We start from the raw sequence: 58432 nt of genomic DNA, 5'->3' as shown, positions 1-58432 counted from the left end.
GATGCCACAGTGATGTAAGATGTCACAATACTGGCTTATACCTATGTGGACCCTCTCATTCATTGATTATATTGATGCTGGATATATTTTTCTTTTGAAGGAGAGTGCTAAAAAGAAATTTGGAAGGGGCCAAGGAGTTTGTCCTCAGCAGCTCTTAACTATTCTACCTGAGTATTAACAATAGACTAGGGTAGCATTTTTGAACTTCTTTCAAATGGCTCACTACAAGCATTTTCGTGGGAAAAGAAAGAATCATGTAGACTTGCTTGGTATCGCTTCCTTTGTTCCTGAAATAACAACTTCTGATAAAACAGCATGTCAGTAAGTAGAAGCTGATACATCCAAACTTAAGTTTGGAATAGGCAAGTGGGTGGCAAAGGGAATTACTTCTTGGTACAGGTAGTCCTCAACTTACCACCACAACTGAGCTCAAAATTTAGGTTGCTAAATGAGAAATATGTTAAGTGAGTTTTGTCCCATCTTTCTTGCCACATTTGTTAAGTGAATCACTGCAGTTATTAAATTAGTAACATGGTTGTTAAGTGAATCTGGTTTCCCCATTGCCTTTACGTGTCAGAACGTCACAAAAGGTGATCACATCACCTTGGGACACTGCAACAATCATAAATATGAGTCAGTTGTCAAGCATCTGAATGTAAACCACATAATCATGGGGATGCTGCAATGGTCATCAGTGTGAAAAATAGTCATAAGTCACTTTTTTCAGTGCTGTTGTAACTTCAAACAGTCACTAAGTGAACTGTTGTAAGTTGAGGATTATGGATTATGTATTTGCTTCTAGCATGTCTGTTAGCAGACCCACCTTCTCCAACTTAATACCAACTTAATACCATTCCAGAGTGTTCGGCTGTAAACCCTGTTACTTTTAAATAGTGTGAATAAGGATGATGGGGAATGGAGTCCAACACACTGACGAGAACCAAGTTGGGACAAGCTGTGATACAAGATTCCAGGCATTTCATAGGATGTGGATTATGTTTTAGAGAAGGGGTGGGGAACTATGGCCCTGTTGTGGCTCCAGCCCCTGAGCCTGCCCTCATGGAGGAGAATGACTTGGAGAGTGAGGGAGAGGAGCCAGCAGGGCATCCCTCCTCGCTGGCACTGCCCCAAGTTCCAGCTGCAGGCCAGGAGGAGGAACTGACAAGGCCTCCCTCTCCCGGACCCTCCTCCTCCTCCCAGGCAATGCCCCAAGTCCCAGCTGCTGACAATCAATCCTGGATCGACCTGAGGCAGCGATGTAAAGATAAGCGTGGCAACAGAGGAAAAGGTGTGGCAGGCTCAGAGAGTGCTGAGTCACGGAGCCACACCCCATAGGGGATAAAAGCAGGTGGAGCTGCCATTGGGCTTCGTGACGGACAAAAAACTACCCAGCGTGTGTTGCAGCTTGGTTGATCAACAGTTAAAGGCCTTTCTTTCCTGTAAGCTTGTAAGCTTTCCTGTAAGGACTGGGACACGAGTGCTTTTATCTCTGTCCGAGATTAAGACTTCAGAACTTGGCAGGCCTCTGCACGGTCGCTGCCAAGCCTTGTGCTTCCTACAGAAGAATCAGGTCTGTGAAACTGTGAAACTCGTGTTTCTCCGTGACATAGAAGGGGGGACAAAACAGGCCCTTTTATGACTTGTGGACTTCAATTCCCAGAATTCCTGAGCCAGCCATGCTGGGAATTGAAGTCCACAAGTCATAAAGGAGCCATAGTGTCCCATCTCTGTAGAGCCTCAGCAACTTTAAGATATGTGGACTTCAACTCCCAGAATTCCTCAGCCAGTCTTGGGAACACTATCCCAGAGCTTTTCCTTTTTAAGGCTGAGGCCACACTTCCTGTTTGAGATCTGTGCTCCCCAAAGGAGGGCAGGACTTAAACTGTATTTATTGTCATTCAAATGCAAAAGCTATTTAATGAACTAAATTAGTGTTTAACGATTCAGTACAGTTAATATGATTATTGAGTATGTAAGAAAGTTAGCACCCACCCATCTCCTAGAAGAATGAAATATTCTAGGAAATATTAAAAAAGGCAGAATATTATATTTCCCTGGATGAGAAAAGGAGAAACATGTTTTTAAAGACAAAGCAGCTCCTTGCAGCTCTCTGTCTCCCACTTCAGGTCCACGGTGATGGAATTAAGACCTTTCTTCACCCTCAGGACATGATAGGATTGGCTTCATTATCTCATCATCCAGCAAGATTCAACCAAGCTTGGGACTCAAGACAAAGTTACCCCTGCATGGCCCCATGGGAATCTGACAGCTAATCAGGATACCTGCCCTTACACAGGAACAGGAAGCTCCAAGGCGGTGCCCAAGAGAGGGTATAAATCTCTCTCATTCTCTCTCTCATCCATGTGTTCGTTTGCTCAGGTCTCAAACCATAGGGTCCTGTCCATCATTAAACCATCTTTCCAAGCAGCTTCCATGTTTCTAGTGTCTTTCTCCCCACTTGGAACTGAACCCAGATGGACATTTCTTCCAACAATTACATGTTAAAATTATAATTCGGTAGCAAGCTTTGGAGAGATTTTGGGGCGGCTTTTGTATGCCGTAAGAGGGCAAAGCACTTTAAGAGAATGAATAAGGCAAAAAAGTCTCATGATATGTGTCAATTCCTCACAAGATACTGTTTTCATCTTCTTAGCAAAGTCCCACTATCAGGTAAGATAAAGTATATGATAGTAAAGAGCAGAGGACAAATTTTTCACTTGTTTAGCATGAGATATTGTACTTTATATAAAGAAAAGAGTTGTATCCTTTTGAGAGGAAAGCAGAGTTTCACCTGTGAGCTTTCCTTGGTATGACATTGATTATATCTTTTTAACTTTTAGTTATCTGCTATCAGCTCCCTTTGTATCTCTGGGACGACTTTCACCATCTGAGAAAGAAATAGCAAAGGTAAGTGTATTTTCTGGTAGCAATGCTACTGAAAGAAAATGAGACACTGATTCTTACAGAATACCTGCTCCAAATTAAGTTAATGACATTGTAACCTCCTAAAATTCAATTACTTATTTCTTAGGACTGCCTTACCTGACCCCTTACTTACCTATCATTCTTCTATTAGAACTATAAACTGAGGTGTACAGATCACAGTGCAATTGTGTATACGATACCATCCAGAGCAGGGGTGAAATCTTCTTACCTTCCCTACCGGTTCGGAAGTACACGCATGCGCATCACATGTGCATGCCAACCCTCTGCACATGTGCAAATCATCTTCGCATGCGCAGAGGGTAAAAAACAGGTTAAAACCAGGAAGTAGTGACGACTGGGTGGGTGGGTGGAGCCTCGAGCCACCATCGCTACTGGTTCTCTGAACCACTGGCCATCATTGCTTCCAGCTGAGCTGAACTGGTCCAAACTGGGAGCATTTCACCCCTGATCAGAGGTTATCTGGGTTTCTTGTTTCAGATATTAAAAGCCTTATCATATTTATAATTGCACAATCATTTTACATGAACTAAAGGTTCTACTATATTATTCCTATGTATGTACAAGATTTACTAGCAGTTAACTACTCTACTGGAAGTAGAGTTCTGCCATACTACTTCATTACACCATCTTTTTGCTCCCAGTTCTCAATTCCTTGATTGATAGATCCCCTGCATTTCAAGCTTCAGTCCCTCAACATTAAAGAACCTTTTGCTTTAGATTCAGGAGATTTTTGTGAAACCCTGTTTCTTTCACTTGTACCTTTAGTTTTTGTGTGTGTTTATCCATTGTATTTTTGACCTGCTTCTTGTCACTGAGATTAGTGACCACATTAATAATGTAATATTAAGCCATGGTACTTTTTTTTTTATTTTGTCACAACAGTATATATAAACATCGACATAAAACAATAACACATCATAAAAGAAAAACATATATATAAGTAAAAGTATGCAATAACTATATTAATTTGATATAATGAAAGGGAACAATAGGACAGGAACGGTAGGCACTTTTGTGCTCTTATGCACGCCCCTTATAGTCCTCTTAGGAATGGGGTGAGGTCAATAGTAGACAGTTTTTGGTTGAAGTTTTTGGGATTATGAGTAGAGACTATAGAGTCAGGTAGTGAGTTCCAAGCGTTAACAACTCTGTTACAGAAGTCATATTTTCTGCAATCAAGTTTGAAGCGGTTGACATTAAGTTTGAATCTATTGTTTGCTCTTGTATTATTGCGATTGAAGCTGAAGTAGTCTTTTACAGGAAGGATATTGCAATAGATGATTCTGTGTGTTAAACACAGGTCATGTCGGAGTCAGTGGAGTTCTAAGTTTTCTAATCCCAGGATTTCAAGTCTGGTGGTATAAGGTATTTTGTTGTTTTCAGAGGAACTCTTCTTGTAAAATATTTCTGGACGCGTTCGATTGTATTAATGTCAGAGGTGTGATATGGGTTCCAGACAGGTGAGCTGTATTCAAGAATAGGTCTGGCAAATGTTTTGTATGCTCTGGTTAGTAGTGTAGAGTTTTTTGGAAAAGAAGCTGCGTAAAATTACGTTTACAACTCTTAGAGCCTTTTTTGCTATGTAGTTGCAGTGGGCTTTGGCACTTAGGTCATTTGATATGAAAATTCCAAGGTCTTTAACAGGGTGGGGGTCATCTGTAAGGTAATGTCCATCGAGCTTGTACTTATTGTTGGGGTTCTTTTTTCCAATATGTAAGACTGAGCATTTGCTGGTTGAGATTTGGAGTTGCCAAGTTTTAGACCAATCGGATACAAAGTCAAGTTCTTTTTGAAGGGTAGAAGTATTGTTAGTGGTGTTAAATAGTTTGACATCGTCAGCAAAGAGAACACAATGACTTGAGATAAGGTCACAGAGATCATTTATGTATAGTATGAAGAGCGTTGGTCCAAGAACGCTGCCTTCGGGAACGCCACTTTTGACAGGAACTATGTTTAACTATGTTTAACTATGTTTAACTATGTTTTAACTATGTTTAACTATGTTTACTTTAATAAATCACAGTTGCTGGGTTCAGACAGTATGTTTAGCCAAAAATAAATCATATTATGGCTATCATGATATATGAACCAGTTTTTCTCATCTCGCCTTCCATCAAGCTGTACTTTGTTCCTCCCTATTTATTTCTCCTTCTAGATGAACTTTTTGTTAACTTCCCACACACAGCTGCATAGGTTAGTAATATTTTAGAGATGACTTTTCCCTGTTAAGAACTGGAATGCATATTGCCATTACAGCAGACAAAGTTCAAACAACATAAGGGAGATACCAGCATGTGTTTGAAATGAACATCCTAAATAATCCTGCAAGTATTATATTTCACACTGACAAAAGAAATAACAATGAACAGATGGAAACTGCCATGATTTTACAAGAGAGGCAAGCCTCTTGCCTTCTGGATAAAGAAGCTCAAGAAAATGGTTAAGGGTGTTACTGCCATAAATTGTCTATATATAGATTTCTCATTCAAAATTAGAATATTCATTGGAATGCTTGTGTTGCATTGCCAACCTACCTTCTAACAACTGTTAATTAGAACTCTTATAGCCTCATTCCTCAGATGATCTATTTCCAGTCTGATGGATTAGAGGGAAAACCTAACCACACCAAAAAGTATCACTAAACTGGGTACCTTCAGAAAATGCTGCATCACCTTTACAGCTAAATCACCTTGTCAAGATGTGTCTTTGTTGCTTCACAAAGGCCTACGTCTAGCCTCCCAGTGCCTTTCACCCACCCATTTTCACAAAAATTATCACTGAGAATTTTTGGCAGAGATTTCATTTTCCTTTTGCTTTAGAGTGAGAGGAAGGATGTGTTCTTATGTAAGCCATCTTACATAAAAACACACCAGAGATTCCCTTTGAAAAATTTTGGTAGTCTCATAGAGAATTATTTAACAATATTATAAAGAATTCACTTTCAATTTTTCTTCAGTGAAAAAACCATTGCAAGACAACTGTCATTATCTCCATCTGTCATGGCTGAAACAGGAGCAGCTGGGGAAGTAGGCTGAAGTATCTGAATGGCCCTTAATCCAGCAATTTGATCCAAGACTGACAACTAGTTTATCTAAAGAAAATAATAAAATAAAGGCAAGAAGCAACTTTTACTTCTAGGACCTAACCATATTGCCTCTGAAATTTGGATTGCCTAATTATTTCCTTGATAGAGCAGACAATCAATCTCTTTAGATAAAATGCTGAGTGGGTAATGGGCTAAAAATGCTTTTGTATAAGATTTCAGAACCCATGAAACCACGTTTCTTCCGCAATCAAGCAGGACCCACCAATCGCTGGCAATTTCCATTCAGTTCACCCTCTGACTTACTAGGAATTTCACAGAATGCTAAAGCGAAACAAAATGGCCTCCATAAGAACTTGATTAGAATAATGACAGGTAAGGTGAAAAGTAGAAATACTGGCTGGGTTCAGATTCCACAATAAGAAATGCATTTGTTTTACCCTTCATTTAATAACAAGTTATGATGCACGGGTTCATATACTATGTGAAGCAGAGAAGTAAAACATATACAGGCAGTCCTTGAGTTATGACTACAATTGTGCCCAAAATTTCTGTTGCTAAGCAAGGCAGTTGGTAAGTGAGTCATGCCCTGTTTTACCATCTTTTTGCCACGGTTGTTAAATAAATAAATACAGGGTTTATTATTTATTTTATTTATTAATTTAATTTATATACCGCCCTTCTCCCGGAGGACTCAGGACGGTTTACAGCCAAATAAAAAACAGATTCCACAAAAATTAAAAAGCATTTTAAAAAACTAATTCAATTAGGCCGAGAATAGACTAAAACTATAATAAAACCCATATTAAAACTACATTAAGCCAGCCCTGTGCGATAAAACAAAAAGGTCTTTAGCTCGTGTCGAAAGGTCCGGAGGTCAGGGAGTTGACGTATCCCCGGAGGCAGCTCATTCCAGACGGCAGGAGCCCCCACAGAGAAGGCCCTCCCCCTGGGGGTCGCCAGTCGACATTGTTTGACTGACGGCACCCTGAGGAGACCCTCCCTATGGGAGAGCACGGGTCGATGGGAGGCTATTGGTAGCAGCAGGCAGTCCCGTAAATAACCCGGTCCTATGCCATGGAGCGCTTTAAAGGTGGTAACCAACACCTTGAATTGCACCCGGAAGACCACCGGAAGCCAGTGCAGCTTGCGCAGGAGAGGTGTCACATGGGAGCCTCGAGATACTCCCTCTATTACCCACGCAGCCGCATTCTAGACCAGTTGGAGGCTCCGGGTGCTCTTCAAGGGGAGCCCCATGTAGAGAGCGTTACAGTAGTCCAGGCGGGAAGTGACAAGGGCGTGAGTGACCGTGCATAGGGAAACCCGGTCTAGGAAGGGACGCAATTGTTAAACGAAACATGTGGTTTTGTTAGCAAATCCAGCTTCCTCCCTTTGACTTTGCTTGTTGAAAGCTAGCTGGAAAGGTCACAAATGATAATCACACGACCTGGGATACTGCAATTGTTGTAAATACATCCCAGTTGCCAATTTCCCAAAGTTTGATCACATGACTTTGGGGATGCTGCAACAGTCATCTGTGTGAAAACTAGTCATAAGTCATTTTTTTCCAATGCTGTTGTAACTCTGAGCCATCTGGTTGTAAATTGAGGACTACCTGTAAAGATTTAGTGGAAAGTGTCATTCTAATTATATACATTTTGAAAAATGCCAGTGAACTGTCACAAAACTATAAAAGATCAACTTAAGAACAGATGTTCAGAAAGGAAGATCGGGAATCCACAGACCATTTAACTTCTGTGCTGGGCAAATCATCAGAACAGACTGCCAAGACCTGCGTCTATGAGCACAGGGAAAAGAATGCCCACATTATCAGGCATCCTTCTATGACAGACTTACTAATTAGAAAAACCAAAGGAATGCTGTGCACATAGCATAACCTGATCTCAGTAAAAGGCCAGAGAGACTCGCATGATAGTCTTGTGAAAACATGGATAAAATGGGCTTGAGTGATTCAGTACATTCACAGCTGGTTGAACAAGTTCACTCCATGGCTTCTTATAAAATGATTGCATATTGAGTGATGTTCCCTTGGGCTCATCTTCTGCGTTGTGCTAATCAAGAAAATTGGAACTCATTTGGGGAATTGAATTAAATGTACAGATAATTGTCAAGCTAGGGGAGCTGGTTTAATACCTTAAAGCAGGGGTCTCCAATCTTGGCAACTTTAAACAAATAATTCCCTCAACACTGTCAAACTATTTACTAAATCTGCACTACTATTAATCTTCTCATTGTTCCTATCACCAATCTCTTTCCACTTATGACTGTATGACTGTAACTTTGTTGCTGGCAATCCTTATGATTTATATTGATATATTGACCATAAATTGTGTTGTAAATGTTGTACCTTGATGAACGTATCTTTTCTTTTATGTACACTGAGAGCATATGCACCAAGACAAATTCCTTGTGTGTCCAATCACACTTGGCCAATTAAAAAAAAAATTCTATTCTAGATTAGGATTCAGCTCCCAGAATCCCTCAGTCAGCTTTGCTGGCTGAGGGATTCTGGGAGCTGAAGTCCACAAGTCTTAAAGTTGCCAAGGTTGGAGACTCCTGTCTTAAAGGAGACCTTTGTTTATCTAAATTTACAAGGCCACCCAATTCATAACAACTCACAATGATATTAACAGAGTTAAACGTTTAAAGTGGCAAGAATAGGTGCATCAGAAAAGGAAAACAAAGACAAGAAATAACAGTACAGCATTAAGGAGATCTTATGTAATGCATGAGTGAAGAATTTAAAGGTCTTACTGGATAACTAAACATATGAGTGCACCAGGCCAATGGAACCACAGAATGCAGAAATAGAAGCATTAATTCAAGATAATGGGAGCTAATTGCTCAATTGAACTTTGTAGCAATCAAATCACACTTGGACTATTATATCCAATTCTGGGTATTGCAGTGAGGTGGTCCAAGAAGTCAAGATAGTTACCACAACCATGTGTTTGAACCCCAATCCCTTTTTATGTTATAGATATCCCTGAGCTGGAGCAAACAAATTACTAGGAACAATAAGTGTTTCAGAAATAAAGTATTATGAGGAACTAGGGATGTTTGCTTGACTACACAGCTGAAATGGGGTAGAAAACAGGAATCACATCTACACAGACCAGTCCTGATGGCTGTGTTTAGATAACTGATCATTGTGTAGTCAGTTAAAAATATCAGATTCCTGCCCTATAAAACAGAATTCCTCCTGGAGATTGAGATGGCCCTGATCCTGCTTGCCTGAATTATGTAAGGTGCTAAAGACCTGGTTTTCTGCCCCAGGTGTTGGGTCAGAAGGTCTTGTGAACCTGTCAAGATTTGTTGTTTTGTTGAACTGCTTGCTTTATGATTTTCTATATTTTATTTTTGTAGGAATATTTGACATTTAAATTGTACACTTCCTTGAGTTGCATGTCAAGTGGGGAGCCACAAAATATATCAGATTTATTTGCTGCCCATCCAGGCTTGAAGGAACTCTGGGCGGCTTACAACATTAAAAACTATAAAACTGTAAAACAGAAATATTTCTAGAAAACAATAAAATAGAATTACAATCAAAAGTTCATGGTTCATTGTGTTGTAAAAATCCATCCATTCCCACCAATTTTCAGGCATTCAGCCTAGCTATCTGCAGGCAAACTTAAGCAGTCCATTAGCAAAGAGAATGGTATAATGTTGAAGAAACGTAAGTGCCTCTCCCTTTTAGATCATACAGTTGAATTAATGGCATATGCAGTAAATATTGGTGCTACGTTATAGTTACTGGCATGCTTCCTTGCATTTTTTTCCAACTATCCAGTTGATAGCCCTGTGCCTCAGGAAAAAGAATTTGGGGCCTGGAAAACAAGTGCAGAACTTCTTGATGAATCCAGTAGCCAATCTTTTTCAAATATGTGGCCCCAAATCAAACCCAAACCCAGGTAAGAGCCAGAAATAGTTCTTAGTATAACACTTTAAATGCTTCAATATGGAAAATATTAATAGCTTATTTCTGGCTTATAGATGCTAAAGAAGGTAATATACCATATGGAAGCAACCAAAAATTATGGTTCCATTATGCTTAGTAATAAGAATATGCTTCCTATTTATAGAGGTAATATATTGCTAAACATTTCCAAACTTCTGCTGTTCTAAATAGACATTTTGGAATTTGAAACACGGGCAGAAGAAAGTTGCGAAAATTTCGTATGTCAGTGTTTTTCAAACTTGGTCACTTTAAGATATGTGGATTTCAACTCCTGCTGGCTGGAGAAATCTTGGAATTGAACTCCACACATGTTAAAGTTGCCAACTTTGAAAAACACTGATGCATGTCCATCATTCATGTAAAAGATGTCCTCCAAACGCATAATGGCATGTACATACATCATTATGTATTTGACATAATACATGCATTTGGCTGAACAATATGCAAATGTATGTGGAAAATTATCATTAGTTACTGGGTTAGTTTCAAAGTAAGCTACCATTGGTTCTCATTGAGAACCATTGGTGGAAACAAAGTTGGAAAATCAGTTTATTATGTATATAGTACATGTTAGATCACAACAAGTTACAGACATTGATAAATATTTAGCCAACTGCTACTGCACTCTCCTATAATCTTACTACTCATAGGGCTGACTTTCTCATATCCAGAGAGATTTATATAGGTCACTTTACACTTGGTAATTATTACTGCATTATACGGGTAATTTAAGTTCAGATCAAAAATATTACTATTTTTCACTTAAGTCCAATCTTCCAGATGTATTGAGGCTGTATCTTCTATATTCCCTGCCAGGATGACCCCCACAATTGCAATCCTGATTCCTCTGGTTTAGGAAATTTAATTTACAGCGCATTATATAAATTATGGCTTTTAATTAAATTAAGTGCATTAAAATCATGGTTTCATCACCCATTGTTTTTCCACTTAGGATATTCTCCCACCAAAGATTGCCCAATCAGATGCTTTTTTCTTATACACAGAAGATCACAGAAGGCATGGAACCAGGTAAGCTGTCTGAACTGAGATACATAAGCTGCATGACTGATTTTTCATCTCTAGAGAACTAGCTATGACTTTTAACTATCTTCCATCTCTCTCTTCAGATGTAACTTTGGACTGTTTGGGCTATGAATGGGAACTTCATCGAATGTATTTATTTAAATCCCATGTCCTTTCACAACTTCTTGCTGAAGCAGCACAGAATAGCCACTTCCCAAACACAAGAAGCATATTGAAATCTAGAAAAGGTATTGGTAGACGTTCCAAATTTATTTTTATATGTCTATAGACGTGTTTAAGACACTGAGGTTTTAATATATGGCATCTTCTATTTTATTGAATTCACAATGGTTTACAGCCAGAAAATTTCATGAAGACTTACTGACTCTTAGTCATAAATCTATAGTCATATTTTCCAGTTGGAATCAAAGAGTAAAATTAGGGTTGGTATTTGCTTATAGTATTTTTATATTTCTCCCTCTTCTATATGAGCAATCAAGATGTTCTAAGATAGAAAATCTTAGAAAAATGTTTAGTTCTTTGAAAATAACAATTAATAAAGTATAAATTAATAAATTAATGAGTAATTAATATTAATTAATAACTTAATAACAAACTATCATGAACTATTAAGATGTTAGTATATTAGTGGGCAAAATATATTAATGAAAAACAAATGATTTAGACATTTTTCTCTGTTTACTGTTGCCTTGAATAGGCCAAGTATGCTGCCTTTTTATAGTGTCATACTTCCTGTGTTTCCAATGTTTTTGGCAGGAACCCGTTGTTATAAACGCTGTCTACTAACTGGTCATAAGCCAGATGAATTCTACCAACAAGAGGAAAAATTGCCAAAAGTCACTATTGCTCTGAAGATTAGTGATCAAGATGTCACTCGGTTTGGTAATGCAAACTATCTTATTCTATAAATTGACTGTTTGCCATAGATATTAAGATGTTTCACAGACCAGTATCAGGGGAAAGGTTATATCTCTCATTGTAGTATACTGGTTAGTAATTTTTAAATCTTTTCCCACTTCATCTTCTAGGGCCTTTTAAAGCTAATTTTAAAAAAAAAACTTTAAAAAAATAATGTAGGTTGGCGGCCCCCCAGGGGGAGGGCCTTCTCTGTGGTGGCACCAACCCTATGGAACGAGCTACCTCCGGGGTTACGCCAACTCCCCGACCTCCGGGCCTTCAAATGTGAACTGAAGACTTTATTATTTCACCGAGCAGGACTATCCTAAGACATATTTTAGCAAAATTTTAATGGGTTTTAATCGGTCTTTGACTGTTTTAGTGATTCGGCCACTAAATATTTGTTTTTAATTGTTTTTAAATAGTGTTATTTATTATATTTATATTATATTGGTGTGTGTATTTTAATATTGGCTGTACATCGCCCTGAGTCCTTCGGGAGATGGTGCGGTATAGAAATGTAATTATAAATAAATAAAAATAAATAATCAATACAGGTAGTCCTCAACTTATGACCACAATTGAGCCTAAATTTTCTGTTGTTAAACAAGAGAATTGCTAAGTGAGTTTCACCTCATTTTACAACCTTTCTTGCCCCAGTTGTTAAGTGAATCACTGCAACTATTAAGCTAGTAGCGGAATTTTTAAGAGAATCTGGCTTCTCCATTGACTTTGCTTGTCAGAAGGTTGCAAAAGGGGATCATGTGACCTTGGGACACTGCAGCTGTCATAAATACTTGTTAGTTGCCAAGCAGCTGAATTTTGATCACATGACCATGGGGATGCTGTAATGGTTATAAGTGTGAAAAATGGTCATAAGTCACTAAGTCCATATAACCAGCAAAGTTAATGATCACAGATGGGAATTGTTTTTTTGGTTCCAGATACAGGTAGTCCTCAACTTACAACAGTTCATTTAGTGACCGTTTGAAGTTGCATGTAACTTCAAATGGTCACTAAATGAACTGTTGTAAGTTGAGAACTACCTATATTTGGAACCAAAAAAAATTCCCATCTGTGATTATTAACTTTGCCGGTTACATGGAAACGGGTTTAACATGAGTGCCCCATCTCTATCCTGATGACAAGCATATGAAACTAAAAATAACTGGAAAGAAATGGACTCAATGTGTTCCTCAGACTCCTTGCATGGAAACAGTTATACTGAGCTTAGGGCCTACTTGTATTTTATGTCTCGCAACAGTCTGTACTGTTTTGTATTCCCTAGATATCAAAAATGTTGAGCAATCTTTTTCAGAATCTGCTTTGATCTAGAATGCATGGGTGACTGAGAAAAGTGTTCTTGGTATCCATCTATTGTTCAAAATCATTGATGATGGGAGCAACTACTGTATATGTAGTGATAGTTCAGAAGGGAGTCGGTGGCTTAGTGGCTAAGATGCTGAGCTTGTTGTCAGCAGTTCAGCGGTTCCAATCCCTAGTGCCGCATAATGGGGTGAGCTCCCGTTACTTGTCCCAGCTTCTGCCAATCTAGCAGTTCGAAAGCACATAAAAAATGCAAGTAGAAAAATAAGGAAGTAACAGCATTCTGTGTGCCTTTGGTGTTGAGTCATGCTGGCCACATGACTACGGAGACGTCTTCGGACAGTGCTGGCACTTCGGCTTTGAAACCGAGATGAGCACCGCCCCCTGGAGTCGGGAACGACTAGCACATATGTGCGAGGGGAACCTTTACTTTTTTAGTCATAGTTCATTAGTAATTTCAAAGGTGCTTTTTCTTCCAAAAAGCAACTGGACTGTCTTGGTTTTTTTCTTTGAAAACATTTCACTTTTCATCCAAAAGCTTCTTCAGTTCTTTTTTCAAAGAAAAAAAACACCCAAGAAAGTCCTGTTGCCTTTTGAAGGGAAAAAACACACACACCAGTTTTAAGACAACCATGATCTGGATGATTGAGAATCTCCATAGACATTCTATAGTAATCTGAGTAAATATTCTGTTCAGGAGCAGGGGCAATGATGACCTCTTATTATATTTATAACCATGTGTTTATTGGCATATTCTGTTGAAACAATGAAGGCTTTGCTGTTGCACTCAAGAACATGTACAATTCTGAATCAGAAGTGAATGAAGAAGATGTTATAGGAATTCTTGCTGCAGCAGAAGTGTTACAGTTCCCCAGCCTTTTCCAAAAGTAAGTAGATTATGACACACCGTAATATAATTTGCCTTAGATTTGGGGAGTGAGTTATGCCATGGCACTCCTCTTATTACAAAAAATGTTCTGAGTGGGATGTCAGCTTTCATCAGCTAAAGTCTACCCCAAACTGTGTTTTAAACTATATTTATATTTAAATGTCAAGGGTAATTAGGTCAGTAATTGGAAACTTGTGGCTTCCTAAACTTTGATGAACTTTATCTACCAGCACAGAAGATAAAAGAGAAATTTAGGACTTCCGCTTGGTGCCACCTTTCTCGCTGGGTGCTAATTTATGGCACTCCGCACTGGATATGGTAAAAGCCGGTGAAAACAGCAACAAACAGCTGTTCCCGGCTTCAATTTCCCTCTCTGGTTGAAAGAGAGAGAAAGAGCAGGGGGGGAGAGTGGTAGATTCCCCTAGGGGCTTTGTTTTTGTTATGCAAAGTCCCGAAAGGTCGAATCCCATTGAATCCTCCTTTAATCTCCAGTATTCAGTGCGCTTCTGCAAAAGCAGGAAAAGAGGAAGGTGTCCACTTCTGCTAACAATTGATTTCTTTTTGTGGATTTCTATAAGCAGACGGAAGAAGCATGAGTGAACAATTATTGGTTGGCAAGTATTTTTGACTTTCTGACTTCCACCTTCTTTAAAAAGAGAAATTTTTCCCCCCTTCCTTTAATTGTTTAAAATGGCGTTTGAGAGCAACTGAAAGTAGAGTGATAAAGGGAAGGGAAAGGAAAGGAGCCTTGCTGCGAAATCGAAACTGAATGGAGATTTTATCTTATTGTGTTGGACTGTGGATTGTTGGATTATATTACGTTGTTTAAGTATTTCATAAGGGGATTCTCAGCAAGAACTTTGCCATGAAGGTTCTTTCAGAAGAATGGATTCGTGACTTTATACAGGATTACACAGAAAGAATGTATTTAATTATTCAAAAATACGAATTGATAAAAAATGGGGACGTTTTGGATGAGAGCTTGGAGGAAATTAACCAGTGTAATCAGGACTTGGAAAATGGAATGAAGGAGATACAAACAAAAGTGGATAAATATGCAGATATGATCATGAATAAACAAGTTGATGTAAAGAAGTTTTCTTTAAATAGTTTGGATGAAATGCCTGAATTTGTGCTACAGGAGGCTGTCTCCCGAACCGAAAAAACTCACAGGGTTAATGCTTTCCAAGAGTTCTCTTTTTGGACTGATGAAATATATGGCAGTAATTTGTGGATTCTTGGACATAAGGAACTACTAGGAAATATTGTGACTGACTTTTCAAAAGGAGTAATGAAGGAAAGACAGAGATTAATGCATCAAAAAAAATGGCAAGAGACAAAAGTATTATCCTTGAAACAAGGTTGTTTTGAAATATTAACAGACAAAAATATTAGTGTCCCTGAAAGACAATATGTGAGGAAGATCTGGAAGAAATGGGTTGATTATATGTTTTATATCTATCATAAAAGACTAGATATTTGGATTTATACTGGATTTTGATGAGGAAGGACTAAAGTTGAATAGATATTGTAATTTTCTGTATTGAAATTTTATAATGTGTTGTATTGAATTTTAAATAGAATATTCTCGAAAGATCTTATGTAAGAAAGACCTGGGGGGAAAATTATATGGTTATAGAAGCTATAAGGGAGATATTCTGAATTGGATTGGATTTTTATGCTTTAGCTGGTTTTAAATACTTTAGGATTAATTTGTTCTATTGATTTATATATTTTATTACTGTTAATTGTTAATTTTTTCTTTTTTGAAGGATTTTGGTTATGTTAGGAGGAAGTCAGAGCTAGAGAGGGAAAATTGGTATAATAGTTTTGGGGAAAAATTTTCTTAGCATATGTTTTCTTAGCATATATTTTATTTTTAACTATACTTTGTGCTTGTTCCGGGAAGTCAGGGGGGAGGGGGGAGGGGATTAGTGAAGGGAGGGGGGTTGGGGGGAAAGGGGGAAAAAAAATTTGTAAAACTTTTTGAATAAAAAAAAAGAGAGAGACATTCAGCCATATTTTATTTATTTATTTGATTTTTATCCTACCTTTATTACTTTATAAATATTTGAAGGGAACAAACATAAACAGTACTTTTTTCTCTTCCTGTTTTCCCTACAACAAAAATCCTGTGAGGAATGTTGGGCCCAGATAGAATGACAGGCCCAAAATCATCCAGCTGGCTTTTGTGATGAAAGCAGGACTGGCCTCTTGGTTTCTAGGCCAGCACCTTCACCAAGCTGAGTCTCTACAAGCAAACAGCCATCAGATGCATTTTAGCCTCAGAATTTCTTTAGCCACCCAGTGGGAAATTCTGGAAGTGTCTCTCAGTGATTCTTCAGAGAATCAACTTGAAGACAGTTTCAGAATTCTGTATAGGAGAAGTGCAGATTTCCCATGCCTGATCTAAACTATTGTTTCTCTAGTAATATTGTAAATCAGATTTCACAGACTTCACTAAACCTGTAGGCTTTCAAATATGTTCAAAGTTATCTCTCATAACTTCTAACCACAATAGAGTATTACCAATGTTCATGCTGCTATAATTCTTTCGGGATTAAGAGATGTCCGATACATTTGAAGGTTTCCAGGTTGGAGAAAGCTGCTGTATTTGCTTATGTTAATCACCCAATAAGATCCAGTGAAGTTTTGCATCTTCTTGTGTCTTAACTTCTAAACCAGGTTTAAAATATTATTGGCAAAATTTTCTGTATTCCTATACATCTTTTGAAGCCAAACAATATTAGAGTGAGAAAATGATAGAAATGTATCTCTCTCACCCAATAAGAACACAAGATCATGTCTGGAAACATTGAATGAATAATTTAAGTTGTATAGTTTTAAATGTGCTTTATAAAATTTGACAATAGAATAGAATAGAATAGAATAGAATAATTTTTTTTATTGGCCAAGTGTGATTGGACACACAAGGAATTTGTCTTCGTGCATATGCTCTCAGTGTACATAAAAGAAAAGATACGTTCATCAAGAATTCTAAGGTACAACACTTATTGATAGTCATAGCGTACAAATAGGCAATCAGGAAACAATAACAAAATAAATCATAAGGATACAAGCAACAAAGTTACAGTCATTCAGTCATAAGTGGAAGGAGATGGGTGATGGGAACGATGGGAAGATTAATAGTAGTGCAGACTTAGTGAATAGTTTGACAATGTTGAGGGAATTATTTGTTTAGCAGAGTGATGGCGTTCAGGAAAAAACTGTTCTTGTGTCTAGTTGTTTTGGTGTGCAGTGCTCTGTAGCAAATCATTTTGAGGGTAGGAGTTGTTGACTTCCTTATCTTGAAAAAAAATCAGTAGTTAAACAAATTTTTAAAACATTGGTGGACTTCTGCTTTAAATTGCTAGAGAAGTGGTAAGATGAATGAACATTCACTGACAGGTTATCTTAAGCTTGCAAGTTTCCCCATTAATGCAAAAATGTTTTGTGATGAAGCAACAGTGGTGCCTGGTGCACAATTCTTCTGTCTTCTCACTTTCATAAGATAAATTTGAAAGTATGTGCATGGTGTAGAATGATAGTTGAAAGACTGGGTAACTCAGTCTTGAAAAAATGTTAACAATTATTTCAGATAGATAAAAACATCATATCAGGTTTCTACCATAGTATTGGGGCAGAATTTTTAAAACACCTTTATGTCCATGGATGTCTCACCATCAAAAATCTGCTGTTTACTTTGATATAAATAATTGTTTTCCGTTGTTTGGGGATTTTAATAAAAGGAACAGGAAGGAATTACTGTTTAATTTCTGTCTTGATGTGATATCTTGGGTTAATTTCTCCTTCCCCTTAAATTTTGTTTTAAAAACACAGAATATTTTGATTTCCCTTCATTTCTGTCTTGTCCCTAAATGGCCTTTATACAAAATTCAGACAAGTTGGCCAGCAATTCTAAATAACTACTTTTTGCCAAGAGACTTTAAAGATCTCCAGAAGAGCCATTTTTATTTGTCTGACTGAACCGGGGGGCGGGGGGCGGGGGAGGAGAGCAGCTTTACTTTTCCCACAGAGAAATAAAGTATTTGACCATAAAGCAAACTGTGTTGTCCCTGAGAGAATTGTATAATTAAACATGAGGTAAACAAATATTGTTTCCCCGCAACAGTAGTCTGCTATGCCCCTTGAGAGGATAAATGCTGCAGAGTGAGCTAGGCTAAGCTGGGTATGAAGAGAAAGGATTCAAGATGATTCTCTGAGGAATCACTGAAATACACAGCAGACTTTCCCACCCAGGGGCTGAAGAAATGCTGTGACTTGCAAAAATGCATCTGGTTTGCTTATAGAGAGCCAAAGGCTAGAAAGATTACTTGACTTTCTCACTTCTTTCTTTTCGTTCTCTTCTTAACCCTCTCCTCACTTATAGCCGAATCTTTTCTGCCCAGGTGCATCCAGGTCATGAGAAGAAGTATTTGTCCTACCAATGTCTGTAGATATTATACTGCAGGCTGCAAGGTGAGCTGCTTTCTTTTAAGTACTAAGCCAATATATACTAGTCTTAACAGGCACACTTTGCTTTCCTTATGTTTGTGCAAGTTTTTGTGTAGTTGTGATGATGATCTGGAACAATTAGGTAATTAGAACTAAATAAATAAATAGGTAATTAGAACTAACTTAGGGAAACATCATGTTTACCTAAGCTAGATAATCAAAATGTCCCGTCTACATCCATTGACTCCACTTAGTAACACATTTAGAAACAATTTTACAAGCAAGTTTACAAGCAAGTCTAACATTTCTTGAAAAAAAATATATAGAAATACTCAATAAATAAATACGTAAATGCTCAAAATGCTACCTCAATTCAACAACTACTTCAACCACAACCACAAGTAACCATCAACCCACCAAATAATTTATCCTTACTTATCAAAAGACGCCATTGAACGTGAACAGAAACGTCCAAATGCTATTTTATTTGGCCTGGATGACAAACAATGAATCCGATGATATCACTAAGGTTCACAACATTATAAGAAACTCCCATAAATCAAACATCTCCCCTGATGAACATCATCAAAATTTCAAGAGACGACCCTGAATACAATGATGGCTCGGTGGCTCCACAATTTTGCACAGTTATTTGCAAAATTGATTCCATCAAAGGCATATTCATCCATGTGATAAATTCCATTGCCAAAACCAACACCAGCCAAACTTCGCTCATGTCCTGACTTATCCATATTGCAAAGAATCTGCTCCTGTGAATTCCGATCAGAACTTAAAAGATGTCAAGACCAAGGAGATACTGACTTGTACATCGACTATCATGCCAACTATATCAAAAGAAAGTCCCATAACCCACATTCTAACACCCAATCCTCTTCCATCCAACCCCCCATCATCCAAATGGGCACACACACACACCTAACTTCCTCTATAACAACTACTACTGACCTTAAATGCAACCTACTTAATGCAAGAAGTCTTGTAAATAAAATACCTGAATTCCTCCTCTTACTAAATACAGCTATATTCAAATTTTGAGCTTAGAAAACTTAGAACTACGCCAACTTCAGTCTGACCTAAGTGTAGTATATAAAATTATCTGCCACAATGTCCTACCTGTCAATGACTACTTCAGCTTCAACCAAAACAATCCACGAGCACACAATAGATACAAACTTAAAGTGAACGGCTCCAAACTTGATTGCAGAAAATATGACTTCAGTAACAGAGTGGTCAGTGCCTGGAATGCACTACCTGACTCTGTGGTTTCTTCCCCAAACCCCCAAAACTTTAACCTTAAACTGTCTACTGTTGACCTCATCCCATTCCTAAGAGGGTCTGTAAGAGGCGTGCATAAGTGCACCAGTGTGCCTGCCCTAATATTCCTTTTTATTTTTACTCTTTTCATGTATTCAAATTATGTTTATACTTTTACCTGTTATCTTATATATGCTTGACAAATAAATAAATAAACTGATTTCTTTACTTCGTTTTTCCCCCTCCTTCTTCATCAGTTGGTTGCCTCTTACTGGGTTTTAATGAAACTTGCACCCATCTGTTCAATGAGAAAATTCTTTACTTGTAACAGACCCTTTACTTGTTTAAGAAGGAGGTTTCTGGAAACAGTTTTTAAATAAATTGGTTTTATCTCCAGGATTGAAACCAACAGTCCTGCAGATCTCTGACTGTAGAGGTGCTCTTCGAATTCTTTAGAAATTGAAAACGAGATTTTTTTACATACAGTACAGAAACTTAGTGCAAACTCAACAGAGATCTGCAAATCTTCCTGGGTCCAAATCTAAATGTATTAGTTGCACTTTCATTTTATAACATTAGATTTGCAACTGTTAAAATGTCATCCAAAAAGAAATGAATGTTCTTTTTTTGTCTCCACTCAAATGTAGATACAGTAGTTTAATTTCCAGTTTCTGCCACAAGATGGTTCTAGAGTTCAGAATTTCATTAACTTCTCTTTTTCTCCCCATTTTGGAAACAGTATAAGCAACCTTCCTTGATCACTATCTGTGAAAGATGGACGGAGGTAAACCTTGTCCCACAGCTTGGCTCGCAAATATGTCTGCGGAACCTGCCACTGGAGCTCCTACAGAAAGTGCTTAAATCTCCAAGGTCAGAAAGTACTTGGTTAAAAAGAGGGGTTCCTGAATGCACTTCTTAGATTGAGTAAAGGTCCATCAAGATAACGTAAGAAAGGTTGCAAGTTGCTTCAGTAAGTCTCCTCTGCCTGGCAGCAACTACCCCCAGGCCTGAAATCACTTGTGCATGCAAGCACCTATAGACACATCCCCACCTGACAGCAAGCCCGCCCACCGCCAGCCCCAAAATCAAGCATAGCTTCCCATTCTCAGTCTGCCATCCAGCAGTAGCCACCCTGGACCTGAAATTGCTAAACTGGGCACGACTTACCTGCATGCTGACCTGGTGCAAGCCACCTGGGACTTGCAACTTCCTATCGACTTCCCTTCTGACTTTGATTGTTAAAACCTGGCAGCTCACTTAGTGACCCATTATCCTCAAGGAACAGCACTAGGGACTGCTGGGATTGCCATCACTAAGCAATGCAGACATGTGACATTAAACCTTTTAACCGCATTGGTTACCAGTGGAAATTCTGGTCCCAATTATCATCATCATTAATCAAGGACTACATTGTAATGGGTAAAATGCAAGTACTATTTTAGCAAATATAAAATAGCAGGCGTTGCAGCATAAAATGCAAAGAACATGTGTGTGTTAATCTTCACTTAGCAGTGATATCATAATTATATAGGTAGCTGTTAACTACCTTACTTGTAAGGATGTAGAGATTAAGGAGAAAGGAAGTACAGCAGAGTCAAACTGGTCCCACTGGCTAGACCAGACTTAAGAAATCAACTAAACAGGAAGGCTATTTTTATCCATATTACCATGTTTCCCCAAAAATAAGACCTCCCTAGATAATAAGCCGTCCCCTGAAAATAAACCCTCCCCCCAAAAAAAGTCCTACCCCCAAAATAAGCCCCCCCGAAAGCCGGTCCCCACCATTTCCTTTGGTTAGGGTTAGAGAGACAGAGCTGAAATCAGGTAAGATGGCAAGAGGAGCCCCATCTTGCTCCACATGTCCCAAAATAATAAGATCTCCCCGAAAATAAGGCCAAGTGCTTATTTCGGGGTTCAAAAAAATATAAGACAGGGTCTTATTTTCGGGAAAACATGATAGCTATATTAAATGGAACCTTTCAAATCTGAATGTTATTGTTCCATCCTCCTTCGCCTCCGTCTGAGTGATGGCTTAATTAGCTGGCACTATCAGCTCTGGCAGCAGTATAGCGAACGTCTGCCAAGTTCTCTGATATCTCCTTCGACGGTGGTGAATCACTTCAGCTCTCAGTTAATCAGTTGATTTGCCAGCTACGAAGAGACACAGCAGTGCTCACTGCCCTTATATCCTGTGGGGTGTGGCTCCATGACTCAGCACTTCCTAGGCCTGCCCCACCCCTGCTTCTGTTGTTCCCTCCTCTCCTGCCTAAGAAACCTAGGATCCAACCAAGCCTGATTGCTATCAGCTGGGTCTGAAGGCATGGCCTGGGGGGGAAGAGTCAGGGGATGGAGGCCTCATTATCTCTTCCACCTGGCCTGCTTCTGGCTCCTGGAGCTGAGCCAGGGGAGCCGGTGCTCCCGAGGTAAGTCCTGGCGGCCCTTCTCCCTCACTTTCCAAGTCACCTTCTGGCAGGAGGCCCGGCTCGGGGGGTGCAGACACAACACTTATGATCTGATTCACCAGATAATGGTTGAATCTGATCATTGTGAATAGTGAAGCTAGGCCATTTTAGACTAAATGGTCTTGTAGTCCCACTTCCCATGCATATTGTTATGTATCTTTAATTGGTTCAAATAGTTTTGGCGGGAAACAAGCACGTTGTTGATTGGTTGAAGCCGCCTGGTAAAATGTATAAAAGGAGAGGTTTTTCCCCAGCCCTTTCGCTGGGTTCACCCTATATTAAAGAGCTGTTGTCACTACCCTGGTCTCCAGCCTCGTTACTTCCCGAACTTAACACTGGCGACGAGGATGGGATCTCGAGGTTAAGGAGCACCAGAACTGAGCTGAAGCACGGAAGAACCGAACCCAGCAAACACAGGGCAGAAACGCGGAGATGGCCAGTTACACTCCGCCCGCACCGTTTGACCCAGCTAGAGAGAAATGGGGAACGTATATGACCCGTTTCGAAAGCTTTCTAGAAGCCAATGAACTGCAAGGAGTTCCAGACAACCGCAAAAGGGCATACTTCTTGAGCCACTGCGGTCCTGAGGTCATCGACATCGCGGAAGCCCTGGCAGAGCCAACGCCGGTACAATCGGTATCGTGGCAAACTCTGCAAACCCTGCTAAAACCATTTCGCCAACGCCGTCCAAATCGTGCGGCGTTTTGAATTTGGAGAGCGCCGACAGCAGATGGGCGAATCCATCGGTGACTACATGGCCGCCCTGAAAGCCTCCAAAGACTGTGGATACCGAGACCTGGACGAGGTGCTGCTGGAGCAACTCATCAGGGGTCAGAGACATGCGTTTGCGGGCGGCTGCTATCGAAAAGCAATCTGACGCTGGCAAACGCCTGGACGAAGCCAGAGCGCATGAAATGTCCACCCAAGCGGCGGAGACACTGCAAAAGCCTCTCACAAAGGCGAGCACAAAGTCAACCCCGTGCACCAAGAAGAGATCCAGACCGAATCCGACGGTGAGGATGAGGAAGGGTCTGCCGAACCGAGAAACGGGCCAAGAGGACCGATGAATGCGGAAGCTGCGGTGGTCAACACCAGCGCCAACGCTGCAAGTTCAAGGACGCAACATGTCGGCGGTGCGAGAAGAAGGGCACCTAGCTCAAGTCTGTCGAGCTCCCCAACCTTCCCGCCGAAAATTCAAATCGGCCAATCAGAGCGGATCGGCAAGGCGACCCGCGATTGGCTCAAACAAAAAGGCGGATTCAACCAAACGACTGTGGTCATAGGCGCGCCTCAACCCGGTGGAGAAAAGATCTTCACCAAACCCAAAATAGAGGAGTACGGTGCCGCTCAAGTGGACACGGGTCAGCGATCACCATCATGTCCTGGGACACTTTGGCAAAGTCGCTGCCATCAGTCGCGGCGCCACCTGCAAACACAACGGCTACGAGTCCACGACTACCAAGGGAATCGCATCCCTGTTCGAGGGACCACCTCTGTCCGAGTCGAGCACGGACCACACAAGAAGACCCTGCCCATCACGATCGTCGAAGGACCCTGCCTGGTTGTTGGGACTAGACTGGTTTCGTGCACTGGGCATGGGAGTGACTGGCATCTACAGAAGTGACTGTAACCTGAAAGACATACTCATGACTGAGTTCAAGATGTCTTCAAGGACTGCCTGGGCAAGTACAAGGGACCCCTATTTCCTTCAACTTAGACCCCAGGTAGCTCCATTAGGTTAAAGGCAAGGAGAGTCCCTTTGCCCTTAAACCAAAATTGACAAGGAGCTAGATAAGCTCATAAATCAGGGATTTTGGTGCCAGTCGATCACGCAAAGTGGGAGGCGTAATCGTCACCCCAATAAAACCAGACGGGTCAATTAGAATCTGCGCTGACTACAAGGCGACGCTAAACAAAGCCTTACAGAAAAGCGCTTACCGGTTCCGTGGTGCAACACTTGCTGCACTCTTTGGGGCAAGGGCAAGTCTTTGCAAAGTTAGACTTGGCTCAAGCCTACCAACAACTGCCCGTGAGACGCCAACACAGCGAAGCCCAAACGATTGTAACTCACAGGGTGCATTCAAGTGTACCCGATTACAATTTGGGGTGAGTGTGGCACCAGGGCTGTTCAAAACTTAATGGAACGACTTCTGCAAGGGCTCCCAGGGTAGTTCCTACTTGATGATGTATTGATATCAGCGAAAACATGGAGGAATTGGGGAGCGTTTGAGAAAGGTTCTGGGCATTTTCGGTCAGCGGACTAAAGGTTAAAGTGAACAAATGCCAGATAGGGTAGAATCCGTCGAATTCTTGGGCTACCGAATAGACAAGAAAGGAATTCACCCCACTGAGAGCAAGGTCAAGGCAATCAGAAAGGCTCCAGCGCCCAAAAACAAAACAGAGCTACAGGCATTCCTGGGGCTAGTGAATTTTACGGTCTTTTAAAAACAAAGCGACCGTTGCTGAACCGCTGCATAAACTTCTAGGAAAAATACTGTTTGGTCTTGGGGAAAGTCGGAAAATAGGGCTTTGAAGCAGTAAAAACCTGCTCTCGGCGATAGCCTGCTCATCCAGTATCATAGCTCATTGCCCTAGTGCTGGTTTGCGATGCCTCCCTTACGGGTGGGGCTGTGCTCAGCCACAGACTCCCAAACGGCACAGAAGCCCCTATAGCCTTCTACTCCAGAGCGATGTCCTCCCAGAGAGGAACTATAGCCAGTTAGATAAGGAAGCGCTAGCAATTGTGTCAGGGTAAAAAGTTTCACGAATATGTTTTGGGCGAGACTTTGAAATTGTGACTGACCACAGACCGCTGTTAGGATACTGGCTGGCGACCGCCCAACGCCTGTGGCACTTTCGCCACGATTGACCCGATGGACTATATTCTTAGCCGCTTATTCTACAAGCTGCAGCATCGACCAGGAAAAGAAGTGGGGCATGCAGACGCGTTAAGCAGATGCCCACTACCAGGGGCGATCGAAGACCCCACTCCGGGGACGCCCATCCTTCTAATTGACTCTTTGGACTCTGTCCCAGTCACATCTAAGGAAGTGGCTCGGGCATCATACCGGGACATTGTGTTGAGGACTGTACTCAGTTGGGTGCAAAGAGGGTGGCCCTGCGCCCGAACGGTTAAGGATTTTGTAAAAAAACGTGAGGAGCTCTCGGCTCAAGGGGGGTGCCTGCTATGGGGCGATCGAGTGGTAATCCCGGAGAAATTGAGGGGAAGGGTATTGGATCTCCTCCACGAGGGTCACCCAGGGATCGTAAGGATGAAGGGGCTAGCAAGAAGCTATGTGTGGTGGCCACTCATGGACTCAGAGATTGCTGAGAGGGTAGGGAAATGCCAGGCTTGCCAAGAGTCCAGACCTCTACCCCCAACGGCCCCAGCCAGGGAATGGGAAAAACCCCAAGGGCCCTGGTCGAGAATCCACATTGATTTTGCCGGCCCCTTCCACGGCCAAACTTTCCTAGTGGTTGTCGACGCTTTCTCTAAATGGTTGGAGATCATACTCATGAAATCCATGACAGCCGAGGCAGTAATCGCAGCCCTGCGCCACCTATTCGCAACCCACGGGTTACCTGACACGCTGGTATCCGACAACGGCCCGCAATTCACGGCAGCCCAGTTTGAGGAATACTTGGCAGATGAGGGCATCCGACATGCCCTCTCTGCGCCTTTCCACCCTGCGTCGAATGGCCTTGCAGAGCGTTCCGTTCGGAGCGCTAAGGAGGCATTGTCCAGGCTCAAGCCAGGTGACTGGCAAACCAAGATAGATTTCTTTCTGGCCGTTCAGCATAGAACCCCAAGCACTGCTACAGGCAGAAGCCCAGCCGAATTGTTGATGGGACGGAAGCTCCGGTGCCCACTAGACCGTTTGAATCCCCATTACACACCAGAGGGTTACAAGGGGGAACTAGAAAAAACGAGAGGAATGGGCATAGGCGACCGGTGTGGGCCCGCAACTATGGGGACGGCCCAGGTTATTTGCGTGACTACGTCGAAAAATAACATGTAAATAATATGTAAATAGAGGCAAAGTGTTTTCTGGGAGGGAAGGAGTGTTATGTATCTTTAATTGGTTCAAATAGTTTTGGCGGGAAACAAGCACGTTGTTGATTGGTTGAAGCCGCCTGGTAAAATGTATAAAAGGAGAGGTTTTTCCCCAGCCCTTTCGCCGGGTTCACCCTATATTAAAGAGCTATTGTCACTACCCTGGTCTCCAGCCTCGTTACTTCCCGAACTTAACACATATTTCTTGGAAATATTTATTGTTGTTGTAGAAACAGTAACACTAAAAAAGTGAACATCTGCCAGTCCTCCCCCCTCTTCAATATATTCTATTTTTCTTGAGCTTATAAGATTGGAGCTTCATAATAAGAAGTGAAAATTGACCCAGGGCAGAAAAATAGCAATGAATGATCAGTGTACAATTATCCATTTTAGCTTTCTTGCCCCCCACCTTCACTCCCCCTTTGTGCATTTTATCCCCAAGTGATTAGGTAGCATGGATCTTGAATATACCTTTCCAGACAAAGATGCTGGTCAGCTGGGGAGCTATATGTAGCAGGCAGGTGACAGGTCCTTCAGCTCTATTAGCTCAAATTCTCCATTTTCCTAATGAGTTACAGTATATAGCCAGACTATTTCATTTTCACGCTGGTGCTGAAAGTTGCCCACATTTTCCACATTTCTAATCTTTGAACAGACTCTTGTCTTGTCTGAGCCTTTCATTAATTTCACTCTTCTCGGAAAGCAATTAGCTTCCTCCCCCAAAGATTTAAGAGCTGTTCTTTTCAATTTTCCTTGTCATTACATGGTCTTCACAAAAGCCTCTGTCTTCTTGGGTTATGTGATGTTAGTCTGGCCATTTCTCAGCCTCACCTCCTCCCTGCAAAGTCTTCTTTATGGATAGGATGAGGGTCAAGAAGATAACATTTCATCAGATTAGTTTAGGAAGCAACTAGTTGCCAAGACTTGTCTTGATTAGACAGTAGATATTATACTAGCAATCCAGTGGAGATACTTATTAAAAATGCAGGAAATAGCAATAGCACTTAGACTTATATATCACTTCACAGTGCTTTACAGCCCTCTCTAAGCGGTTTACAGAGTCAGCATGTTGCCCCGAACAATCTGGGTCCTCATTTTACCGACCTCGGAAGGATGGAAGGCTGAGTCAACCTTGAGCCTCTCAGAATCGTAACGAGCAGTGAGTTAGCCTGCAGTACTGCATTCTAACCACTGTGCCACCACATGTATAGAGAATATGCATCAGTAAATAAAATTATGTTTTGTTTTTAAAGCAAAGTCATATCTGACTGCTAATGTGTTGACAATATTTTTATAGATTAGAAGTAATCATCACAATATTCTAGACCAGTATTTCTCAGCCATGGCAACTTTAAGATGGGTGGACTTCAGCTCTCAGAATTGCTGGCTGCAAATTCTGGGACTTGAAGTCCACCCATCGTAAGCTGTCAAAGTCGAGAAACACTGATCTAGATTTTGGGTTGGGCTTTCACATTTAAACTGCAACATAATCAAAGTTCTCTGGACTTCTTCCTTGTTAAAGTCGGTCCCTGCACCTACTGAAAACCGAAATGGCATTGATGTTAATCTTAATTGCACTATTTCAAAGGTTAAAATCTTTTTTTTAAAAAAATATACAAGTTTGTGCCTTTGGCTGCTATTAAACTTAGCATTTTGCAAACACTGGGCCATATCATTTGCTGTTTTTGTAATTACAATCCTTATCTGCCATTATCCACATTAATTAATGTGCTGAAATATATTACATGCATTTGAATAGAAATTTTGAAAACGCGATTAAAGGGAAATTAAATGTTTTTGCTATGTCTTAAAATGACTGCTCTTTAAAAAAAATTTACTTTAAAATATAACTAATTGATTAATATTTCTTCTTTTGCCAGGTTGTTTACCATCAATGAATTCTGCCTCTTGAGAACTGCACTATACTGGGTATTCCTGCAGCAAAATCCCAAAATTCAGATAATCCCATCTTATAATACTATCCTCACATATTTTAGCAGGTATACTTTTGTTCCATGGATCATAACCCTCCTCTAAAGTCTTGGGCTTAGGCCTGATTTCCTTCAGCTCTCAGCCTAAATTCAAAATTCTTCTGCTAGCAAGCTTCATTTGGCTAATTGCAGGAGTTCTACCTATTGCAAGTGGAAAAGGAAAGATGGATGTGGAAAAGGATGGGGGGGGGAGCCTTTTTTAAGCCACACCCACTATGTAATGATATGAGATTCCCAGATCCAACATGGTCTTCAACACAGGAAGTTCTAAATGGGCTATATTATTATATTTCTCAAAAGTTCTATGGTATCAGTTGAGCTATGAAAGAGAGCTGGCCTCAGATAAATGACTAATAAGAGTTGGAAGGTGCCCTTCAGGCCAACCCTGGCTCCCTGCAGAAATCTTCCCCTATGTTTTACAGCTGAACCTATATCCTTCCAATCCCAGTCAAACATAATATAAAGAATTAGCAGTCACTTAAGATGCGTCTGCTGTTGCTAAGGCAGAAAGCAGCAGGTCATCCTTTTCATGTCCTTTCCTGACCCAAATAGAATTCCAAGAAGTGAGCCAAATTCATGAAAGATTTTCAGCCTGGCTTGTGAAATATACTTTTTGTGGTTTAGGTTGATTTCTTTTAAAAGACTGTCTTAACACTGCTGGTGCCATCCCATGAACCATTCTTTCCTGTGAGTCATGGACCACTATAAAGAAATCACTGTTGGAATCAAAAGAGAGTTCCCATGCCTGGAATATCAAATGCTCTTCTTTTTTATCTCTCCCTTCCATCCCCCCCAGCCCTGCCTTTTTCACCAAGTGATAAGCCTAGATGAATCATTGTTTATTAGCTTGACCTGAGAAGCACTCGTTCTATCAAAAGATTTCTGAAAATAAGGGCATTTGCAGCCAGGCACATGTGCAGGATGAATGTGATGCATAAACTCATTCTTCTACAGGTTACATTTAATATAATGTACATCATACAGTAAGATGAGGTGGTTAAGCAATCTGCATTTCAAAGGCAATTGTCTTTCAAAATAGCTGATTAATAGACCAGAAATCCATCCTTTTAATCATCTCATTTAATCTTATTGAATTTTAAATATTCTTGACATTTACAGATTTGTATTCTGTCAGCTTAATATAATCTTCTGTAACATGCTTCAGTTTGAAATAGCTGAAAAGGGGATAAATAGATCATGTAACACTTACTTATTAAGCCATGTGGAAATGGTATGTACATGTAGACAGTAGTTTAGAAGCTTATTCTTTTGCTAATCATCTAGGTTTTGCTGAAATCCCACCATGTCAACCAAAATTAAGAAAATTTAACAGGAAACAAACCAATAGAGACAAAGGTATGAATAGAACCCATTAAAACTCCCCTAGCATGCTAAACATGCTTCTCTAGAGTAAATCTAATTGCTTTTAATCTGGCACTGATTCCTATTTATTTTAATGCAACTTCCAGTCATGGATATCATATTGAAACCAGAGCAATACATGCATAAATCCAGTGACTGCAGCTGATTAAAAATGGATTATTTCAAAATCCATCTTCATGAACATATTTTTGCCCTGCCAAAGAAGGTCTGATTTTCATTTTTAGAATGCTTTTTGTCCTTGCTTTATTGTAAAGGGTTAGAAGGTGCTAGTTGTGTGTGTATTTTCACAACATTTTCCCCCATCATTGGTTTCACACAGTTCTGAAAAGTGTCCCATTGTCTTGAATGACATCCTTGAGGGCCGTGGTGGCTCAGGCTGTAAGATAGCCTGTTATTAAAACACAGCAGCCTGCAATTACTGCAGGCTCGAATCCCACCAGGCCCAAGGTTGACTCAGCCTTCCATCCTTTATAAGGTAGGAAAAATGAGGACCCAGATTGTTGGGGGGGCAATAAGTTGACTTTGTAAATATACAAATAGAATGAGACTATTGCCTTATACACTGTAAGCCGCCCTGAGTCTTCAGAGAAGGGCGGGATATAAATGTAAATAATTAAAAAAAATCTTATTCTAATAGCTCTTGAGGCCATGATCAGCAAGCAAAAATTCTGGTTTTACGAGACAAGTGGATGATTGGAAAACTGACTCTGCTTTGCAAGGTTGAAAAGCAGAAAAGAGAGGAAATCAGTGGATAACACAGGTCAAGAAGGATCATTGAACCAATCCCACCAGGACTGGTTGTAATAATAGACATTTGCCCATTTAGTCATCAGGGGCTAAGCATAACTTACCTAACTAATGAAATGGTTATGGAAAGGACCCCGCAGTCCCTTGGAAAGATAAATACATGATGAAGGACAAAACACAAATATTCTTTGCCTACCTTCCAAGCAAGATAAATGCTATCTCACCCTTAATGATGCTAAAAGTTTCTTCTCCTTTGGAAAGAAAAATTGACATTAATTTCTGTCTCATCAACTTGCAAGAGGATGGTGGAAATTTTTGGTATAGCATTTACACTTAGACCTCTTTTGGATATGGCTGATACATACTGAATCTGGAGTCTCTTAAAAACCATACTATTACTATATACCATTCAAGCCTTCCTAAAAGGTTATCCTGAAAATAACCAGGTGGCTTTTTGTTTATTACCTGTTATCCTTGTGCATTTTAGGTGCAAATTCTTCAAGTACAGTTTTCTGTGGGCACAAAAATAGTCTGGGAAAGAATTGTAGAATCAACTCAAGGTATTTTTGGCTTGGGTTGCCATAGACAAAGAGAAAAAGCAGATACACAAAGCTTTACATTGTTTAGCAGCCATATGAGATACCAAGTAGCTTTCTGCTACTTTATAACAGTTCCTAGCACAGTTCATGGAAACAGCTGCAAGAGATTTCTTGCACTGGAAATCTCAGCCAATTCCCAGTTACTGGCCAGTTTCCAAAGAACCATACAACTGAACTCATTCCAGAGTGCCTAAAGGAGGTCTGTGTTTGCATTTCTTTCCAACAGAAGCCTCCTCTGCCACATCACAGCTCTATTTTAAAACCCTGCAGAGTTCAGAGTTAATGTTCAGCATGACTCTGAGAACATAGGAAGAGTTCTTCTAAGTCAAAGCCAAAGTCCATTTAATGCAGCATCCTGTTTCCAACACTAGCTAGCCAAATGTTTCTACAATGCCATCTCTGTTACAGTATATGTCCCACCTATTGAGTAGCCTGCCTGCCTTCTGTAGTCTGTTTCCTGTTTCTAGGCCATTTAAATATTATTTTTCAATCATTCGTTAGCAGCATCTTCATCAAACTACAATGATACCAAGAAGGCATTACTGAATATTTACATGCCAACATGTAATATAAAGGCGTAGGTGTTTGTGTAATGATGATCCATGTCATCACTTATTCAATCGAATTGCATGAGCCTTGTATTCCTTCTTTGTATGTTCCTTAATGTCTGCTTTGTTAGATTTCTCTAATATCTTGACAACTGAATTTTCACAATCAATTGAAAAAAGGTATTGAACAGAGTGTCTAAAATACTTTAAATCTATGTTCTGCAAATACAATGACTAGTGCAGGGGTCTCCAACCTTGGCATCTTGAAGACTTCAACTGGCTGAGGAACTCTGGGAGTTGAAGTTCACAAGTCTTAAAGTTGCCAAGATTGGAGACCCCTGGACTAGTGTATTACTAATTAGGACTTGGTTGCAAAGCCAGTTTCCTAGTTTTAAAATCAACTGCACTGAAGCACTGATCTTAGGACTATTTCTTGATTTACTTCAAGGTACTCATAGAAAGAAAAAAGAAGGAAACTTCCAGCTGTACAAAAGAAAATAACTCACATATTTATGACTTCATTCTAAACTGGGGGGCGACGGGCGACGATGGTTCCTTTATAACTTGTGGACTTCAACTCCCAGGTTCCTGGCTCAGGAATTCTGGAAGTTGAAGTCCACAAGTCATAAAAGGGCCATCATTCTCCACCCTAAATCTTAGCATGATCTCAAATTCTCATATCTCATCAACTGTTTTTCAAAGCAAAAATGGCTTTAGCTAGGAAGCACAAGGTAGATTCACATATCATGCTAAGCTAAAATATGCCTTGCTGGTTTTGGTTTAGCTGCCATACAGGTGTGATTTAACCTTCTGTACAAATTAAGATTAAGCAAAGCATGACTTTGAACTCAGCCTCACTCTGTGAGCTAAAGCTATGGACCCTAAGTCCAAAAAGATTGCCAGTCCCTGATCTACAACTTACAATATATCCTCATTCCAAAATTTATCAACTGCTATGAGTGGAATGTCATCTCGATGTCTGTGAGAGAAGATTTATTCTTCTCCAAGAAGCAAAATTTGAATCCAAGCTCATATGTACATATTCTCATTTGTCTTTTTAAAAATACATTGATTAATTATCAATATTAAACATATTTATTACCAATATTTGTATGTGATAGTGGAGAAAAGGTAAGAAGTTGGCACATACTGTATTCTAGAAAGCGAACGTCTGAGAAAAAATAAACTAAAATGGTTAGTCAAACATGTTGGCAGAACTCAGGAAAATATTTTTCCAAAATTACGAGGTCAAATGCGTTGTATTTAAATAATGAGTTAAATTCAGATGGAGCATTGTGATAATTTCAGTGAAGGCAGCTGGTTCCTATGCAGATCCTTTGGAACTGGAAATGAACTATTGTTTAAAATAAAAGAAAACTATTTCTGAGTTCCTTTTAGCCTTTTGAAGTCAACTATAGCAACAGGCAGCTGATTTATTTCTGACCTTGTAATAACAAATTGCATTTTCTTTTTCTTATTTTTTTCTTTTGGTATTCAGAGAGCTTACTTCTGGATGCCTTGCATCTATAAAATAAAACATAAAAAGGGCTTGAAATGAATCAAGCAAAGATGCAGATGAACTCCCCAGAAGTCACTGGATGAGATGAAGAGATTAACTAACTTCAGTTTCTTTTTGTGAATGGCTACAGTTTTAGAAGTTCTGTTGATAACAGCTTAGTTGGAAGACATCTACTAACTTTTAGGTACTAACTAATTGAAAGCAAGAGGCAGCAAAGATCAGTAAGCAAAGGGGACAGATATTTGAAACGAATACAAGTTGTGTACCTGAGAATTCATCCTAGAAGCTCAAAGAGACTTTGGGTTGTATTCCTATATTCAATTACTATGTCAGATGGACATAGAGGGATGCAGTGGCTCAGTTGGCTAAGACTCTGAGCTTGTTGATCGAAAGGTTGCCAGTTCAGCGGTTCAAATCCCTAGTGCTGCATAACGGGGTGAACTCCCGTTACTTGTCCCAGCTTCTGCCAACCTAGCAGTTCGAAAACACATAAAAAATGCAAGTAGAAAAATAGGGACCACCAGCGTTCTGTGCGCCTTTGATGTTTAGTCATGCTGGCCACATGACCACGGAGACGTCTTCGGACAGCGCTGGCTCTTTGGCTTTGAAACGGAGATGAGCACTGCCCCCTAGAGTCGGGAACGACTAGCACATATGTGCGAGGGGAAGCTTTACCTTTATGTCAGATGGCTTTTGAATCTACAAGTTAGTAGTGACATGTCTGAGGGAGGGATGCTAATGAGCAGTGCAAAAGCAAATATTCTCAGTTTCATAGCTTCATATTCCCTTCTTCCCTTTCACTGGGCACTTGAAGTTGTCTGTCAGATCTTTGAGGCAGATCATATTAGGAAACAGACACCACAAGAAATAAGATAATTCTTCATTACATTTGTCAAAGTACGACCACAATTGAGCCTGAAATTTATGTTGCTATGTGAAAAATTTGTTAAGTGAGTTTTGCCCCATTTTACGACTTTTCTTGTCGCATGTTAAGTGAATCACTGCAGTTGTTAAATTAGTAAGTGAATCTGGTTTCCCGATTGATTTTACTTGTCAGAAGTTCACAAAAGGGGATCATACGACTCTGGAACACTGCAACCGTCATAAATATGAGTCAGTTGTCAAGCATCCAAATGTAAATCACATGACCATGGGGATGCTGCAGCAGTCACAAGTGTGAAAAATGGTCATAAGTCACTTTTTTTGGTGCCATAACTTCGAACGGTCACTAAGCAAACTGTTGTAAGCTTATATCTTTATTGGGTATATAAGCTATAATAACAGAATCTTAAAAGTGTGACCCAGTTTCTCTTCCTTTCCCTCTGCTACCAAAGAGAGTGAAGGTAGGCCCATCTTGAGTTTCTTCACTCCTTTCTGTCTTTCCAGACTAAGTTCATGTTTTGCTAGCAGCTGCCTCAGATCTTGTTCAGACCATACTCTTCTGCATCACCTTATCAGGAAAAAAAATCAAGTGCATTCTTCAGATTTTTTTTAAAGAACTAAAAAAAACACTTTAAAAAACAACACTTTAGATAACAAGGCCATCTAGACATGTTTGTATGAAATAATGCAGAAAAAGACTTGCATGAGGAATACTATAGAAATCTTTAACACCACTCTCTGAAAATTTTGATTTGTTTATCAAACCCTACCCAAGCACTCTCTGTTTAGATCAGTGAACCTTTGACAGCTTTGTTTAGTCTAGCAACTCAGGTCTGCTTCTTTCTTCCGCGTTGGCAAAGCCTAAGTCTTGAAATGAGGTGCTTAGCTTTTATTAATCATTATATAACCACCTAAATGGCTGGTTAGATATTACCTCCAGTTAGGTATCGATTCAACCTTTGGAACAACCTTTGAGGGACCTTGCACATAATATTTCAGAATTTTATTACCAGATGAAGCTTTCCATATTGTGTATCACTCTCAAAATAAATTTTGACACACCAGTCAATGTTATTACAGTATAGAAATACACGTGTAAGTTCTGGCTGGGAATAAATAGAACAATAAATTATGATTTACTATTGCATTAAAGAAAGAGTTGAGTTACTTACCTTTCCTTCTCTCCTTCTCTGATGCGACACTGACATCAAAGGCATTTGTTTCTGCTTTCAACTGACTAGGCAATGTTTGGTTTTGTAGTTTTCATAAGCCAATTAAATAGATGAAGCTAGTAAGTCAGTTTAGATGTTATGCTTTTGTGGCATGCAGTCACTTTCCTTTTGTGTTACGCAGTCACTTTCCTTCCCATTGCCTCGTATTTAGCGAAGTTCTTACTTTTTTCAGAGCCAACCCTAGCATTAGATATAGTGAAGCATTCTAAGGAGACAATGAAAGGAGAACAAAACAGGGTAGACATTTCTCCCTCTAGCCTCAGCCCTCTCAACTGCAACACCTACAGCATATGCCTTGAAGAGCCATCTTTAGTCTAATATCTCACTGGGAGCAAAGCTCCAGGCCTTCTCAATCTTCAGAAAGTCCTGAGTGGCCCCTTTTCTGAAGCTGCAGATAAAATGTGTCTCTGAACACATTTGTGTCTCTGAACAACATGCCTGAATGCTTTCAGATGGAGCTGATTGGCTCAAGGTTGACTCAGCCTTCCATTCTTCCAAGATCGGTAAAATGAGAACCCAGGTTGTTGGGGGCAATATGCTGACTCTGTAAACTGCTTAGGGCTCTAAAGCACTATGAAGCAGTATATATGTCTAAGTGCTATTGCTATTATGTATTTGCCACAATCTGTATACAATACAATTCCCATGCCAAATTGAGGCGTATAAAGATTTACAAACAAACAATTAAAATTTAAAAAAAAGCTACAGCACAATGAAGACTTTGCGGTTGACATGCTTTCCGTGGCCATTGTGTTGCTGAAGGAAGAACATCTATCCATCGTCTCATTTCTAGTACCTTGCCTTGAGATAGTTGTGTCTGTGTGGCTGCCTTGAACTTTACTCTTCACTGCATTGCAAAGGCTTTCCATGAAGAAAATAATGTTTATAGAGTGAAATCTTTCAGGGTGGTGATAATGTTTGTGTTGGCATTGAGTAAAGTCTTTGGTCCATTATTCTGATTCTTTAGTTTACCCAAGACCTGTGCCTTCTTGGAAAGGGAAGAAGGACAGCGATACATGGCTATTTTTCAGTCTCTCCGTTTACATGGCATTACTTCAAGTAAGCTTACTTTTTTCTGTGATTATTCAAATAATCAGCTGTTCTAAATTTTGTGATTACAAAAAACAGTATTTATTTGTAAACATCCATCAATTCACTAAGATTTCTATCAACATACCATTTTACATGATACTTTATAGAATAAGTTTCAAAGTATCCTACACCTATATATGAAAGAAAACTATTATTATATAGCTTTTATATTATATACATACGAAAGGGGACGTGGTAGGTAAGATGCTGAGCTTGTCAATTGAAAGGTTGCCAGTTCAGCGGTTCGAATCCCTAGTGCCGCATAACAGGGTGAGCTCCCGTTACTTGTCCCAGCTTCTGCGAACTTAGCAGTTCTAAAGCACGTAAAAATGTAAGTAGAAAAAATAGGGACCACCTGTGGTAGGAAGGTAACAGCGTTCCATGCGCCTTTGGCATTTAGTCATGCTAGCCACATGACCACAGACACGTCTTTGGACAGCACTGGCTCTTCGGCTTTAAAATGGAGATGAGCACTGCCCCCTAGAGTCGGGAACGACTAGCACATATGTGCAAGGGGAACCTTTACCTTATACATACAAAATATATATTAAAATTCTATCTACATTTTCTCTGTTATATTTTTTCCATTTGGGAACAAGTTGATTGAACTATTTCTCCTGACACCCTGAAAAGCCTTTATAAAGTAATGAATTTTTTTTTCAATCAAGGAAAGGGATTCCAAATTTTGTACAGTCCCACCTCTACCTAATTACCTCCCCTAATTAATTTTCACAGACACATTAAAAAACAAAGGAAAAAGTAGTTATGGGAAATAATTCTTTGAACCTATAACGTGGTCTTTAACCACTTGTTTCACGTTATCTAAGGAAATAGTAGAAACATACACTTGATTCTTTAAAGCAGGGGTCTCCAACCTTGGCAACTTTAAGACTTGTGAACTTCAACTCCCAGAATTCCTCAGCCAGTTTTGCTTTAAAGTACAATACATTATAAAAAGGATAATCTAACTGATGGTAAGTTTGGTAGGCTCCAGGCCCCCAAGACAGGTAAGTCCTGCTTTCTTTGTCCTTACCTGGATGGGTCTGTGACAAGCATAATGGGGTTGCTAGCTTTGATAGCATGGATCACTCATTTGACAGTGACCAAGCCCAGTCACATTGCTTTGACACACCCAAGTTCTCCAAGAGTTAATCAGTGGTGTGACAGTGGATCTAACCATGCAACATTCTGTTCTGATGACTGATCTCTCATATACATTGCTTGCCATTCTATGCAACTATTTCATGTCAAGTCAGTGGAAAAGAAATCTGACACCATCTTTAGATCTAACAACATTTTTACTGCTTTTCTTGACTTGATGCTCGGCAGAGGAGATGGAATTACAATTCTCAACCACTATGTTTATTTATCAATTCTCTTTCTCTCTGTCTGTCTGTCTCTCCTTCCCTCCCTCTCTTATCTTTCATTCTGGAAATCCAGACAACATCCACAACACTACCTCCTCCCACTGGTCTTCAAGAACTCAGTGAGAGTCCTTGGTCTGAAAGAAAGTGATTGGCACATGTTAGCTAGTGAGGGCAAATCTCCCCAATACCAGCCTAGCTTTTAACCATTATATCAGATATATATAATAGTTCCAGCTATGGGAACTATGTCTATTTGTGGCAGAAGAATAAGCGAGTGAAAAGCTTCTTTATTCACATTCTTTAAAATAAACCACTCAGCTATATTATAAGCTTTAACAATAATTGCTTTCATTTGCAGGCTGATGGTATATTTACTTCTTTCAACACAGAAGAAGCACTTAAAAGTCTCCACCCCATAGATTTCAGATGCATTCCCGCCCCCCGCCCCCGCCTCCCAAAATCAATGTTTCTCAAACTTGGAAACTTGTAGAGTGAGGACTCCAACTCCCAGAATTTCTCAGAATTCTTGCTAGGGAATTCTGGGAGTTGGGGTCCATACATCTTTTAAATGGCTGAAGTTGAGAAACACTGCCCTAAATGAAAGCTATGGAATTTCCAGTTGAGGTCAGTTTAAGATTAGTGCGATATGTTGATGACTGTATTGCAAAATTGAGCAAAGGCCTTTGGGGAAAAGGGGTCAAGCATTTTAAGAAGTGAAATTAATGTCCTATAATTCTGGAAGACTTAAGCCATCCATTCCCCAAATGAAAAACAGAGGCCCCAACTCTAAGAGTCTGAGGTAAATGACATTCTTTGCACCACTGTGAGCAAATGATAAGAAATTATTTAGTAGTGGTTACATAAAAATGATTGCCAAATCTATTTTTCATTGTATGAACATCCCAAAAGCAGGTGAATGGGCTGACGTTGTTAAACTTGATCCTTGGCATGTTTGGCTGGCAGAAACACATGACAGGAAGAACTGCATGACTAAAGACTGTGCAAAACTCCCAACTCTTGACAAGTTTAGATTACGCACATTGTTGACACAAGATTGCTTTTGTTTGACAATGTTTAATTCTGTTAACATTGCAAGCAAAAGCAGGAATGAGCACTGGGTGAAAAGTGCAGTCAGAATAATGAATTGACTTAAGGTACTTCTAAACCAGGATTTTATTGAGCAATTGTGGGGCTTCTTTCAGAACATTTTAATTGGAAGGCAAAGGCCATTCTTAAAAAGGCACTTGTGTCCTGCACAAGAGTCTAAGTCACAAAAAAAGCCCTAACTATAGTTAAACATAATCAGTCTTGGTATGTTAAGAAAGAGTTCCGTAGTACCACTACAGCTGAACCACTGGGTATAAATCCAGATTCCTAAGGTTTGGGAAGGGCTGCAGATAATTTTCACAATGACAGATTCATGATTGTAGCAGTGATGGAGGACACAGTGACAGAGGAAGAAAAGTTTTTGTTTATAATTCGCCAGATATAAATAATCAGATTGGTGTAGCTGCTGTAGCAGGATAGACAGGTAGGGCTAATGGGTGAGGATGAGTAGATAAAAGGCCAGGAGGCTGAACACTTTTGTGACTAGTTAGTGAGGAACTGGAAAAATAGTGCAGGAAGTGTTCAGAGAAAGAAGAGAAGAGAAAATTAACTAATTAATTATTTCAAGTTTGATGCCACTAAACTCTGGGCAGTGCACAGCATAAAATATTCTGGAGATGGCACTCCCATAGCCCAAGTACCTTGTTGAGATTCCTTATCCAGTCAGCAGATCCTCAGATAAGTCGTGAATGGTTTCCAAAAACAGACAGAGTATCCTATAAGGCTATCTTTTGCTGATGGAATGGAGGGATCCTCGCAAGGCAGGATCTGTAAAGGGGATATTGTCCAGTGCCTGTGGTATAATAATCCTATTCTAGAAAGTAAGGACAAATCCAGTTTTATCCCACAGCTTCCTTTCCTGTTCTTTTATAAACTCTGACATTTTAAAGCCCCAGTTACACCCCATATATCTTTATTCCTGTTATATTCTTATTATACCTATCCAACCTGTCCATAAATTATTCTCCTTAGTGTATCAGAAACAGCTTTCCCTTTGGTACTGAATAATATAAATGGAACAACTGAATTGTTGATTTTGTATTTTCCAAAGGTAGACATCTAGAGGAGCTATGGGAAATCAATTTCTTTCCTTTGCCGTGGCTTACAAGGATCTTGTCTGATCACTACCATGCCGTGAGTTGGTTTGCTTAGTGTGAAAATGGGTCAGTCTGGATTGATTTTAAACTCTAGTTTTTTCATATGAGGTGTTTTCACTGTTTACCTTTGTATATGTGCAGGGACCCTGCATTAAAACAAACATCTTTAATTTGGAACTATGCTTCTATATTTGATGGCACTACCCAGATCAATACACAAAAATAGATTTTTAAAGGGGACGTGCATAAGTGCAGTAGTGTGTCTACCGTCCCCGTCCTACTGTTCCCAATTATATGTAATCATTCTATGTGTTTATAGCTATATTGGCCTATTTATATCCCTTTTTCATGCCAATTTTTTCATGTGTCCATGTCTATGTCTGTACTGTTACTTGTTTCCTTGTTCTTGTTGATAAATAAACAAATAAATAAACAAACAAACAAACAAACAAACAAATAAATAAATAAATAAATAACACAGGTAAAACATCCTGGAAAAACATGTATGGCCATATCAATATCACTTCTAAGTTTGTGTAATGAAGCTGATATGCAGTGAATCAGTTTCATCATATTGTGTCACAATAGCATTGTCCATACTGCAAATTAATACTTAACTCTTATTTTGCAAAGGCTTATATATATATATATATACATACATACATACATACATACATACATACACACACACACACACACACACATACATACATACATACATGCAAGCGTTTACTTTTCTTGACTAAGTGGATGCAGGGGGGAAATTCTTCTTCAAGTTCTGATAACAGAATGTACATAACCATGTAGTTGTCACGGCAGTGAACAGGATTGGTTTGCTATTATCCTCTTAACAATAACAGAATTGGAAGGGACCTTGGAGGCTGTCCAGTCTCTTCTTAAAAACCTCCAGTGTTGCAGCCCCTGCAACTTCTGGAAGGAAGCTATTCTACTGATTAATTGACCCACAACCTCTTTGCTAAACCAGCCTTCCAAGATGTTTTTTCAACACCCTCCCCCACCCGCCCCCAGTCTAGTCTATAGCTTTGCCATTTCCTAGTAATTTCCCACTTAGTGGCTTGACCTTGATTAGCTCTTTTTTGAGATCAGACAAGTTTGCCAAGTGTTGGACATTAGTTTATAAATAGGAATAGAGAATGTTTTCATTACTTTGTGAAGAAACTCAGTGACTATCCATCCTGCTGTAAATAGTTCTCTTTCTGAACATGTTGTCTGTTTGAAAAATAGTTCAGTTAAATAAGTTAATAGGTCAGTTTAAAGGTCAAGAGTGGTAGAAAAATCAGGGAGCCATGAAACTATTAGCATTTAGCATTTAGATACCTGACTGAACTGTTCAGGTCATTTGATCTGTCAAATATAGCATCTTCTAGAATCATCCAACTATTGTTATGTCAATATATAGTGAAATCATTCTGCATTATAAAGTACAGAAATAATCCTTTAGTCATCTGTGAGAGTATTATAGATGATCCTGATATAGATGACAATATATTTTACCAAAACATAGTGGAAAACTAAAATCTGCAAAACGTCTGTTTTTGCTCAACTCTCACAAGATTTCAGATGGGTAAGCTCATGATATTTTGGGCTACTTAGTTAAGTTTTGAAGTTTGTATGACACACTAAACCTCCCTGTGCCATGACTCACATAAGCAGGTCATACCAGTGGGATGTAAGGAACAATGATGTAACATGCAAACAATTATAAATGCTGTCTGAAATAGAAAACTTGTGACATTATATAACATTGATAAGAAAATTGGGATACGGCTGAAGTACAATTGCATTTTCTGTTCAATTTTATTGAATGCTATATTTAAAATGAAAAAATACCAAATTTATGCATGCTAAATATGGAAGATTTTATTTTCCTTTCAGCTAGAGAATGGTGGTGACATGGCCTTTCAGGCAGACTTTAACACCCAAGCAGTGAGATTTGGTCTTATGCTCAGGGAGGTAAGCTGTGAAGAACTTGCTAATTTAAGTGGGAGAAATGACAAAATGCAGTCAACAGAATCTCTTACACAATCTTCCAGGGCAATATCGATGGGAATAAAGTGCATTGCTAAAATCAAAGAAACCGACTGTAATACAATTTATTCCTAATCCGTCTACACTGTAGAAATTTTCAACTATCACCCCGCCTATAATTGGCAAATTGAAGGTGGACAATAGAGATCATACTGTAACATATCTGCAGGCCATTGGGATTTTCATTCTGTTGTTTTTAACAAAAAAAAAAGGGGGGGGAATCATTATTTTGATAGCAACCAAGATTATGGAAGCTTTACAATTTGTTTGTTTTTATCATCATTCTACCCAAAAATATTCAAACATTCTTATATACGTACAAATTAAATGTACATATGATATATCCAACAGATACTCAATTAAAGAATAAATCCCATTAATTGATGCAACTGATTTCAGCATAAACATATATAGGTTTGCATTGCAATGATTTTACAGTAATGGAGAAATTATATTGCAATACTATACTGGATATATTTATTAAAAGTCCTATTGAATTTGGTGGGATTATTTTGAGGAAAAATAAGTATTTTAATCTTAAATATATGCTCAATTCTCTCATGGAACTGAATGAGACATCAAAATGCTTAGGTTTGGTTAGATTGGTTTCTGTATTTTTCTTCTCCTTCGAATGATAAAATTTTTGAAAAATCTGGGATACTTAACAAGCTACTACTATATGTACACAAATACAAATGTAATATGTACATGCGTGGAATCTCAGTTAATAGCTTACATTATTTGTGGACAATGATACAAGAAATAATAGTATTTCACTGCTCTAAAAATTCTTAATAGGGATTAGTAAAAGGAAGCAAATGACAAAGCAAATTCTCCTTTAGAGAATAAATTAGGTACAAATGAGTTATTTATTCCTCATAACTTATCCTTTTCTGATATTTTAAGACACTGGAATAGCATGCCTTTATATACACACATTAACATGCTGATTATTTCAGGAACCAAGATATCATGCAGAAGTAATTTCCATTTATGGATTCTTCTTCGAGCTAAAAGCAATAAAACATGATGCTTCAGCATACAGTTTTTACATGAAAGTAAGAGCAGCATTTCTAAGATCCTTGAGGTTCAAAGTAATACTCGGACTTTTAAGTCCTATTTATTTATTTTTGAAAGTATTGTGCAGTCTGTAGACGATTGTCATCTATACCCAGAAGGGGAACTTCAGCTATTTTGACTCATGTTGACAATGGAGGATGAAAATATATTCTCACATATGGAAGAATTTGCTTGGGGAACAGTGGCTTATATATGCCTATCTGAAAAGAAATCATTTAAGTGCTTAGTATTGGTGGGTTTGTTTCTTTCTTATATACAGGTAGTTTTTTACTTACTACAACAGTTCATTTAGTGACTGTTTGAAATTACAATGGCACTGAAAAAAGTGACTTATGACCGTTTTTCACACTTACAATACTTGCAGTATCCTGATGGTCACATGATCAAAATTCAGACTCTTGGCAACTGACTCATATTTATAACGGTTAGAGTATCCCAGGATCATGTGATCCCCTTTTGCACCCTTCTGACAAGCAAAGTCAATGGGAAAGCCAGATTCACTTACCAGCCATGTTATTAACTTAACTACTGCACTGATTCACGTAACAACTGTGGCAAGAAAGGTCATTAGATGGGTAAAATTCACTTAACAGAAATTTTGGACTCAATTGTGGTGGTAAGTCAAGGACTACCTGTAACAAGTTCCATGTTAAGATTCTTTTTTTTGTTTGTTTGTTTGTTTAATCTAATGAATTCTGAAGGAAGGATTGGGAGAGAAAGATGTGTCTAGCACAGGGCTGGGCAACTATGGCCCCTTTATGACCTATGGACTTCAACTCCCAGAATTCCTGAGCCAGCATGCTGGCTCAGGAATTCTGGGAGTTGAAGTCCATAGGTCATAAAGGGGCCATAGTTGCCCAGCCCTACTCTAGCAGGTTAGACAGACCATTTTGTGGCATCAAATGATTTTCAACATCAATTTAAAAAATTGAGCTAGATTATACATTCAACCTAATAAAAAACACAAAGATGATTATTTCTTCACTATTTTGGGCAATAAGAAGGAAAGAAATAATGGTGGCTTGCTGAATAAATACATTTTTGGGTAAAAAGTATTCATTTATTTGATAGGTGGGAAAATTGTCTTGATAGTTTATGTTCCGTTTATGTCTAGATAGCTAGACATTTGCAAATCCACTTTCCCTACTCAGATGCTCTCCAGATAAGTTGCCAAGAATTTTAGGAATTAAGGCACAACTTATCTTAAGAGTGTCATATTGGACAACACTGACATGTGCTTCTCTTGAAGTTCTGTATTGTGTAATCAAGGTGTGTAGGAGGCTGAATCTGCAACTGGTCCTCTCTTGACCCCCAATGATTTCCTCAGCTGATCTGTTGTTCCAATTGGAGATCAGATCCAGGCCTTGGGTTTACACCTTAGTATGCAAAGATGATTAGTTTTGCTTGGTCATATGACTCAGGTTGTCCCGGGTTGAACTTTATAGTGATAATGTGCTGAAAAAGGCCCCTAGGCAGCATTAGTATAAAAGAGAAGTTTTATACTATTTTCCTCTCCCAGTCTTTATTCCTATCACTCTGCTTAATCTTACCACCACCCCCTGCATTTCTTGCCAAAATAATTTTTATTTTAAAAAAACAGTTCATGAAGTCCTTAAACAGTGCTAGTGGAGTAATAATATTCTATCCTAAGTCAGGGTTTTATTGGTAAAAGTTTTTGAATAACTTCAGCAAATAGGCCTTGGTGAGCAAAGAACTGAATTAAACCCAGGGGTGAAATCCAGCAAGTTCTGACAGGTTCTGGAGAACTGGTAGCAGAAATTTTGAGCAGTTCATAGAACCGGTAGTGGAAACTTTGACCTGTTCGGAGAATCGGCAAGTACCACCTATGGCTGGCCCCAGTGGGGTGGGAATGGAGATTTTGCAATATCCTTCCCCTGGAGTGGGGTGGGAATGGGGCTTTTGCAGTATCCTTCCCCTGGTGTGGGGTGGGAATGGAGATTTTGCAGTATCCCACGCTCACCAAGCCACGCCCACAGAACCAGTAGTAAAAAAATTTGGATTTCACCACTGATTAAATCCCTCTGTCATTTCAGAGAGTCAGATATGCAGATCCAATTATCTCTTACTTTACTGCTGAGCGCAGTCCTGTCAGTTTACAGAAAGAACGGGAAGTTAAGTATGAAATAAAAGCACAGTGCCAAATAGATGGAAAGTGGGAAGAATTCACAACAGAAAGGCTGACTCAAAGCTTTGGAGTTAAGAAACCTTCTTCTAAAAGCAAGGTGAGGAAAAACCAGAAGAAATTTACTAATTACTTTAAAATGTTACTAAACAGTAAAATCAGGATAGAGCTTCAGTAATCTCTTGGGCCCGAGAAGCATAGTTTCTGGGTTATTTAAGAAAAATAACTTTGTAGGCAAAGGCCTAGATTATAATGAAGCATGATTTAAGGATTATATGGGAATAAATTGCAAGACAAAGAAAGGCAGTTAGACCATACATCAGGACACATTTTAAACAATTACAAAATTGTTTACACATGTTTGTGTAAACGTGTGTAATTGTTTACACGTTTGTGTAAACATGTGAAATAATTATAATGCACTTCTCAATTAAAATGTCTTAGATGGCTTTGAACAATAATTTAGAATTAGGAACAGACAATATAAATTCACAAGGTGAAAAGAAATCAAGACAGAGCAGAAAGCACAATATTTAAAACATGCCTGGTTACATTTGATTATTTAAATAAACTTTTGTATATTGCCCCTTCCATTGATTTGGTGACTTACTATAAATGAAGGAAAAAGAATTCATCAAATCACAAGAATCACAATGAATAAAAACATAATTACTATTTAAAAAAAACCAAGGTTATTTATTTATTTATTTTGTCACAACAATATATGTAGGTATCATACAAAAAGATTATATAGCATATAAACACATATATGAGTAAATATTAGGAGGTATAAGCATATATATATATATATATATATATATATATATATATATATATATATATATATATATATATATATATATATATATATATATATATGAAGAAGAAAAGAAAAACAATAGGACAGGAACGGTAGGCACGTTTGTGCGCTTATGCACGCCCCTTAGTTCTGCCCTTAGAAAAGTTTGTCCTCCTCAAATAGCTTTCTAAAAAGGGTTTTATTTACTGCTTCTCTAATAATGTAAAGGAGAACTTTTGCTCTTTGAGCGGAGCCTGCAACTGAGAACATCAATCTCAGGGTCTCAACCCTGTTAAGGTGGGCACCTGAGCATCTTCTATTTCTTAGACCAGGGATCCCCAGCCTCCAGTCCGTGGCCCAGAACTGGTCTACGGCCCATTGGGAACTGGGCTGCACAAGCAGCAGTGAGTGTGCAAAGCTTCATTTGCGTAAGCAGCATGTGTGTGGACAAAACCATCCCCTCTCTACCACTGCTGCTGCTGATCTGCCAAGCCAGAAAAGTTGTAAACTGCTCTCCTAGACCAGGGGTCTCCAACCTGAGCAACTTTAAGCCCGGAGGACTTCAACTCCCAGAATTCTGGGAGTTGAAGTCCTCCTGGCTTAAAGTTGCCCAGGTTGGAGACCCCTGTCCTAGACCATATGTAGTCTCCACTGTAATTCAAGTTTATGAATTGCTAAGAAACCAACAGGGTAAAATAAGGCAAGTTTCCCATAGGAGGAAGTTCTGTCAGGAAGGGGAGCTTTTCTAACAAAGAAAGTTCATTAAAATGAAAAGAAATAATTATTTAAAACAGAAGTGTCCAACCTTGGCAACTTTAAGACTAGTGGACTTCAACTCACAGAATTTCCAAGCCAGTCACCTCTGCTTTAGATATTATCTTTCTAGGCAAACTGGGTAAATATTTGCAGGTGTATCTTGTTTTCTTGTTTTCTCTTTTCCTTCTAGCAGAAAAGAAAATCAATTTTTGTCTTATGGGTCCCATAAGTAGAAACGTGTTAACCCTTCCTCTTTTCCCCCCACAAACATAGATCTTGAAAGCAAGAATACCATCAGTTCCCATCTATGTGACATTTTTGCTTCTTTTCCCATCATCTTAAAAGATCACATCTATTCCTCCATCAGTGAACTCCTTCTGACATCTAGCAGAGGAGAGTTAGAATTGGAGATGTTCCGGCAGATGACTACAGTTTCTATAACATGAAAATAAACGGTACGCTCTCCCGTCATATTCAATTCACTGGGCCATTGACCATATCTACATTCTGCTTTTGAGTAATGTTGCAAACACTTTGACCTTCCTAAACCAGGTACCCTTCGATAAGATTGACACATTGACTGGGAATGCTGAAATATGTAACCAATATCTGGCAAAAACACACTGGGGAAATCTGGTTCATGTCTCCTTAAGCATGTATTGGTCCCCAACCTTTCTGGCTTGGTGGCTCAGTGGGTGGGCGGGGTGGGAGAGCCGATGGTTCTGTGTAAGTGGCAGGTGCTTACATGAGCATGCACAGCTCCATTTGCACGAGGGGCATCCACGCGCACCCATCACTCATACAAATGAACTTTCATGTGCTCACACAAGCACCTGCCGTTTGTGCAAGTGGAGCTGCTCACACATGAATGGGCTGCTGCCCGATAGCGGGCCACGACCTGGAGGTTGGGGACCGCTGTTGTATTCCAAGCAGTGGTATGGTCTTAACTAGCAAGTAAAGGACTTCCCATGTGTACAAGAAATTTAATTGAGTTTTCTTCTCTCCTTTTATCCAGCTGGCCTGCAGCCAACTTCACTGTGACTCCCATAAATAGTGGTGATGAAGCAATATGATTACCATGCCAACCCACTCCAGCTTCCCCTCCCATTGCACAAATTCCACAGGAAGCACACAAAAATTGTAGATGGTTCCAGATGAATATACAATATGCATGATTCATGACAATTAGAGCAGATGTTGATATTACCCTTTAACCATCCGATCATGTTTTACCTGTTTTCTCTCCCTTTTTAATCTTAACAACTCTAAGGCAGAAAAACTCAGCACAAATCTTCACAGGAGTAGATATGTTCCATCAGGGACTCATCAAATTGCATTTGGTTAAGAAATGGCTGTTTTCCTTTCCCTTATTTCCTGTCCCTTTGGAGCAATTGGACAACTATTAAAATTTCTGTATAGATTTTTCTTTGTGCAGGTGGTCCTCAACTTACAACTAGTACAATGACCACAATGATTTACAACCAAAATTCCAGGGCCAATTGTGATCTCAAGTCGAGGACTACCTGTATATAAATTGTTTCAATATATACAATCTTTATAGAATTTTTAATGGCTTTTAATTAAAGTTTTCTTCATCCTTTGGAGATATATTAAGTACAAGATTGTTCTCCCATATTTAAATAACATGCAAACGAACAGCACCCCCTCAAAGAAAGGCATGAATTTCAGTACTGCAGTAATTTTATTTATTTATTTGTGTGTGTGTAGATAATTGTTGATACCCACCTTTGACGTTAGTACCCAGTTAGTTTTGGAATAAAAATAAATCATTGGTTGAGAAAACAAGAGGTAGGAAGAAATCAGATCACAGCTAATATTTTTTTTCGTATGGTTAACCATAGTTCGCTATTTTCATCACCATACTGAAAAGTAGACAAGTGCTATTCTTCATAGACATCCTTAACGTACAGTAAAATGAGAATTCTGTTTCTTAGTAAAGTAATAGTAGTTGCAGATGGAAGAAAACACCAAACGTTAGGTTTGGCTTAATGTATTTTTGAACCAATTGCACTTTCTATAGGATGTAGTAGAGGTAGATACCCCTGGTGGATCTACTGCATACAGCTCCTGAAGTCCCATTTCATTGTTCCAGGTTCCCTCCAGACAATTTATTAAATTGTCATGTTCCTGCAATCAAATATGTCTATTCAGTTTTTATACTGAATCTTTGTACCTTCAGTTACAAAGCTTCAGATACCAGGTAACAGAGGATACAAAAGATCTTTACTTGAAACTCTGGAAATCTGCTGCCACTGAGGTTATTCATTTTTTTTAGATGGGTGAGTAATCTGGCCTGATACAAAGTAGTGTCCTAACCATGAATATTTCTGTCAAATACTCTTTTAAAACATTAGGATATTTGAATACGTATAGATACTCAGCTGTAGTCCTGGGTATGTTTATTCTGCAGCAATAAGCAAGCCTTCTGTCATGGTTGCCATTATTGATGGCATCCCATGATTGTTGGGCAAGGCAACTTCCTTCCGGCTTCCCGCAACCAAAATCAGCGAAGAAGCCAGCAGGAGGTTGCAAGTCCTAGGCAGACAAGTAGTGACTGTAGCTAGGTGGCAGAGGGAGCTAGAAGGTACATGGGAGAGAGTAAGGAGGGTATACAAAGTGCAAAAGAGAGGGAGAGTATTCGAGAGTGCAAGGAAAGATTGGGGAGGGTATGTGAGTTGCCAGCTTAGCAGAAGCGCAAAGGGGCTGGAGCAGATTGTGCAGGTGGGAGAGATTTACTCAGCAAGTTGCAACCTTCCCTATTGGCTTCCACATTAGCTTTCTTGGGAAATTGGCGGGGAGGTTGCAAATGAGGATCATATGATCATGGGGTAATTGGCAAACTGTTGTAAGGTTCAACTGATTGCCAAACACTCGGATTGTGATCACATGAACACCGGGGGGGGGGGAAATGGAACTCTGAGGACCAGTCATCACCACCTTTGTTCAGCACTACTATAATTTCTAACGGTTGCTAAACCAATGGTCCTAGGCTGAGGACTAGCGGTATTTATTTTTTTAATTTTACTCTCTCAATGATGAAGCATAAAAAGGCAAATTTAATTAAATCCCATAATACAGAATGAGCATGCCCTAATATTAATAAACTGCCTTACAGATAAATACAGTCTACATTTACTGAATATTTAGGCAAATAGTCTCCTTTGTCCAATTAGCAAATTGTAAAGCAACTCCAGTTTTCAGGGCATCAGCAAGATCTTGTATGCTTGAGTGCCCCCATCCCGTTTGGCAAGTTCTGAAACAATATGTGAAATGAGAAGGCAAAAAGTGCCTACAGCTGTGGAAAGTTCAGGCATATCCATCTCTTACATACTTCATGAATAAGCTTTCAAATCTTCTGCACAGTGCTTGCATGTGGGCAAGATAGATGGGCATCCAGAAAACAGGAAGCGTATTCTTGCTGCTGGGCCTTTTCTTTAATGACAGTTGATGGAAAAGACTCCTTCAAGGCTGCTTTGCAAAGTAACAAGGCACCTTTTTTTCCTCCTAAAAGCCAAACCAAACCAAACCAAGCCAAGCTGGCTAACGATAGAGATCTGAGGGTAACAAAGAATTTCTGATAGCATCAAACACTATGAAAAAGTATGCATAAAATTTGGGCTTACAATAAATCATGATTGATGTGATTTTAATTTGCTATATTATATAAACTTTTGTGGATGGGAAGATAATTATTTTTGGTTTAATGTAATCCATGAACCTGTCTAGTAGAAGCCGATAAATGGTGGTTACGCAAAGCATTATATACTACAATTGATAAATGCACAGGGTACACAAAACTCACTTCCTCTTCAATGGAAGACAGGGTTAGCTAATGACCAATTAGCACAACCAGTGATTTGATACACACATCATGCTTAATTATGGTTTGTTGACTACAGCAAGCTAGCATAATATGTTAAATCCAGCCTCTTAATTTGTATTTGTGATAAGTACTGAAGAGGGATGGCATTGCTGGTTAGTCAGAAAACAGGCTAACCTTTAAAAAACAAACAAACCCCAAAATCAACACCAACACAACAACAAAACAAATGACATTAAAAAAACAAACAAAGTTACCCTAAAAATTCAAAGTAGCAAAAGGAGAAAAGAGAAAGAAGTAAAATCCTAACTCTTGCAAAAATCATTTGCTTTCGTCCTTGACTTTCACCTTGGTCCTGTCAGCAAAACACCTACACACCAAGAAACACAAAGGTCAGGATCATGATTTGTATCAGGTAACAATAATAAAAATACCCATGGAGTCAAAACGTGGGTGTTACAGGAAACATGGTCAACATGTCAGCAAAGTTAAATACAGGAAGCATGATGCAACTCCTGCGCCTGGGAGGAGGAGGAGGAGGGCGGGAGAATCTTACTTTATTTGCAAACAAAGAGCTTAGGGAGAATACCAAAGCTTCACCAAAAACACCCACCACACCACCAAACCATTAGAAAATATGGGTACTATAAAACCAGCCTTGTGGAAGGTGAAGAAAAGGCTCCAAACGTTTTGACAAAAAAAAACAACCCTGGACTATTTCAGTTAACAATTCTATTCTTAGACAAGATGTGGAGAGAAATAACATTCAGCTGGTTTACAAACCATGAGAGTACTTTGCAATAAAAAAAATAGCATGCTGTTGACTGTTTTAAAAACTTTGGTTGGACAGTAGAAAAGAGAACCATAACAGGAAAATAACCCAAAGAGAAGTAAAATCTCTTTACATTTTTCACATGGAAAAATGAAGTCGGACCGGATGAGTGCCCCAAGAAAGACAGCCCATTATTGTAAATTTATTCTGTAAGAGCTCCCTGAAGCAGATCAAAGCACTGAGGTGATTGAAATGAGAAAATTATTCTTTTAAGATCCCTGGTTCCATACTGTGTAAATCCTTGATGGTAAACACTAATCTTTGGATATGTGTTCAGAACCATATCAGGAGGCTGATCAATCTCTACAGACTTTTAACCAGATCAGGAGACTATTCTACTCATTCCCTTAAGTGCTGGAGTAATATTTTCTTTTCTTTCAGCCTTCAATTAATAATTTTACAGCTATATTTTCTTCCAGAGGCAAGTGGTTTTCGAGCAGCGTTTAAATGCAGCTCAAGAAACAAAACATGCAGTATACTTTAATTGAAGAACATGGATAAATGTCTAAGTCAACTGTATGTTTGTACAACTGCAATGCCAAGGCTATTTACAATAAGTTGGAGAAAAAGTAAGAAAGGATGAATTGACTATGAAATAGGATTTCCTATACCAACCTTCTAATTTTGATTGTGCATTGCAGACATTGTAACCAAAATTTTTCTGCTATACTTCAGATTCCTGTTGCTAAGAATGAATGGAATTAACCTAATAGATGTGCAACATCCAAGGATTAGGGTTGTGTGACCTAACAGCCCCACTACATGTCAAACCTCATGAAAAACCATGTTCCCTGATATCACTTCAAACATAGCACTTTTTATTATATAGTAAGTAACTGAGTTTAAACATGCTTGGAGTAAACACAACTATCATCTGACAAAAAATTAAAATTAAAAATAATATAAAAATAATTAAAAACAATACATAAATACATTTAAAGAAAACAAAAAAAAATCAAAGGGCAGTCTCGATGGGCAGTCTGTCTTTTTCTGCTGTCAGTTTTCTATGATTCTATCCTGGCTTGAATTATAATATAATTTCCCAGTCCCTGAGTTCCCAGATTCATAAATATGCTTACCCAATCTGTATTAAACCCTTTATTGAAATTGCACTAGAGAATAATTAATGACTGGATATATTTCTGCCTGTTGTCCTTCACGCAAATTGCAACTGGTTCCATGCAAATAGGCAAAGTAGATCACCTTCATATATGTTCGCCCTAAAACTATACAGTGACAATTATGATTCAGCTACCATGGGTTTGTAATAGTGTATGAAGTTTCAACAGAAGTTTTTGGTTTTGTTCTGCAGACCACATACATAAAGTTTATGTTTATTATTTTTTAAGGGATGCTAACCTCACATATCAGGTAGCTGAATATCTTCAAGTTATACAACTGCAGAAATATTTTAATTAGGTATGTTCCTTTATTGTCCTATTATTTTTTTTCCTTCCCCAATAACAAATTTTTGAGTCAAACTATTTCTTTCTACTGTACTCTTGTAAAGGCTGGTCAAAGACCATAATAAAGATATTTGACACATGCCTTTACCAAAACTTGAGTACAGAAAATCTTGCTAATCCAAGGGGAATCAGCAAGGCAAGTTACAATGCAAAACTTTGCCACAGTTTCAGAGTTGTTCAATCTCTGATTAGATGTGAAATAAGAAACATAACATTTAGATCCTCTGCCCTGAAAAAGTAACCACCAGGACTCAAGACTGTGGCTCAGACTGCTTGTGCAGTCTATTATTAACAGCAGCTGCCTGCAATTACTGCAGGTTCTAGTCCCACCAGGCCCAAGGTTGACTCAGCCTTCCATCCTTTATAAGGTAGGTAAAATGAAGACCCAGATTGTTGGGGGCAATAAGTTGACTTTGTATATAAATATACAAATAGAATGAAGACTATTGCTAAAATAGTGTAAGCCGCCCTGAGTCTTCGGAGATGGACGGGATATAAATGCAAATAAAAAAAAAAAGACTGACTCAAATGCAGCAAAAAGCAAAAATCAAACAAAACGAAAGTGTTCCATGAAAAACATTATAAGGTTGGCTGAGTAGACATAAAACACAAGGAGAGATCACTCAAATTATATTCTCTGATCTCTATCTTTCATTAGCATTGAAAGAAACTGAGCTATCATAAAAGCACTATGATGTTTCAGCATTATGATATGGAAAGGTAGGTAGAAAAAGCAAAGCTATTGTTAGCCAACTTTGCATCTAGATGCCTGGAAATCAAACTATTTCTTTGTAAATCCTGTGGTTGAAACTTCAGTACTCAATATTGATATGTTGGTATGGAATAATTCACAAATTCATGCAGACTGTAGCTGGAGAAGATAATAAGTCACAATATCTTATTAACTAATAAGCCACTTCCTCTTCGAATATTTTATAAAATCTCTTGCCTTTTGAACTGAAGTTGTTATCTCATTGCTTGAAAGTTTAAACCACTCCTTCCAGTTTGCCTTAGTGGAATGGTATTTTGTTCTGTTCAGGTATAGTCTTTTTCCTTGCGCAATATTCTAAAAGGTACAGAATTTCCCAGAGTGAAATTACTTCTGATTTATTTATTATTAACTTAGTAATGTTATTTTAGAACCAGATCGCTGGTCTTCTTTCTGACAAAGTGCACAATTATTTATTTATTTATTTATTTATTAAGAAAATTTATCTGGCCTAACTCACAGTGACATATTTTTGGGAAATTTCTTAATTTTGCACACTTTGTATTAATTGTTTGTCCACTTCTGCATCTGTTATCTTCTTCATCCCATTCCAGAAACCTGGTTAACATTCATCTTTAATATATTCATCTCTTTAATATATTCATCAACTTTCTCTTAAACGCAATTCTTTAACTCTTAATTCCAGTAGTGCCACATTATTTAAACCTTTTTCCATTTCACAATAATTATTTCTCTTTTGTTTTCCAAAAATATCTCCACTCATCTGTATTCCAGATTCTTCAATTATTTAATTCTATGATTTTACATTTATAAATATTTCTACCACTCTCCCTTCCAAGTGTTGCCAAAGCTCTTTTATCTAATGCAGTCACTAATTTAGTTGCTGATGCTGCAATATCCCTCTCCATGTTCTTCAAACATCATTTGTAAAATCTCTGATATGATTCCTTTTATTTGTTGTCCCTCTGTAAATCCTCTCCTCCATTCAGTAATTTTTTTTTTACTTTTCTAGTGGTAGCCATTTATTTTCTAATTTGTAATAGCAATAGCAAATACCATTTGGATTTATATATTGCCCCATACTACTTTACAGCACTCTATGGGTGGTTCATAATGTCAGCATTATTTGTATATAGACCTCAACAATCTGGATCCTCAATTTACCAACTTCAGAAAGATGGAAGGCTGAGTCAACTTTGAGCCCTGTCAGGATCGAACTGCCGGATGTGGGCAGCATTAGCCTGCAATACTTAACCACCGGGGCTCTGAAAAAGAGAAGCAAAAAATATGCATCTTGCAACGTCCAGATGTTTAGGCTTCAATAGCAAGTCATTGTGGGGATTGTAGAGAAAACATCAGGGGATCAAAGAATCAGATTGCCTACCCTTGAAATGTAGCATATCAGCTTCAGGCACCCTCCAGATCAGGGGTCTCCAACCTTGGCAACTTTAAGACTTGTGGACTTCAACTCCCAGAATCCCTCCACAAGCTTTGCTGGCTGAGGGATTCTGGGAGTTGAAGTCCACAAGTCTTAAAGTTGCCAAGGTTGGAGACCCCTGCTCCAGATGATTTGATACTACAACTCTTTTAATTCCAGATAGCAAATCTGACTGGAAATTCTGAAAATTGCAGCCAAGTTCCAGAAGAGAATGGCTAGTTGGGGAAGATTGCAAGATGCAGGATGTTTCCTTTAAAAAGTTTTAAAAGACCATACGGTGTTGACTTTTCATGCAAAATACACAAAAATCTGTTTAAATCGTTTATTAGAAGATCTGATTGTCAAGTCACGTTCAGCAACAGGAGCAGCTACAGCTCATATTTCTACCACATTGTTCAGACTTGCTTCAACCCCTCCCCTCCCTTATTTTCATTCAGCTATTTCTTCTAGCACTTGAACAGCTTATTTACTCTCAAGTAAATCTTACTTTGACCTCATGGGCTGCATCAGGATTGCCCTCAGGGATGGGAGGGTGGGAATGCCCTGGTTGTCGCTGCCGACTGGGTGGGTGGGGGGTGGGGTGCACCAGGGAAGCACAGGCCAATCCCTCACCATCTCTGGGATGGCCCTATGGGACAAATCTGGGCCTTTTGTGGACTGGATCCGCGCCACGAGTTTGACACCCCTGATGTAAGTGGTATAAAATTGCAACTAAGGTGCATATTTCTGTTTATGCTTACTCAAAAGTCACTCACATTGCAGTTTTGACCCCCCCTCTTTTCCATAATATAGTGGGATTTATTTGTTTATTTTTATTTTTGAGTAAACTAGCATTGGATTGCAATTTTAAGGCTTAAAGCATGTCCATAATTTGTCACCAAAATAACACTGCTAAATTGAACTCATTTTCTACATGAATTACCTTCTGTGAGTCATATTTATTGTGAAGACAAGTGTATCTTGGTACAATTCTTCATGTACAATTGCAGCCTTCCGAAGTGCTTTCCTAAACAAATATATTTTTATTGATAAAGTTGTATTTTTTTAAAAAAAAATACAAGATGTTTGTCTGAAGTACTGTACTGTATGCCAAATGTTCTTTTCTTATATACCCACTTTTTATAATAAATTGAAGAGCCAATGAAAAGAAATATATAAAAAGAATCTATTCAGTGTTCTTTTTATTCAAATTACATTTGGTTAATTTCTATTTATTTTATTTTATTCCTTTTTTTTTACTTTTTATTTAGTTTTAAAAGTTTTCCTGTTGATTTCATGGGGAGACCCACTAATCTTATGCTGACAATAACTACCATCAACATTAACCTTGCAAATGTACTGTAGCCTGGTCCAACTTTCAGATGGATTTGTTATGATGTTGAAGAAGGATACATTACACCTCACTCAAAAACTCCATAGATCTGCACCAGTAAGGCTGAACCTTCTGGCACCTAGATGTGTGGACATCAACTCCCAGAATTCCCTGACCAGCCATTCTAAATATGCCAAGGTTGAGAAACGCTGCACTAGTTTTAATCTTCTTACCCAGCATATCTTCCCTTAGCCTCGCTCTAGGAAAACAGAAAGAAAGGTCCTTAGGATGTTACTGTCCAAAGTTCAGAACTAAAGAACTTATAAAACTCTCTGCCAGTTCTGATACACAAAGAGGTAGCTATACAGCTATGTAGTTTTGGAAATGGAAATTCTATTTTGAGCTAACTAGACCCAGGGGTGAGTTGGGCCAAATTATCCCCCACAGGAATTCCTGTTCTGGGGTACATCAGTGTAACATAAGCTTGAAACCCTATTCAAGTTTCTCTCTGTCTCATCTTATACAAACCCAAGTATTAAACTCAAGATAGGATAATTTTGAGTTTCGTTTTTCATGCTTGCCTCAGTTCCTCGGCTGGATGATCTATAACAGCAATGACTAACTTTTTTGCCGTCATATGCCAAAAGCAGGGGGACCGCAGGGGATCGTGCGTGTGTGTGCCCACACCCATAATTCAATGCGCCCTCCCCCCCGCGCCTGCGCATACGGCCCCCCCCATGCTCCCACTGCTTTTGGCCCATGATGGCACGGTGGACCCAGGAGGTCCATTTTTCGTTCTCCCCAAGCTCCAGAGGCTTTCTAGGAGCCTGGGGAGAGCGAAAACGGCCTTCCCCAGTCCCAGAGGCCCTCCAGAGGCTGGAAACAGCCCGTTTCCTGACTTCCGGTGGCCCAAAAATCAGCTGGCCAACACGTGCATGTGCACTGGAGCTGAGCTAGGGCAACGCTGGCGTGCCTACAGATATGGCTCTGCGTGCCACCGTGGCACGTGTGCCATAGGTTCACCATCACGGACCTATAAGATCTTTCCTATAAGTTTTAATGAGTCTTTCATACTTTCATTAAGGTCAGCTCTGAATTCCTTTATACTGATTTAAACAAATCAAGAGCTATCAAAAGTAATCTATTGTGGGAAAGGATGTACAGGAAACACCAAGGAAGGAAAGAATTACCAAGCACTTGTCCAGGTTAATATAACAAGCCTAGCATAAGCCGGTTACTGACAACCTACTTGAATAAGATCTTGAGCTTCAGAATAGGTTCCAAGTTCATTGTAGAGAGGATACTTGGTGAGAGTTCGTGTGTACTCTCTTTTGGGATGTTGTTAGATAAGCATTTTTCTTCCTTCTTTTTGTGGTAGCTGTAGTAATAGTAGTAGTGCACTTTTGTGGAGTATAAACAAAATCATTATTGCTTTGCCTAATCTTTGCCTCATTTCTATGTCTTGGGTCTAGCCAATATATAAGGAAATTGTCTAGGTGCTGAACCTACTTCGATATGATCTTGAGGTTAAATGCTAAATATACTCATTAACATTGGCTGAACTAGCCAGATCCTTTACACCAGAGTTCCCTAACCTTTTTGGCTTTGCAATGCAGCGGGGGTGGGGGTGGGGGGAGGGGATGGTTCCGTGCACACATTGGAGCTCAAACAAATGGAGCGCGTGTGCATGCATTCAACCACTGTTTGCGCAAGTGGGGATGTGTATGCGCAGGCTCGCCTGCCTGCTACTTCCGTGCCCAGTTCCGAAAGGCTCAAGGCCCAGTAGTGGATTGCAACCTGGGGGTTGGGGACCCCTGCTTTACACAACACCCAAACAGAGGATTTTTGCCCACTACAATTTTGTACAGAGCAGATTAATTTTGTCAGCTGGAATTACTGTTTTGTTGTACTAGGTAGTTATCAAACAACTTTCTCATTCCCATATGGCTGAAGCATAACTAAGACTTTGAAAAAGAGACTTGCTGTATGTAAAAATGACAACCCTGAAATAGATACCACAGGAGAGCAGAAGCTCTCTATATCAACAAT

At 39.1% G+C, this 58432-nt stretch overlaps 1 protein-coding gene and 1 long non-coding RNA gene across 2 annotated transcripts; one reads left to right on the top strand and one right to left on the bottom strand.

Annotated features, from left to right (window-relative positions):
* Positions 1 to 214: 214 nt before the first annotated feature.
* Positions 215 to 47106, top strand: BTBD16 (BTB domain containing 16). Its single transcript, XM_058187774.1, has 17 exons — positions 215 to 321; positions 2841 to 2907; positions 6205 to 6364; positions 9804 to 9924; positions 10924 to 11000; positions 11099 to 11242; positions 11772 to 11897; positions 14011 to 14125; positions 18537 to 18606; positions 20597 to 20727; positions 28254 to 28373; positions 36242 to 36333; positions 39892 to 39974; positions 41834 to 41911; positions 42946 to 43044; positions 45121 to 45309; positions 47038 to 47106. The coding sequence occupies exons 1-17, from the start codon at positions 215 to 217 to the stop codon at positions 47104 to 47106; spliced, it is 1848 nt and encodes a 615-aa protein (XP_058043757.1).
* Positions 34221 to 37441, bottom strand: LOC131200664 (uncharacterized). The gene is made up of 3 exons (XR_009155679.1): positions 37400 to 37441; positions 35215 to 35479; positions 34221 to 34610 (listed from the first exon to the last, which is right to left on the bottom strand). It is a non-coding gene; the product is annotated as an uncharacterized LOC131200664 (long non-coding RNA).
* Positions 47107 to 58432: the final 11326 nt, after the last annotated feature.

Source organism: Ahaetulla prasina, chromosome 6 (assembly GCF_028640845.1).
Source record: "Ahaetulla prasina isolate Xishuangbanna chromosome 6, ASM2864084v1, whole genome shotgun sequence".
Lineage (NCBI taxonomy): Eukaryota > Metazoa > Chordata > Lepidosauria > Squamata > Colubridae > Ahaetulla > Ahaetulla prasina.
This window is presented reverse-complemented; position numbering and strand designations above follow the sequence as displayed.

What these genes read in the sequence shown, in the direction of transcription:
- BTBD16 (XM_058187774.1), top strand. Translation starts at nt 215, where the DNA reads ATGGCTCACTACAAGCATTTTCGTGGGAAAAGAAAGAATCATGTAGAC. An exon ending in CTTGATTAGAATAATGACAG is followed by an intron (nt 6,365 to 9,803) that starts GTAAGGTGAAAA and finishes CCAACTATCCAG; the next exon opens with TTGATAGCCCTGTGCCTCAG. An exon ending in CATATTGAAATCTAGAAAAG is followed by an intron (nt 11,243 to 11,771) that starts GTATTGGTAGAC and finishes TGTTTTTGGCAG; the next exon opens with GAACCCGTTGTTATAAACGC.